Genomic DNA, 72,089 nt, shown 5'->3' with positions numbered 1-72,089 from the left:
AAACAGATGGTTTTGCAGTATGAGGCCAAAGAAATATGTGGGAACAGAAGACCATACCCAATAACTAGATAGCATATTTTCTTATTACAAAAACTTGGTACCTTTAAACATAAAAGAATCATCATCAGGCAAACCATATTACTTAACTGCCTAAAATTAAGTGGTACCTGTGAAAGAATCATAATTATTATTTTCTATTTGTACATCGTACCTCTTGAGTTTGGTTCGTATGTAACTTAGGCTGGTATGCAACTTCCTATATACCTACAAAAGGCCATCAATTCCTGATCCTCATGCCTCTACTTCTTCAGTGTTGGCATTATAGGTATGTGCTAGCACAGCTAACAGCTAAGTATAATTTGAAAAAAGCAAAAGAACTAAATATTTTAAAAGATATCATAAAATGATTTGTGCTTAAAGGTGATTTGGGAAATTGTAAATGCTGGACAAAATAATTATAAAAGTCTACTTTACAAAAATTTCTGTTGAAGTACTAACTCTAGATCTTTAAGTTTAAATATTCATAACAAAAAAGAAGAAGGTGTAATGTGTTGGAGAAAGAAACCAATTTGAGCGGATGGAGTTAAACAACAAGAGCATGAACTAAATGTGAAGGAAGATACAGCTAAGATTAAGAACAAAAATTACCAACACTGGAAATCAAGTCAAAATGGACAGGACTTATACACCAAAATTTGGTAATCAAAAGCGTGGTAAAGTGAGACAAGTCCAGTATGAGTAAATAAGGTTTAAAACAAAGACAAAGACACAAATATCATAAGGATAAATACAGCAGAAATGAGAAAGAAATAACCCAGAGACTATGAGTCAAAAAGAGAAAAATATGGGCATAAAAACAAATTATGATTAAAAGGACAAATGGATACAAGTCAATAGTTTTTGAAACTTCCTAAAGAGAGACCATTCTGATAATTCGAATCGATTTCAACTTCTTTCAAGACGAGGAAAAAGAAAAAAAATTTCATTTTCTGAGATAAATTTCAAAACCGAAAAAATATGGTATTTAAAAAAAAGAAGAAGAAATTTCTTACAAACCAACCTCATTACATAACACAGACTCAAAGCATTCAACAAAACAGGAACAAGCTACACCCAGCAGTGGAAGAAATGATGAAACTAAGGAATGCGAATGCAGCAAGTTAAGGCTTCACCAAGACAATTTAAGACACCAATGCCTGAGAAGAAATACACACAAGGTTTCAAAGGAGGACGTAAGAGCATTGGGTAAATGTAAGCTTGTGCTCATTTTAGAAGTCATAACCATGTCCCAGGAGGAGCACTTGAATTTGATTTAAGACACTTACTGTTCTAATGAACAAAATCCAAATCGATTGCAGTGGTGAGGGAGAGGACAGTTGAAAGCAATCTCATGAAATTCAGGGAAATGATTAGGATGCCCACAATCAACATTCTGTTTAAAGTCACAAATGGATTCTAATGCACTCGTGTGCACGTGTGTGTGTGTGTGTGTGCGTGCACACACACACACACACACACACAGCTATTTTAAAAATTAAGAATTAGAAGTATGGGGAAATTTTCCATTATTTGTAAATTGCACAACTTCTCTTGGGGCAGGGCACACAAAAAGTAATCAAATGGGGCTAGAGAGAGCACATATTGTTCTTGGAGAGGACCCAGGTTCAGTTCCCAGCACCCAAAAGTTCACAACCCTCTGTAACTCTAGTTTTAGAAGTTCTGATGCCCTTTATTGATCTCTGTGGGCATTGAAAGCACATTTAGGTGCAAGGGCTCATATAAATAAAAATTAAATTAAAAAGCCAGGCTTTCACTAGAAACCATTGGTGTTCATGGCCCCTGTTGCCCTAGAAGCTGTACTGACATCCTTGACTTGTGCTGTTGCCAAGGGCTTAGATGGTGACCAGGGCTTGTGCTGCATCAGATGGTTGTGTTTATACCTGTAGTCTGCAACTCTACAAGAAACCTTGCTGAGGTCAGTGGCATATACTCACCCTGGAGACTATGTGGAAGCCCATGATCCACACTCTTACTTACAGTAAAGAGCAGGAAAGCTACTTTTGCAGTGGTATCCATGACTGCAGACTGTGACAACCCCTACCCATACTCCACCACCACCACCACCACCAAAAGTAACAGTCTAGACAGAAAGCCATTGAAGTGAACTCTTAAAAATTGTGATAAAGGTGCTGAAATGTAGCTCTCTAAAATAGATGTCTTCTGCCACGAGTGCAGGTGGGGAAGGACTCAGTTTTCTTAACGGGGTTGGCTTTCGGGAGTTTGACTGCTTCAGTGAGTATATTGACAACAAAAATTTAACAACTTCTTCTTCTTCTTCTTCTTCTTCTTCTTCTTCTTCTTCTTCTTCTTCTTCTTCTTCTTCTTCTTCTTCTTCTTCTTCTTCTTCTTGGGAAAGCCACAAGGGTGGCGTGAGTGGACCTGTGTGTACAAAAAAGTGAGTTTGATTGGGGTGCATAATGTGAAATTCTCAAATAATCAAAACAGACACATATACACACACTCAGAGAGAGAGAGAGAGAGAGAGAGAGAGAACCAAATAACTAGTTAGTCCAAATAATTTAGCAATTTCATTATATTTAAGCTCTATAGAAAAATAACACTTGTGGGATTCTATGTGAGGGAACACATTTACCCAAGGCAATAAAAATAAAATGTTACTATTAAATTTAATAAAAATGCAAGAAACCTACAAGTAAATCTACCTGAGATTGGTGTAACATAGAAAACCAAGTTTTACTGTCAGCCATTGAATTAGGCTGGGATAAATGCCTTTATCAATGCACATTTAAAGTGGTTATTCCTATAGTTTCAGCAAAAGTGATGCAAACTGAGTGTGCCTCAAGGGCTTCTGCTGAAGTGCTTACCTTACAAACATGTGCTCTATGACCATGCACTGAGAATGCTCTATCATGCTTTTTCAAGTGAATGTTTAAAAAGCATCTATATTTGTACATTCCCTGATTTGGTCTCTGTTTTATTTCTGTTACAAAATACCTGATAAAAGGTTCTTAAGAAAGGGAAGATTTATTTTGGTTCCTGCTTTGAGGTTGTGTGACAATATTTGCTGGAGGGCCTGAGTCAGCATTTACTAACCTCTGAGAGGGAACCAATGTCAGACTCAAAAGAAGATCCCACCAAAGTTCAACCTGGTGAACTACTGAGTTTATTGAGATTAATTATTAAGTATGGGTGTGGGGTTAATAACAGGATCATGGATGACACAAAATCAGCTTTCTTCTGGAAAGCCCACTCTGGTAAGGGTGACGAGTCATTTGAAAGTGTAAACCATGAAGCTCTCTGCATGGGTGTCAGGGAATTCAACAGCTTAGAGAGTGTCCTCTCTTCAACAATCCTTACTGCTTACGTAACCTATGGAAGGGATGAATCTTGTGCATCTTGTACATGTCCTTGAGTTCCTGAGACTTATGAACTATTTAATGTTGTTTATTTTCTCAGTTTTAACAAGCCTCCCTGTAGGAATTTCTGAGTCTTAGTGAATTTCCTACCAGGTTGGAATGTTTCAAATTTGGAAGAAAGTGCATAGGAAAGAACATAGTACTCAAGGTGAGGTCATGACGGTCTAGCTAGCCAGGTTCCGCTGGGGACATCTTGTCCATGTCCATGTCTTCCAGAGGGCTGAGAATAAAGCTGGGCTGCCAAACCACTTGGCATTTACATGCTGCTGGAAGTCCTAACTTGTCTTCATGCTGATAACTGACTATGCTATATTCATAACCCTATGATTTCTATAAAGTTTTCTCTTTTTAATGACATCTGAAAAGGAGATTCTAGGTTGCATTTTTTAAAATGAAATACCAACACCTAATTTTCTCTTCTATTATGAACTAATTATCCAAGAGAAGTTGACAGTGGAGCAGAAGGAACAAACTCCTGCTTGTGTGGAAACCTAAACTACAGAAATGGCACCGTAGAGCTTAAAACAAAGAAGACAGCCTCCAGAGATGGAACAGTTCATTATTTTCTGGGAATCTAAATGCCATGAAGGCTCTATTGTAAAATAGAGAGCTCTAAAGTTTAGGAGAGAACTCCAGGGAGATTTTTAATAACTCGTAAAAGGAGGGCATTGGGAGCAGGTCCCAAAACACCACCATAAAAGAACATTGATGAATTTTACACCATTAAAGAAGAAACTTGGTTCATCAGAAGATACCAGAACGATTGACAAGCCTTTGCCAAACCCAGGAGAAGCTGCTCTCCATATATGCCTGCGAGAAATGTATCAGATGCATATCAGAAGGACAACTTCTCGGGATAAACTGGTTAATAGGAAAGTATCCTAAGAAAACAGGAATCTAGAAACCCAGAGAAGATAATTAAAATAAATAATTCGTTTGTTCATCTACATGGAAAATGATCACAGCTTCAGCAAGGTAAAGAAAAGATTAATACTTTAATGGCATAGCAATTTAAAACAAAATATTCACACATATTCAATCTCTGTCAGTGAATATAACTGCATTTTTTTTCGATATTTTCTCTGAAGACATTAAGTAACTAGATACAACTATGGGAAGAGCACTATGAGATAGTCTTAACATATAGGCTGCATATGCCTTATAATCTTGTGATCACACTAGCTAATTTAGAAAACACTGTGTGTGTGTGTGTGTGTGTGTGTGTGTGTGTGTGTGTGTGTGTGTGTAGGACTAACAATAATAAGTAGGAATGGTCATCACAGTATTTTAAATAAGACTTTTCCAGAAAAGAAAAATAAAATGGTCTTTCATAGTGCCATGGCTAATTCTGGTACATTCTTGATAAAAATACTGCAGAGCACCCCCCCCCCCAAAAAATAGGAATTCCTTATATATCAACAGTGCATTCTTCAGAACAATAGCCAGAAATAAATGCCATGCTTAAGTTGGGTAATATGAGTTCTGAACTGGAAAGAAAATATAAAGTATGGCATTCATTACCCAAAGACTAATGACAGCGTAGGTTGAGTTTTCTTTACAATTAAGGGGGACTGAGGATGAAGATAGTTGTTGATACTAGATCAGAGAAGCCTCTCACTGTGCTTGTGGCTTCTAACCATGGAGAGCTCTCCCCTGAGGAAACCCGACAAAAGGAGGTGGTAAGGTAAATGTCCCCCCTCAGTCCTTTCTACTTTCTCTCCTTTTCTGTCCTAAATACCATAGCCTTTCCTCAGGGGAGAAAAGACAAGATGCTTTCACCCAAGGGATTCTAGTGAGCGAAGAAGGTAATATATTTATAGGTCAGAAGGTGAGAAGAAAGTCATGGCTCTAAAGAACAATTCCAGGACGGGAAGGTCTTGGCAGCCAAGTGAAAATTCCCATTCAGTGGGTCATCATCTATGTCAACAGATGCTAATTACAAGTAGGGAAAGACTCAGGAGCACTGCCCTTATGGTCATCTGTGCCATGATCCCTGTGAGCAGGAAAAACTTCATAGGGGTAGATATGACTGGAAGAAATGTCTGTCTGGAACACACTGAAAAAGAAAGAGGGCAGGTATTGGAAAGAGGCCTCAAAGACCATGCTTGGGAGGGACACTAATTTACTGGGCAAAAGTGCTTGAGAAACATTGTCAAAATACGTCACAAGTTTATTTGATCCTTGTAAATCAGCTATTTCACTATTCTTTCTGTAGTTTGTTTTTGAAGATTGGAAACAATTTAGAGTAATTCCTTTTTTTCTGTTGTTGTGGTTTTGTTTTAGTCAGATATTTAGTGTCTTTCCAGAAATGGATGAGATACAGTATATAAACTTTAGACATTTTAATGAGGTTGGTTATTAAAAACATAAAGTGTCTAATGAAGTCACTGGATAGTGAGTGACTATTTTATTTGGAAAGCTCTGTGCTTTTGAAGATTTTCCTGCGGTATGTAAGGAGTTGGTTAAAAAAAGAATTCACCAGAAGAAATATAATATGCATTAAACATAAATTAAAGATAGAATTTAGAAATGGGCCTCACTGTATGTTCTTTTACTGATGCATTGTGTTCTTTCCCCTCTTCCACATGTAGGTATTCTCTGCCATGAAGCTGTAGAACATGAAAATGTTAAAGTATTCTAAAGAAATGAAGCTACTAAATGTGTACTCTTTTCAACTGTGACAGAAATAAATTTTATCAATGTAAACTGGTTATTGCTATCCAGATTTCTCAAAGGAAAACAAATCACAGAGGACCTGATGAGTCATCCTGGGGAGGACCACAGTCTTGTGCAAGTCACAGTAATCTTTGTTTGTTCACACTTTCTGAAGTTTCCTGTAAGAGAAAAGAGTTGTCATATGTTCGATACCCATGAAAATGTCAAAAGAGAAACACAGCACTTTCTATTTTAAACGTGTAGGTGCATTGAAACACACTCAGATTGAAGCATATACATGTGAATATGTATATATTTGTAAATATATATATATATATATATATATATATATATATATATATATATATATATATGTATACAAAAGTATAGACATAAAAAACAGGTATGTCTCTATGTTTACATACCTTGAGAATATGTGAAGATGTTAGTAAGTATGTATGATGCATATCTTAGCAGTATGGCTTTCAAAATAAGGTTTAGTGAATCTGTCCCCAGTAGGCTAATCTTTCCCCTGCCTGGATAGCAAATTGATATTCACAAATCCTTAAATTTCCCTGATGGATGTACCCAGTACAAGAAACTTAGGGTTACTCGAAGATTACTTGAACACAAACTTCTGGTAGTATAACAGCTAATAACCAAGGTAAAACATCGACACAAATTGTGGTTTATGTTATCTTTCGAAAATGAAGCATTGTCAAAGGAAGGGAGAAACAGGCTCTCAAGTTTGAAGAAGGGAGCTCTGTATGTGGGGGACAAAAGAAGGAGGGTTCTATATAGATGAAGTAGCCTTTAGCTTGTGTCTTAAACGAAGAGCATGTCTTGGTCATGTAAAGATCAGTTTCTTGGAAGAAGACATGGGACCTTGGGGGAAGAAGATGTGATTCCCTGTGGGGAAGGATAAGTATTGTAGGTTGAGACATAGTTAACTCCTTCATGTTATTATTGGATGAAGCTTGCCAGCTGTTAGCAGCAATTTAGTGAGAGTACGTAGTACTCAGGATGAACAGGGGATTTAAATTTAACTCAGGAGGGATAATGCCTTCTAAAAGTGAAGAAAGTCCTGGGCTCAACCCCCTAGCACTGCATAAAAACAGATGTGACGGTGCATCATATCCTAGAATTCAGAGAGTGGGGCAGGGGTCAGAAGTTCAAGTTCATCCTTGGCTAAGTATTCAGTGTCTCAGGTAAGTTTGTTTTAAATTAAGCACTTTTTGAGAAATTTACTTTAACTTAAACTATGAATAATAACAATATGTGATATACATAGAGATAGTTACATATTAGCATATTGTCACATATGATTACCTATAGCTGATATTATGTGTATATAATTTGTATGAATACATGATATATATATATACATATATATATGTATATATATATATATATATATATATATATACATATACATATATATATATATATATATATTCCTTGTGTAGGAGGGTGGGATATATGAGTGAGTGTCCACATGTGTGAGTGTGCACCCAACCCTGTTGTGCACGGCACACACATGTACAAAACAGAAGATGACAGCAGGTTTAGGCATTAGTCCTTGCCTTACGCCTTGTATGATATAGGACCTCTTACTGTTTACAACAACTACACTAAGATTGCAGGTCCACAATCCTCTGAGAATTCTCCTGTCTGAATATTCCACCCACCACGGGAGTCCTGGGGTTGCAGATGCACACTACTGGTTCTGGCTTTATGAGGCTTCTGGAAAACTGAGTTCAGGTCATCATTCTTGCATGGAAAATTTTTTAATCAAAAGATTGACTCATCTTCCTACCCCAATATAAGATGTTGTTTCTTAGTTTGCTGTATTAAGAATTGAACCCAGTACCTTGTACATAGATATAAGAACTTTAACACTGAGTTATATTCCCAGCTGATTTTTTTCCCATTTGTTTTCTTTTTTTTCTTCAGTCAGGGTCTCACTGTGTAGCTCAGGTTGGCATTGAACTTGCAATCTTCTTGCCTCAGCCTCCAAAGTACTAGGAGTACAGGCATGCACCACCATGCTCAGACAGCATTACTTTTGACATTCTTTGTACTCATCACCAAGCCCACTCCCCGACCAACTCTTTCCCAGACTACTACTATTCTACATTATATGGTTATTATTATTTTGCTTGGTTTATGCTCCTAAGAAATATTTATAACTTTAAATAATGTATCTTCTCCTACTCCGTGATTTTAAACTTGACGTACATAAGCTTGCAATGAATTCGGTTCTCTACAGTCTTCTTGCTCGGGTTTTGTACGTGTGATATATACAGGTGGTTACATGTTGCTATAATTCTGTCATTTTTCTTTCTGAAAAGCATTTTTATATTAAAAAAAAACCAATTTATATGCCTACCCCACTGTCCATACAGGTTTGCATTAATTCCAGTATATCCACTAAAGCAAATAGTGCTTGCACTGTATATTATTGAATATATTTTCTTATGCATGAGTATTTCTCTAGGGCAGAGGCAGGGGGTGTTTCTCTAAAGAGTCAGGCTTAAATATCTTAGGCTTTCCAGGCTCCACACTGTCTATGCCACATGTCCTTTGTTTCTGTTTATTTGATTTTTGTCACCATCTATAAGTGTGACAAATATCCCTAGCTATGAGTAATATAAAGACCTTCCTCAGACTGTTTTTGATGCAGGCCATCACTGGCCAACCTCTGCTCTATGGTAATAACTTTCAGTTGTTTTAGAATGATTCACACAGTAAGTTAGACACTGTATATGGTGATTCATCTCTACACATATGCCCAGGAATACAGAAGTATTTCATCGCATTTATGTCGACACCTTTTCTCTGTGTTGTTACTCTTCTGTGCCTTAAGATTTTTAAGTGAATTTTACAGTCAGCTCTCAGAAGCTGACCTTGAGGGGGTTCTCAAGTGCAATCCTTACTTACTACATTGGCCACACCCTCTTTACCATGTAAAAGATGTTTCTACAAAGTGGAATTAATCTCTTCTCCCTCCTGAACTGTAGAATTCTTTTATACATGGGATTCTGTCTGAATTATACACGGAAACTTTTTGTTACAAACTATTTGATTGTATTTTGAAAAAGAAAAGGCTAGTTGTGGTAGTATGCACCTCACACAAAGGCTGCCTTGTGTGTCTTTAAGCACCCAGTTGAGTGGCATGAGCTCACTGACTTATTTTGTAATCTTCTCTCCCACCCATCTGCAGAACTCATTCTGGTAAACTCAAATAGTGTGTAGTAACCTATGATGATTGGCTCCCCTCCCTCCTGGCAGCCGCCGGCAATCCCCCTCCTGCTTTCTGTCAATGTACATTTGATTACTCTAGGGACCTCACACAAGTAGAATCAGGTAGTCTAACAATTCACTTGGCATACTGTCCTTGAGGTCTATCCATTGTGTAACATGCTTTTAATTATAATTGTACGGAACTTCAATGACTTTATCCATATTATTTTTTTTTCATGTTGACACTTTCTGTGGTTTGATTTTCCAACCCATCTCTCCCTCAACCTAAGTCTCACTCTCCCCTTTTCCTTTCACCCTGTCCTTTTCTGCTTTTCTTTGATTTATCTATTTTTTAAACATGCTACTTTAAAAAAAAACACATATTTTTCACTGCAAATAGTGTTTCTGAGTTGTCACTAACAGTGTTTTAAGGTGTTTTGTAACTTCGATAAAAATGCCATGGGCCTGAGACACCTCAAATTTCAACTTGAATATCTTTGAGCTTTTGCCTTCTCAAAGAGACTGACCTGAGTTTCTGACACACAGAGAGAGGTCAGAGTGTCATTCTCTTCTCTTTCCTTTCTAACTCTCTATTGGTTCTTGGGAGACAATGCCTTCAGTCCAAGAATCTTGGAAGCTAATATGACTGAACCTTGAGAGCCGCTGACCTTCACAGGACCGATTTCACATTCTCTTATTCTATATCGATTTTTATTTAAAGATCTTTTAAAATTATAAAAACATACCAGTCATCCACAAAGCCTAGACTTGCCTGCTCTAAGACCTTTTGTAAATTCTATTTAATATTTCCATTTTCCCTAGCCCTGCTTTTTGTGCTTTGCCAGGTTTATAGAGTATAGACAAATTCACATTAGTTTTTTCCCTTAATTTTACTTTATATATTCATTGCATACATGTATATAATTCATTGCATATATGTATATAATGTTTAAATCAGGTTAAAAGTATGTAAATTTATTACAACCTAACCCTGCACCTTTAGGCCTGATCCCATAGCCTGAAGTTATGCCTCTGTCTCTCGCTCCTTTCCTCCCTCTCTCCCTCCCCTGTCTCTCTCTCTCTCTCTCTCTCTCTCTCTCTCTCTCTCTCTCTCTCTCTCTCTGGGATGTGACTTTAAAGAGCCATATTGACACTGATGAAAATATTTTCCTATTCTGTAGGCTGCTGCTTTGTCCTAATAAGGGTGTACTTTGCCTTACAGAAGCTTTTCATTTCATTAAGTCCAATTTATTGATTACAGTTTTTAGTGTGTGTGTTATCAGTGTTCTGTTCAGGAAGTTGTCTCCTGTGCCAATGCATTCAAGGCTGTTTCCCACCTTCTCTTCTATTAGGTTCAGTGTACCTGACTTTATGTTGAGGTCTTTCATATACTTGGACTTGAATTTGAATTTTATGCAGGGCGATAGGTATGGATCCAGCGACTGATTTGAGCAGATGCAGAGACACTACAGCCAAACACTAAGGAGAGCTTTTGGAACCCTACTGAAGAGAGTGAGGAAGAATTGTAGGACCCAGAAGGGTAGAGGACACAAGAAGAACATGACCCACAGAATCAAGTAAGTAGGATTCATAGTGGCTCACAGAGAGTGAAGTGACAATCAAGGACTCTGCATGGATCTGAGCTAGGCCCTCACCTATATGATAACATTGTGTAACTTGGTTTCCTTGTGGGGCTCCTAACAGTGGGAGTGGGAAGTATCTCTGATTCTGTTGTTTGTGCGTGGGACCCTTTATCTGCTTTGGCTTGCTTGTCCAGTCTTAATAAGAAAGTCTATGATTAGTGTTACTGTAACTTGTTATATCTAATGTATGAGATGATGATGATGTCTGGGCTGTGATTTTATACTTCTTTATGATGGTACCTGGCTCCTCTATGCTTTTTGTTACATATACTATGATGAACTACGTCGTGTAATGGGAAACTTCCTACCACAGTAGAAGGTTATTAAACCCAGACCTTTCCTGTATTCTAAGAATTGGTCCCTAACTACTAAGGGCTACTACTGTGAGATTTGGACCAGAAGTGAGGTTGTTTTCTGAAGGGCTTCTCTTCATTTTCTCTTATGGCATTCATCTTTCTCCCTTCTTATCTTTCTTTATTTGTTCAAAACAATTAATGAAACTCCTCTTCAGGTTTTGAAGGAAAGCCTTGCCTTCCGTGTTTGGAACTCCATATATTATACTGGTTCTGTCTAATGCTCAGCTTCCCACCTCCAGGCCCAAGTGAGGCTTTGAGGCCTCTGGGTCTAATAAGTCTCATTCCCAAAGTAAATTCACGTTAGCTTCATTTGCAAAACACTGCTGTGCTTTGTGTCCTATATTTATCAATCTTCTCTTCATGTCCTTTATATCTTAACATCTCTCCAAGATCATTTTTAGTTGAGGGCAACAGTAACAGCTGGATTTCTAGGCAGGTTCTTCAAATCCTCCAGGAAGGTCAGTAGTTACTAAAGGCCCATCTATTACTGTACTTTTCCGTTATAGGTGCCATGGCTATTGCAGAACTCAAGAATGGTATCTTGTTATGACCGGAGGAGAAAGTCACACATAACATATATATGTAGCCACGTGTGGTCAACTGTCTCATTATTATCTGATGATTACATATTTGGAAATATACCATTTGCTGAAAATTGTCTATGATATTAATCAGTCAGTATTCAATACTTACCATACTGTCTTAATCCTGTGTGGCCATATGAAGGAGTCCAAAGTTTGCATTTTCTTATATACATGTTCCCAGCCAAAGTTGAACATGGTAACGCTCAGCCTTATAGTTTAATTCCCATTAATCCACTTTTTTGTTTAAAGACACATCTTTCACATTTTCGTGCCCTCAAGGACGGTGTTAATTAAAGTGCCATCTACTTTCTGCATGGAAGAAAATAATGTGTCTTTGAGAGAAAATGCCACGTCGGGTATGCTTCATTCAGGTGAGCGTTGCTCAGGCTTACATATCAATGCTGTTGTTTGTGATTTCAATAGTAATGAGCCAACAATATCATAAATCCTGAAAGAAAAGGAAAAAATTGATGCATATTGTATTACAGGAAAATTGGGTCCCTTCATGATGACTGGGAGATGCTGTGAAATCTGACTTCTCACTTGAGATTCTTGGTCTCATTAATAAAAGAATATAAGTACAAACTCAAAGAGAAGTTTAAGGATAATTGTATTAGTGTATAAAAGAAAAAAACCCAGGGCAGGCAAAGTGCAAATTCTAGCAGCAGCTTAGAGGAAGGAAATGGAGACACAAGGGGAGAAAACAGACATACCATTGAGTTACAGGAGCGGGGATGTCAGCCACATGAAGGCATGCAGCCTTATGGCAGGGAGGGAGGTGAATATTAGAGGTAAAAAGTGAAGACTAAAGTACTAGGACAATCATGCTCAGAGAAAAAGGAAATAAAGAACAAAATGAAAAGGTATTCTTTCATCAATAATTCAGAAAAGCAGAGTGACTTACAAAACTACCTGGCCAAACCCCTAAAGCTAAACTACTGTGCTAGGGCATGGGAAGTCCAAATGGAAAAACACATTATCTCATTAAAAGAATGATTGATTATTCCTCCTGTCTCTTTAGGACAGTATAAAATAAACCAGCCCTCTAGGTGTGGTCCCACTTTCCTGAGGGGTAGTCCTGTGTCCAGTTGATTGTCCAAGTCAGCTAGAATGTTAAATCTCTATCCACGCTAGAGACATGCCATTCTTCTTACCAAAAGGAAATAGCCATTACTGATGCTATGTCAGTCATATCTGTGGCTACTCTGGAAAGTGTAAATTAAAGTCTGCAGTGTTAGGGAAGCAATAGACAGGTTAGCAACAAGTGGCTAGAGTTGTGGAAGAAAAAAAATGGCCCTGATAAATAATAGTCAGGAGGGCATTGGACCTGCCTCAGATAGTGCGGGTAGCATGTGTATTACCAAAAGTTATGGACCATATCGTAGAAATGAGAAATGTGTAGGTGGCATGGTTTCTGCATGTGGATGCAGAGAGAGAGAGAGAGAGAGAGAGAGAGAGAGAGAGAGAGAGAGAGACAGAGAGAGAGACAGAGAGAGACAGAGAGAGAGACAGAGAGAGAGACAGAGAGAGAGAGACAGAGAGAGACAGAGAGAGACAGAGAGAGAGGAGAGACAGAGAGAGACAGAGAGAGAAGGAAGGAAGAAGGAAGAGAGAGAGAGAGCAAGAGAGAGAGAGAGAGAGAGAGAGAGAGAGAGAGAGAGAGAGAGAGAGAGAGAAGCTAAGGACTATAAAGGAAAAACAAGTATGTAGGAAAGAACACAAAGCAGACTGGCTTGCTTTACAAGGACATTGGCAATGTCTGCTACATAATGCAAACAGTATTTCATAGAAGGTGATCACAGGCTAGAGACCTTGCATTTCTCCTGCAAACAATAAGAAAAATTCCAGGGCTTGCTAATTCTTTGTTCACTGTGACTTCATGAGATGGAACTACTACTGAAAAGGAGACTCGACCGTAGATACACACATGTGCATGTACTCACACATATGTTTGTGATGCGATGTCAAAATGCTTAAGCTTTTACATGGTTAAAATGGTAGAAACTGGAGGCTTATTCATAAGCTATTTTTCTACTATTGCATAGATTAACTCTTTCCTTCTGTATACTGTTTATTTTACATTTATTTCTTGAGGCAAGCTCCTGCAGTGTAGCCCAGACTGGACTTTCTCAGCCTCCTATGTGCTAATAATTCTGGTGCATACCACCAAACCCAAGGTCTCCTTTCTTTTCTCTCACTGCTTCGTGCCTTGTTTCCTTTCCTTTGTTCTTATTTATTAACCTCATATTAGTCTTTGATGACCTCTCACTGGCCCCTCAGTGTCTCTCTTTTTTTTTTTATTAGATATTTTATTTACACTTCAGATGCCATCCCCTTTCCCCATTCCCCCCCTTAGAAAACCCCTATCCCATGCCCCCTTTTCCTTTTTGCATTTATACATTTTTTAAAAATAATGTTAATCATAAGTGTTATAAGTTTGGAATTGTTCAATCAGAGGTGTAACCCACTGACCAACCTAGATATAACAACTATCTTTGACTGGTGGAGATACATGAATATCTGCCTCCCTGTCTCCCCCCCTCTTTCTCTCTTTCATCACCTAGCTTCTCCTCTCCTCCTTCTCCTCTTCTTACTCCTTTTCTTCCTCTCAGTACTCCTCCTACCTTAGCTCCTCCTACACATCACCCTTCCTGTTAAAATGAAACTTTTCTCTCAAAATACAATTAGAGCATAATTATGCCAATTTGTACCAGTGAGGTACAAGATAGTCCTAATACCCCGTCCATCCTTTGTTGACTAACCAGCACCTCTGTCATTTATCCTAACTAAAACATTTAGTTCTGAACCTGGCTTTAGGATGAATGTCAGCTGATGACCATCCACTCAAATCTTTTCTCTTATGGTAAATAGCTGTAAGTTTTCAACCCCATCAGAAATCCAGAATGACTGAGTTAACTATAATTGTGGGAAGCACAAAGCATAGCTTCTAAAACTTAGCCAATTTATAGAGACCTCTGAACACCTGAAAAGCCCCTATACTACTGAACGTTGGAGCATCAAATTTTCAGCCTTCTGGCCCAGAATCATCTGACAGACCTTGGTGATGCAGGATTATTAAGGACTGATTACTCTGTCTAGGCAGATATAATCAGTCGACTATTCTGCATGTGTGTCCTTTTCTGGACAGTAATTTGTCTGTAGATGGAGAGAGGCAATTCTTGCCTAGTGGCTGTTACCACACAACTGGAGTAACTCCAAGGATGCTCAATTTCTTCTTAGAATCCACGACAGGAAGCTGTCAGGAGCAGACAGGTCTCTAATCAATATGAACATTAATATATAAATATTTGTAGCGTCAGTTCTATGGACTTCTGATGTTTTGAAAACCAACTATCCATGTAAGGTAACCTGGACTGTTGTCTGTTCACTCCTCTCAGCTATTTCTAAATAAAATATGGGAAACACCCTAACAATAAACTCAAAAATATGAATTTGCTATAGTCCCTTAACTCATAGGTTAAGCGTCCCAAATCAGTTAAAAAGGTTAAAAAAGGGCTGGGTCTAGGCATTGTATTCCTAAATGTGTTATACAGGCACAATGCCCATGAGCGTATCAATATTCATCTCATTTTTATATTAATAAGAGGCTCGTACCAATGAAAACTTTAAATTTGAGATCAAAGTAAATTTTGTACCATTTAAGAAATTATAACTTCATCTTGATAATAATTATACAGATTTCTACCGATAGGTTATGGCTATGCAATAAGTCCTAGCTAATCCCCCCTGTTCCAACAAAACCACTACTTGTCCCTAGAAAGACAGACCATTATTAACCACATTAGTCCCCAAGCTCAGGGAATAGGGGCGCTGACTCTTTTTTAACTTCTTCAAGCTGATTAAAGGCGTTGAGATTTTAGAAGAGGGGTTGGGGGAAAGAGTAAGTTGATAAGCCTCTGATGCTGTGTCTTCACTGAATCCAGATGGAATTCCAGGACATCAGAGGTTTGGGCAGGTCTGCTCAGTATGCTTGATGAGTAGATACACCAAGGCTGTGTATTCTGCAATATACAATTCTCAGAATAAGTTTTAGTATCAAGAAAAAAAAATTTCCCACCCCCAGGGGGCTGACATTTTTTTTTAATATGTTGGTTCTGAAGACTTTTTTTCCCCGCTTGTTAAAATTGGTTGTAGTATTTACATTTCAGATTTTATCCTCTTAGCCTACTTCCTCCCACCACCCAGAAACCTCCTATCCCATACCCCTCCTCATGCTTCTATGAGGCAGTAACCGCACCTACCCCCACTCACTATCCCCTCCCCACCCTCACATTATTCCCCCCCCCTACTGTGTGTTCATTTTTTTTTTTTATGGGACCAAGAAACTCCTCTCCCACCTATGTCTGACAGGGCCATCCTCCCCTACATATACCTCTAGAGTCTTGGGTCCCTCCCTATGTGTTCCCAGGCTGGTGGTTTAGACCCTGGGGGGCTCTGGTTGTTTGGTATTGTTGCTTTCCACCTGGGGTCAATAATCCTTTCTGCTCCTTCAGTCCTCTCACTAAGTTCTCCATTGGGAAACCCCTGATCATATCAGTGGTTAATTGTGAACATTGTCCTCTGAGTGTGTTAGTCTTTGGCTGACCTCTAAGGAGACAGCTATATCATGTTCCTCACATTATGCACTTCCAGCCATCCACAACAGTGTTTAGATTAGGTGACTGTACATGGGGTGAATACCCAGGTGGAATGGTCTCCTGATGGCCCCTCCTTCAGTTTCTGTTCCATGTTTTGTTTCCCTATTTGCTCCCTTGAGCATTTTTGTTTCTCGTTCTAAGTAGAACTAAGGCATCCCCTCTTGGTCTTCCTTCTTCATAAGCTTCATGTGGTCTGTGGGTTGAGTCTTCACTAATCCAAGCTTTTGGGCTAACATCCGTGGAGATATGTTTGTGTAACTATCTTCTTTTGAGGTTTTTGGAAGATTACTTTCTTGCTTTTTCTAGGTTATAGTTTCCCTCCTTGTGTTGGAGTTTTCCACCAATTATTCTTTGAAGTGCTGGATTTGTGTTGAGATACTGTGTAAATTTGGATTTGTCATGGAATATTTTGGTTTCTCCATCAATAATGATTGACAGTTTTGCTGGGTATAGTAGTCTGGGCTGGCATTTGTGTTTTCTTAGAGTCTGTATGATATCGGTCCAGGATCTTCTGGCTTTTATGGTCTCTGGTGAGAAGTCTGGTGTAATTCTTATAGGTCTGCCTTTATACGTTACTTTGCCTTTTTCCCTTACTGCTTTTAGTATTTTTTCTTTGTTTTGTACATTTGATGTTTTGACTATTATATGGTGGGAAGTATTTTTTTTCTGGTCTAAACTATTTGGAGTTCTGTAAGCTTCTTGTATATTTATGGACATCTCTTTCTTTAGGTTAGGAAAGTTTTCCTCTATAATTTTGTTGAGGATATTTACTGGTCCTTTTAGTTGGGAGTCTTCCCCCTCATCTATACCTATTATCCTTAGGTTTGGCCTTCTCATTGTGTCTTGGATTTCTTGGATATTTTGGGTTAGTAGCTTTTTGTATTTTGCATTTTCTTTGACAGTTGTGTCAATGTTTTCCATGGTATCTTCTGCACATGAGATTCTCTCTTCCATCTCTTGTATTCTGTTGGTGATACTTGTGTCTATGACTCCTGATCTTTTTTTTAGGTTTTCTATCTCAGGGTATTGTCCCTTTGTGATTTCTTTATTGTTTCTACTTCCATTTTTAGATCCTGCATGGTTCTATTTAATTCCTTTTCCCATTTGGTTGCATTTTCTTGCAATTCCTTAAGGGATTTTTGTGTTTCCTCTTTAAGGGTTTCTATCTGTCTACCAGTGCTCTCCTTAAGTTCTTTGAGAGTGTTATTTATGTCTTTCTTAAAGCCTTCTATCATCATCATGAGAAGTGATTTTAATTCTGATTCCTGCTTTTCTGGTGTGATGGGGTGTTCAGGGCTTGCTCTGATGGGGGAGCTGGGTTCTGATGATGCCATGTAACTTTGGTTTCTGTTGCTTATGCTCTTGCTCTTGCCTTTTGCCATCTGGTTAACTCTAGTGCTGCCTGTACTTGCTGTCTCTGACTGAAGCCTGTCTTTCTAGTTATCTAGCTTGTGTCTGATCTCCTAGGGTCCAGATGTCTCTGTGATCTTTTCCAGCTGTACTGATTATAGTGGTACCTCTAGGATGCCTCAGGATATGGTGCCTCCAAGGTAGTAGTCCAGCTAGGTGTCTGCTGTTCTGGGTGCAGTGTCTCCTCTAGAATATCTCAGGATATGTTGTCTGAATCTCTGAGTTCATTTGTTCCTCTGTGGCTCTGGATTGAGTGGACCTTCCAGTATGTCTCAGGTGGAATCCGGGGTCCACACAACAGCAGACCTGGCAGAGGTCTGATCCAGGCCTCAGATCTGGGAACTAGTTTCTAAGACACTGTCCAAGTTAGAGCGCCTGGGATCCCTGCTTCCTCTGGGTTCTTGGAGGTTGGGGACAGAGCTGCCACCCAAGATCTTCTCAGTGCTCTGGCCCAGACTGGAAGGAACCAGTGTTCCAGGCCGGGAGTGACTTCCTGGGTCCTTTTGGTTCCCAGTTACTCCCTGTTTAGGGCGGGCCCTGCTGTCTGCTTACCTAAGATACTGCCTGAGTTCGAGCGCCTGGGATCCCTGCTTCCTCTGGGTTCTTGGAGGTTGGGGACAGAGCTGCCACCCAAGATCTGCTCAGTGCTCTGGCCCAGACTGGAAGGAACCAGTGTTCTGGGCCGGGAGTGACTTCTTGGGTCCTTTTGGTTCCCAGTTACTCCCTGTTTAGCCCTCTGTGTCTCTTAAATGAATTTCTTTCTACTGTTTTTTTTTTTTTTCTCAGAAAGGGTCACACACTAGAGTCCAGATTGGCATCATGCTTCCTGCCTCAGCCTCCAGAGTGAGGAGAATTTCTGGTATAAACTACCACACCCATCCATCTTCTTTTTGCTTCAGGACTGTCTTTTAGCTCTGCATGCTGGTTATCGTTTTTAGTTTCCTTTCCAAGTCATCTACATTCTTTTCTTTGGTTGATTTTGCTTGAAATTCTGGATTTTATGTCTTTAATGTGTCTTTATTTTTTTTCATTATTACCTTTTGTAGATACCTTGTCCTATCTTCAAGGTATAGAGTATTTATTGGAAATATGCTACAACACACACACACCACCAATCATCACACATATAGATTGGAAAACACAGATGCTGATGATAGTTGCTATATTAGAACATGTGGACAAAAAAAATGTATGTTAGAGCTTGGATGAGCTCCGCACACTCACCCACTCTTCAAATATCAATGAAAGGTGAGTTTTACTCTGGATTGCAAATTAGTATACACATATATTTTACCAGATACATATAAGTATGTAACAAACCTTCTCCTTGTTTTAAAAAAGTCTGAAAATTACTAGAGTGTATAAAGTAAAAAGCAGATGGCCTTTTATTCTCTTATTTATCAGCACAACTCCCTAGAAGCAGACTTGTTTAGCAGTTTATAATGGATCGTCTCAGCCATAAATCACTTTTCATTCTACACTTGCCTTCTTTGTTTTTTTAAATTAATTTCCCCCATTTTATTTGAGCATTTTAAAACAAATCTCAAACTTTGATAAAATGTTACAAGGATGCTGCAAAGAACATCTGCCTGGTAGTTCAGTTTTTAACTTTCTGGAGGAAGCCCCCATGATGCTTCCCAGTGTGACTGTGGTAATTTATGTTTTCACCAACCACAAGAAGAGTTCTGTCCTTGCCAGCACTGATTTTTGTTTTGTCATTTTGATAAAGGCCATTCTAGCAGGTGTGAGGTGATATTTTATTGCGGTTTTGATTTGTATTACTCAAATGATTAGTGATGCTGAGCGTGTTTTCATTTAGCTCGTGGCCATTGGTATGTCTTCCTTAGAGAAATATCTGTCAGGCTCAGTGCCCATCTTTTAATCAAATTATTTGTTTTCTTGCTATTGAGCTGTTTGAATTGCTCATGCATTTTTTTTTTTTTTACTAATACATTTTCAAATGGGTGATTTCTCAGTGTTTCCTTCATTAGGCAGAAGGGAGTATTTGAAAGCCATATATCTATATTCATTTTTCACATTAATTTATTTCCTTGACCATATATGATTGTCAACACAAAATTACAGTTTTAATAGCAAAGAATAAAGATATTTTGCCAAATATGAGTGACCATAGCATGGAAACAGAATCAATCTACCATAAATCCCATGTTCAGATATTAACAGATTCAGGAGATTCGTGTAGATTTAGAACAAAAGAGAGTCGTTGAAGCAAGGTCTTTTCCAAATATACTGGTGGGAAAATCAGGTAAATAGTTTACAGCAGGGTAGAAAATATCTGCTATGCTTCATATCTCATCTGATGACAATCTTACCTTTTGAGTTGTCAGAAGCTAGTGGTTACTAACATATACTGCTAAGGTTTTACCTGAGAGAAGAATATTAAGTCAGATGCAGATGGCCAATGATGTGGTAGTACTGTATCTGCAACATTCTGAGACTCTACATTCTAATGAGCCAATCAGTCTCACTAAATCTTTACCATAGGTGTGGCTTCCCTCTTCTCCCACCCCTCGAGAACTTTAGTTTAGCAATCCCACTTCTAGATATACAGTCAAAGGAAATAAAATCAGTATGTTGAAGATATACATGCATGCCCATGTTTACTGAAAAATTACTGAGAAATTCAGCTAAGGAACAGTTAGTTAGCTTAAATGCCCACCAACAGGTGAGTAGAAACTATGGCCAGCAGTGATCACAGTCAAGGTATCAGGTAGAAAGGATGAACAGGTTTTAAGACCTATTGAAAAGCCATGTAACTATTGCAATAATAATAGATATCTCAAAATAACAAATTTTAAAACTTTTTGCTAGAAAAATTATAGTTACACAATGTGATGGATATCTGTACTTCCATTTCATATTGTATACACATATCAAAATACATTATACCCATGAATGTATAGTTATAAGTTGTCAATCAAAAGTAATATCAACAAAAATAATAAAAATGTTAAATAGACAGGGAAAATATCCAAGATACATTGCTAAATTAAAAAAGCAGTTTCAAGAGACCTTAAGAAATATGGCCTTATGTGAAAAAAATCAATATATGTCAAAATTTATTGAACACTAGAATCCATGCCTTGTAACTGTAGTTTTATATTTATATGTATGTAAGGTAATACATTTAAGATGAATGTGTGTATATGTCCTACACACACTGGTTTGTACTAATATGCTAGGGTTCACAAGAATACCACAGACTAGGTGACTAAAACCACACTTGGGTTACTGGGTGTACAGGTTACAGTTTTATGGTTATGAAAAGACAGCATGACCAAGGCAGGGTATTAGCAATAGCATTTAACTATAGGCTTTCTTACATTTTTCATGTTTCTCATATAGGAAACATAGTGGCAGTCAGGCAGGCATGGCACAAGAATCATGAGAGCTCACATCTGATCTGCAAGTTGCAGGCAGAGAGCCTGACTTGGGACTGGCACAGGTACATATGCATAAGAAAACCCCAGAATATGTAGAGCTTATAAGATCTGTCATTTTAAGCATTATTGGGGATCTTGCAACATATCCTCTCTGGATAATGGGGGGACCACTACCGTCACATTTTGTAGGCCCATATACTAGGAGTAAGAAGTTAACTGCACAGTTTTGAGAGACAGATTTCAGTTAAAACATTCAGGTTCCCCAATGTTAATACCCTGCTACATTTATCTTATTGCTCTCTCTTCTTGAACACATTGCTGTATTTTTCCTCACCACTGGGAAGTAAGTTGCAGGTATAGGTCTTCATTACCTGTTAATTAGAATGTCAGTGTGCACATGCTAAAAGAAGGAAATGTTCCCAGAAAATGACAATGTAACCATCAAAATCAGAAATCAATGTTGAAATGAATATTGCAGTATAATTCAAAGAACAATCAAATTTTCTGTTCATCTTCAAATATCCTCAGATATATTAATGAGTATATATATATATATATATATATATATATATATATATATATACATAAATCTATTTAAAATCCTATATGTAATGTTTAGTTGTTACATTTGTTTGGTAGCCTTCAGTCCACAAAATGTCCCCACTCTTCTGCTTGTCTTCTTGACTTTATGCTTTTGAACAGAAGAGGAAAGGAATTCACAGAAAGTTGCCAGCATAGGACTGTGTGATTACCCTGCAGATTTGATCTGTGCAGGAAAACTCGAACAGGATTTCCACAACCACAGCCATGAACTCTGTCCTCCTGGGTATCACAGAAGATACACAGTGGCAACCTGTCTCCTTAGTGATGCTACTAACTTCGACCACATGTGAGTGGTGGCATCTCCCAGGTTTCCTACTCCAAATCAAATCAGCAAGAACCATAATGTATTAGCTAATTTGACCAAGTGGATAATGCGTCAGGTTGTGGCCATTTTCCTCCCTCGTTTTCTCATTATTTACTTAGCCAGAGCGACACGAGGATTCCTGTTCCATTTTAATGTACTGTAATCTGGTGCTGTCACTATTCATTCTCGAGTTTCTACCTTTTGAACAATTCCCTGTCTTTTTAGCATGTCTACATTTTTCTAGGAATCAAACACCTTTATAGCTTCTCCTGTTGTATAGGTAAAGATTGGCAGGGAAGGAAAAGAGGAGATAGGAAATAAGACCCAAAAGCTCCTATGACGTGAGCTTAAATTATAATATAAATATATATAAATTATAATATATAATATTATATATATATATATATATATATATATATATAATCTTTCCTCACTTAGTCAATGTTGCCTAAGACTACCAGTGGAGACCTAAAGGTGTGCCCAACCGTGGCCTGAAAAATTAAAACAAACAAACAACAAAAACCCCACCTTCACTACTGTGTTTTCTCCTAATATTCTTTACTTCCGCCTTCATTGAAAATCTATAGCTGTTTATTTTCTAAAAATATTTCTCATTTTTTCCTATGCTTCACTTTCACTCTTTACTGAAAGAGTGAAACACTATTGTTGAGATTTGGTTAGTGTTGTTATTTTGTAGATAAAACTGCAGTTTCGTCTTTCTACACAGTCTTGTATAATTTAAAGTGGCAAATCTTTTTAACCTCACATTCTGATTTTTAAAAAACCCTAAAATGTATTTTCCTCTAATTAAAAAGATGAAACTAAGTGTATTTATCAATACTTACGAGTTCATAAATTAACCAAATGATCTATTTGGAGCTGCTAAATTTCTTAGGTGTTTGTTCATTTATTTGTATAGAAAGTCAGTTCCTAGCTCTTATTTCAGGAGGATATATCAGCATAATCTTGGATAGATATTTTCCTTTTATGTTGGACATATTGCTTTCACTCTGCTTGGGTTATTTTAAAAAGCCTTGAAAAATGAATAAGTTAAGCTACAAATGTTCTATGTTTGTAGAATAACGCAAATGTTACAGAATGTGAAACTGCAAGTCAGAACGTTGTAAGAATAAAAGGGTCAGGTCCAACCATCATCACCATCATCACCATCACCATCACCATCACCATCACCATCACCATCACCATCACCATCACCATCACCATCACCATCACCATCACCATCACCATCATTTCCTCTACAGAAGATAAGGTGAAAGAAATACCCATTTGTCTCCCAGGAAAGGCCATGACAGCTGCTAATATTTTTAGAGGGCTTCAAAGAGGCAGAGAACACAGTTAATGGCAAGAAAGGACAGGCTCTGTAGTAATAGCAATGCCCTCTAAATGATAGCTAGGCAGGGGCTCCCCCACTCATTTTTGTATCTTGCCTCAGATATTAACAACTGAGATGACTCTTTCCTGAAATGCTTGTAGCAAACAAAGGCCACGGGGGTTTAGCCTGAAACAACCAGTCAGTTAGAGAACTAGTGTTCATGCACTTCTGTAGTGCCAGAAGGATGCTATTATTTTCCTATACACACACACACACACACACACACACACACACACACACACACACATACACAATAATTTTATCTCATAAGGAGAAGCTTCAACTGTGTGGCTAGGGTTTTGGTATTAAAATACTGTCGACATTTAAAGAATTGTATTTATTATCAATAATTATTCCGCTGGTGCGTTTTGGGAAGGGAGGGATAAAAGTGGTTTTTATCTCATTAGTGTGTTTTCGCTGTTAACTGTTTGTAATATTGGTTCCTTTTGATCTCCCTTTGATTATAGTGTGCAAAGCTGATAGAATCTGTTATTATTTCCATTAATAACTAAGTATCTCTGGTGGTTGACAAGGCAATTTGTTATTATCAGGCCTCCTTTGTGCAGTGCAAAGAGGTTTACACCCGATCTCCCACCCAGCCCTTGTAAAACAACAGGCATTTATCTGCTTTTAGCAGCCTGGAGGTGCTGCCCTCTTCACAGGGACTCTGACTAGATGCCCAGGAAACACCTAGAGAGAGAGATGGAGAATGGACGGTTGGGAGCCCAATCTGAATACAGCTTCTTCTACCTTACAGGCAAGTTGGGACACTAGGTCCCTGAACCGTATCCTGTTCTTGGTTTGGTTTCATCAGATTGAAGGACAGTGTCATAAGGGCAAAGAAGGACATGAATGAAGGACACTGAATCTGAGGTTTCTCTTAAAACAGCCAGGTGTACTTTCATCATGCTTTCTGCATTTGGAGCTTTCCATCTTGAAGTTTTGGCAGATTATGAAGGTGAAAGATTCAGCAACTCAATTGGCTTTATCATCAAGTTTCTATATTTGTCTTGAGTTTGTGTGTCTCTGCCATCCTCATTCCCAAGGACTTTGAGATGTTTGACAAACTTGACACATACAGAGATAATTCCCCCCACTTTCACAATGACTCCACCTCCAAGAATAACTCAGTATTCTTGGCTCATTAAAACAGAAATGACTGAGAGGAGTTGAGTTCAAGATATGACAATTTCCCAGTTTCAAATAGAGTAGGTGGTCTCTGAAACACAAATGTTCCCTGGAGGGCTGAGTTGACATTCTGACTGTCATCTACAACAGATGCTTCATAATTTTTCAAAATCTATTGGTTTGCTGTGCACACTGTATTCTTGGAAGCCTCCCTGGCTTATGGATTTAACCCTACGCCATGATAACAACAGCAAAAAGAAGGGAAGGGAGCTTTCCAATGTGGCAGCTGCAGACAGCTGTTGGCAGCTGCTCCATTTCCCCCAAGGCAAGTATTGTCTATGGATACATGAGGTGGTGCAAAAATAGTCACAGGTGATGTTTGAATGTGGTCACCAAGCACTGTGGGCATGTGTCCAAAAGATCTAATAGGGAAAAAAATGAATTTGGCAGATCAAGTGACTCTGCCAGGTCCTCTGGGGGCTTGTGTGGCCTCTGAGGTAGTTGAGTAGCTAACAGATTTTTTTTTTTTTTTTGACCTGAAGGTTTATTAGCTTATGGGGAGATCTCAGAAGTAGAAAGGTAAGCAGTCTTAGGAAGCCTTGAACCTACATAATCTGGTTCTTAACTGACTCATCTCAATAACACCACATCTCATTAGCACATCTTCTGTGACATCTCCACTGCTCAACAGTTAGATCCCGGGAGCCTCTTCAACTAGCATAGGGAGACACAAGGTTACATGTCCCCACATATGCAGAGCAAGGTTCATTCAGTCCTACCAGAGTCACTTGATCTGCCAAATTCATTTTTTTTCTATTAGATCTTTTGGACACATGCCCACAGTGCTTGGTGACCTCATGCAAAGGTCACCCGTGACTATTTTTGCACCAGCTCATGTATCTATAGACAATATTTGCCTTGGGGGAAATGGAGCATTAGAAATAGTGAAGAAATAGAGAAGTGTCTCCCTCTGCTAAGCCTAATTATAAGCCTTTTCTGAATCAGGATCTTTGCACATGCCTTGTGTTTGCATATTGTTCCATAACTCAAGAGTACTCTTGTGTTTTTGCTATTTTAAAATGTTAAAGCAAGGAAAGTCGTTTGCCTGAGGATGTCCCTGTACCTGGAGTCTTTCTATGTGAAACTTGAAGACATTTCTTGTATCTTTTCAAAAAAAAAAAAAAAAAAAAAAATCATTCGTAACCACACAGGCACTTGGTGATGTAACTAAAGGCCTTCTATGATTCCAAACGCAAACAAAGCAAGTACTTCACTGTAGTCAATTAAGACATTTCTTCTCAATTGCTGGCAGGAAATTTCAGAAACCTCTAAGTTCTGAGTGCTTTGTGCGTGTTTTTCACTAACTCAGTTCAAGGGAGGGAATGAGGGAGTGGAGAGAGAGAGAGAGAGAGAGAGAGAGAGAGAGAGAGAGAGAGAAGCAGTTCAGCTATTACATATAAGCATTAAGGCAACTCCTAGCCAAGATAAAGCATAAGGTTTTATTCTGAATCTCTTGACTTGTTTACACAAATTAGAATTACATAATATTTACATTTCATATACATTGTTTATATTTCTTCTGCTATTATAATTTAGTGATTTCCCTCATTCAAGCAATTCCAGACCAGCCATATTTGTTAGGGGATGGAGGGCAGACAGAGTTTGGTTCACAACAGATGACTATTCCTTGTGAGATTATGATCCATACTGGACCAGTTTGAGTACAAGTTGTCTCCCCAGTCTTGTGTATGAAACCTTGGTCGCCAGCTCTCTCTGGCACTATTTTGAGATTGGTTAACCTTTAGGAAGCAAAGCCTCTTTGGAGGGTTGGAGGACAGTATCTTAGCACAGATCTCTTTTCTCTTTCTGCTTTCTGATCTCCATGAGGAAGATGCCCTCCTCTCCCATATGCTTCTTGAAGCACCATGCTCTTTATTTCAGGTGCAGAATCACCAGGATCCAAAGACTATGGACTGAGAACTTGGAAAGCTTGACTTAAAATAAACCCCTCTACCTTTAACTTGCCATGTGGGTTACAGCTATGCCAAAAGAAAAGAAGAGAGAGAAGAAAAAGAAAAACCCAGCACACCTATTATTTGACTGGGTACAGAAGCCATTGCTAGCCTTGGGACTCCTCAAACTTTTACCACAGTGCAGGGAGGCCAAACCTCTCAATTACTAAGGAACAGCATTAGGCACTAGGCAGGGAAGCCATATTGCCTTCCTTGCAAGGTGTGAGATTTATCTTCTGGGAAATCTTCACACAGTTCTTGATGTGACTCACTTTAGTATACCAGAAATCAGTCACGATTTGTTAATTTAATTCGTCCCCTGAAAAGAAGGAGAAAGCGTCTATTAATTGTGTGGTACTAGCAGAGATTTCTCAGTTCATAAACTGAAGTTTGACTACTGATCATCCAGAATGGCAAATATCATCATGTTAATAACCAGAAATGAAAAAAGTCACAATCGAAGAAGCTCAGTAATCTCGTCCATGTTAGATCATTTCTGGAATGAAAACAGTTCTTGAAACTAGCACTGAGAACCTTTACACTAATAAACACACACCCATCTCTTTTCCCTGTTAAGTTTTTTTTTTTCCTTGAAAGAAGAGGCAGCTATGAAATGGGACACAAATTAGGCTCCAGGTGATTTGGAGGGCAATAAATTTTTTGACATGGAATGTCTGACTTTTATGGTTTGAGTCATAATTGCTGTAGGAGGTCTCAGCGTGTGAGCTAGAGCTAGGCTGCCTATTAAATCTAATTATTTGGCTGAGTTGCTAGGATTGTAAGTGCTAGAAAACAGTCCCTAAAATTTTTGTCAATATATACTTAGCATAAATTGGTTGACATGACTTTAATGTTTATCAATATAGAAGTATTCATCTTCAGCATTTAGGCATATACTCTTTTATTGAGAAGCTGTTATACCTTGGAAACACTTCAGTCCTGGCTTTCTGGTCACGTGTGTCTACCACCTTCGCATAGATGGCTCAGCAGATCATTTCTGGTTGACTACATGAGACTCTTTAGTCAGATGCAGGCTTGATTGTGCTACTCTGACCTCCCTATGCATATTCATAATTCCCTTCAAGTTTCCACAGAAGCTCCAGCTCACAGAGAGAATGGGAGCTTTAACTGGCGGTATTACATTTAAAAAATGCCTAATAATATTTTTCTATAGTAGTAATGACCCAATAAAGGCTTGTTGAATTGGATGCTATTTGCAAAACAAATTTCAGCTCATTGAACAATTTTACCATGGTTAAGAAAGCGTTCAGCTTCCCTTTACTCAACAACCAGATTACACTGGTTACAGAGTACAACTGCCTAGAGATTTAAGCAAAGCACAAAAGCTCCGAGCATTTTTTTGTGACAGCCCAGTTCTGAGAGGACAGATGTGAAGTCGTAAAACACTGAAGAATAATGTATTCTGGCTGAACTAGACCTGTGCAGCCTTCCAGGAGCTCCTGATATTAGCCAAGCTTTTCGAGAACTAATCATTAGCTTTCAAGTTCTGGAAGGCTACTCTGAAAGTTTACTTTAACCTTAACATACACAAAAATGTTTGTATTGCTACCCACTGATAAGAAAACTATTAGCATTCATTAAGTGCAGCCATAAATCTCTCCCTCTAGAAGAACAATATTGCAGCCTTCCAACTGCCATAATGAATGCAGTGTTTAATCTCTCCTTGGGAGAGTGTCCTGGTTTCAGACTTATTTTACAGTCTTACTACGGGGAAAGCAGGGCATTCTGGGAATGGGCCTGATGCCAAAGAGGATATACTGCACCCAAATTCAGCTCCAGAATGCCTTCAAATTACGATTAGCTGAGAAGCTTTAATTTTGAAGAGAAACTGGGAAAAAAATGTGACTTATTCAGAAAGGGAGAGTTGACCTTTATTGAGTATCTACTAGTTCACCCATTGCTGTGACTGGACTTGGTCTAGTCATTAGTTTGGTTTGTTCTTATATCTACTTTCCATGCTATTGCTGTGCCAAAGCTGGGAGAGGCATAGAGGCTTAAACATGTAGAGGCCTAAAATTTGAGATCATATGTAGACAAGCACAGAAGTTTAAATGTAGCTATCTCTGCCTCTAGAGCATGGCATTGACATGCAGCTAGTGTTGTTCCCACAACCAGTATTTTAATTCAAGGACCACCAATGAGGCCTGGATCATCATTTCTGTTCCTATTATACCTGATAGAGTTAAGATTTCTGTTTATTTTGGCTGGCACGATGTTCCAGGATTTTGTTTGGAAAAATTGCTTCCCTAGGTTGCAATATTCTTAAACATAGCCCTGCTCTGGGAGCTCTGCCTTATACAATCAAGTTCCCTGGACTGCAAACACCTGGTGCCCCATGTCAACTGCTGGAGTTGCACAGCTGAGCTATGAAGCACTGGGAACCAATGGCCCGGGGACAGGGAAGTGTTTCTCTATGGACTAATAAGAGCAAGATCCACCCTGATGTTCTACTAAATTATCAACCAGATGTGAGAAAAGCCGGCACCGTGTATAGCTCCTTGTCTTTCTCTTTCATACGTTTCTGGCACAGGAATCTGAATTTCCAACCTTTTAGAGCCTCTGGGTTTCTAAGGCAGATGGTAACAAATGATCTTCATTACCAAGGGGATCTGAGTTTCACAAAATAAAGAAAGAAAAAACAGCTTTTTAAAGTCTAAACATGTCCCACAGGCAATGCCATGTATAGAACCCCTGCAGCTTCGGCCTTCCATAGGCCCTTTACACCCTGGAAGATGGAATTGAGGTACTGAAACGCAAGTGCTGAGCACTGGGGTAGCATTTTTCTTATCCATGTAGGGAAGTGGAAGGTCACCTTAAGCACCCTGCCATATCTACAACACTATTGTATGAGTTTAACATCTGGTCTCTAAAAATACAACATCTCAAACACTCGACAATCTGACACTTTTTAGGCAACCACATAATTCCACTGTCAAAAACACTCACTAAAAACATCAATTTCACTTCTAGACTCGGATTCTACCCCTAAGAAACTTTATTAGATAAGTAACTACTACTAAACAGGAAAAATGTTGAAGTTTAAAGCACTTCTCACAAATATGTATGTAGGTGTGTATGTATGTATGTATGTATGTGTGTGTGTATGTATGTATGTATATATGTATTTAGTGAGCACCTTTAGATAGGTGCTTACTAGTTAATCCAGGGTGACTGAAACTTGTGGTCTTCCTGCCTTGGACTCCCAAATGGTGGAATTACTTGAGAGAACTACCATATCCAGATGGTTTCAAATATTTTCAGCAAGAGATTCTCAATCTGTGTACAAAACATGGTGGACTTCGTCTTCTGGAATAACAAGAGAGGCAAAAAAAAACCCTGATAAAATAGAACCAAATGGCATGGCTTATATTTCAAGAAGCTAAATTGAAGTGTGCACAGGAGAAACGGTCTTACAAATGGTATTAGGAAACATGGGCCATCTGGAAGGGAGAGAGAATGGAGCCCTGATGGTGGCAAATGGTTCTTGGTGCTTTTGAGGCAGAATCTATCAGCTCAGTTTTGTTTGGGTGGCGGTTCACTCCTCTGAGTCCATTCAGAAATACTTCAGTGGAATGTCAGCTTTTATCAAACTTTCTGTTTTAGTAATTCTCTGTATGTATGTTGTACATGTGTATATATGTGTTATATATATATATATATATATATATATATATATATATATGACTATATGTGTGATATATGTTTGATGTATATGCATTTGCATGTGGTGAATATACATGTGTTTGTGTGCAGATAAACATGCCCATGTGTGTGTGAAGGAGGCCAGAGGACATGGTTCTCCTCTATCCCTCTCATCTGCATTCCATCCAGAAACAGGCTCACAGAATTTAGGACTTATATGCTAACCAGCAAGCCCCTGTGCTCTCTCGTTTCTACTCCCAAAGCACTGGGAATTAGATGCTTGGAGATATGACTAGCTTTTCTCAGGGTGTTGGAGATTCACACTCTGGTCCTCACCCTTCTGTAACAAATACTGTTACCCTGTTACACACTGAGCTATCTTCCTAGCCACTGCTTTTGTTAAGCTTTATCTGCTCAGCTTGCCTGAATACATCTACATAAATATTCTATTCTGTGAAGAGTTGAAAAAGACTTGGAGAATTCCCACTGAAAATGAATCATTATAATTATTTCATTATATCTGTAATGTTTTTTTTTCTCTACCTGATTTTGAGTCATATTTGTGTTTTTTTATTCCCTTAAGAATGGACTAATATGACTATCCATGTATTACAAAGAGAAAAATCTGTGTATTTTTGTGTGCATCAGAGAAAGACAGAAAGAGAAAAAAGAATCTGCAAATGAATTAAAAATAAAACCTGCGTGATCGTATCTGCCTAATAAACTATGGAAATGGTATCATAGCCGCAGCAGGAGTTTAACTGTTTGCATGGGTTTTCAGTTCCCCTAAGGGGCTTAAAAACTCCAAGTAAGTGAAAGAAGAGTGTTGGTTTCCTCAGTAAGAGCCGGCTGGATGCAAGCCACAGCTGAGGATGAGAGAAATCGGAAAGGTCAGAGCTTGGAAAGCAGCCAGGAACAGTTCCGATTCCGTGGCTCTTTTTGGATCCTCCACCTGGTTGCAGGGCGGCCTCTCTACTCCGAGGCTTCTATTTCTGCTTCTGTAATGACAGGAGACGTGCACTAAGAAAAGTTAGACGCTGAGTCCTCCCAGATCCTGGGAATGATGTGTACATTCATTATTTTCAAAAAACGGTGAGTTACCTAAAGACCTGTAAAGAGTTCTTCCAAGTTCAATTAGACAAAGATTTCTGGTAACGTTTTGACAGGTTGAGAAAAATCTAGATCTGGGAATCCCCAGAAGAGTCCGGATCTTTCAATAGATGTTACATAACAGAGTATCAAGAAAAAAAAAAAAAAAACATAACAAAAAACAACCAAACAGTTGTAAATCAGCTAGCACTATGGAATGCTGGAGATTTTCCTGACTGATAAGGTTCTACTTTCAGCATTTTTCCATCAGGTAGCAGTAGTCACCTGATATTTGCAAACTGGGACCTCACAAGGCCTCCAAAGCAGTGGTTTAACGTCTTGTTTTATTAATCCAATCAGTTAAAGATTCTGAATATAATTTAATTGGAGTATTTGCACATGCAACCAGCGAAACTGTATTGATTTGATTTTTGGTGTGTTCTAACAGTTTCCTGCATTTATTCATGTGTCCCAAATCACCCAGCTATATTTTCCTTATTTACAGTGTTAAATTAATCTAATGTATGGATGGTATTGGAGTTGAAGGAATGTAGCATCTCCTGGGTGCTTTCTCACATTTGATGAATAATGAAAATGGCAAATCAGATCTGTGAATCATTACAGTGAATTGATAAGAGAAGAAGAAGAAAAGCAGAGACAGAAATGCTCCCTTTTCCCCACCATCCTGTGCACTACCGCAAACATTACTTCATGTCAAGATGACATAGCTAGGGTCATGGGGAGGGAACGGAGAGGTCATCAATTGAGAGGAAAAAATATCCATACAATTGGACTGTAAGCAAACCTGAAGGGTATTTTCTTAATTAACTGGGGGAGTACCTGATCCATTGTGGGTAGAGACAACCTGGGAAGATGGTTCTGGGTTCTATAAAAATGTAGGCTGAGCAAGCAATGAAGAAGAAGCCAGTGAGCAGCACTCTTCCATGGCCTCATCACCTCCTTGCTCCAGGTTCCTGCCCTGCTTTAGTTCCAGCCACCACTGCTTTTGATGATGAACAGTTACATGGAACTATGAGTGAAATAAACCCTTTCACCCTCACATTTCTTTTGGTCATGGGGTTTGACACAGCAATAATAACACTAACTAACCCAGTTACAAGAAAGCCTTTAAACACCTCTATTAAATGACCTTAACAGAGCTATTAAAATTACTCACTCATTTCTGTAATTCTGTAGCAAAACTATATGCAATACATATAATTCAAACTTGTTCTATGATATCTAGTCCTCAGAATTAACTAGGAACAAAATAATCTAAGCTTGTAACCTTCTCTAATTTATACATGTACACTCATTGCTTTCATTTCTTTTTGTCTTTGTTCTATTTTCTGTGCCTTTCTCTGACCATTCTCTCCTTTCTGTTTGTGAAAACACTTGTTGAATAATAACCAGTACATGGATATTTACTGAAGTTAAGCAATGAGAAAACTCAGGTCAACAACCATCAACCTAAAATCTTCCTTGAGCCTCTGTTTCCCCTGCCTCTTTTTCTCCTCGACAGCTCCTCTCCATACAGCCAGACCATGATTCTTGGATGACACTTCTGTTATTTTATATTAATGGTGTGACACATCATGTCCTCCCGCAGTCTATTGATTTATTTCAGAATGATAATGTGGTGTTGTCATATCACACTCTTGTTATCAATTCACATCTTGTTGGGCTACAAAATGTGTTCATATTTCATCTGTTATGCATAAATCTGACATCAATATTCATAACAAGCCTCCATAGGTCCATCTTATTTCAATTCTCTAGGACTAATACTAATAGAATAGCTGGATGCTGTGTTAGGCAAACACTTAACATTTTAGAAAACCAAGAAACTGTTGTAGAGAGTGGTCACTCTCTTTTCCAATTCTATGAGCTTTGTGAGAATAAGACAAGGCATTATTCCCAGTCTCTAGCCCTTGATATAGCTGCTGAGCTATGGCCTTGGCTATTCTAATAAGAGTGTGGGAGTATTTTGCTGTAGTCTTAATTTGCATATGTCTTTTGAACACTGAAGTCTTGCACACTTGTATTTGTTTATTTATGATCCTTATCTCTTTTTGCAATAAAATGTTCATAAATATGTCTATTTTTATTGGGTTGTTTGCTTTTTTTATTATTATCAAACTGAAATAAAAAAAAAAAACTTCTCCTAATCTGATTACAAGACCTTTACTATTTATGTGATATGCAAATACCTCTTCTCAATCTGTCGCTTTTCCTTTTATCCTCTCTGCAATGTGTTTCAAAGTGTTGTGATTTTTATAGTAAAAGCTAATTTATAAATCTTTGTAAATTGTACTTTTACTCTCTATGTACAAACTTTTTGGATACATTATAAAATTTAACTCCTCCTCTCTCCAATTTTTGTGTCTAATGAGTATGCAGCATGGTGTGAATGTGTTTGTTTTGTGTGTGTGTGTGTGTGTGTGTGTATGTGTGTGTGTATATACAAATGCAAATGCATGTCTATGCACGTGCATGTGTAAACCAAACGTTGACAGCCATTTCTTTACTTGATCATTTTCCGTCTTTAGTTTTTGAGATAGGGCCAGTCAATGGTCCTGAAGACTATCAACTCACATAGACGGAGTAGCCAATGAGCTGCAGGGATCCAAATGTATACATCAACATAAATGCTAACGTTGCAAGAACATCTTATTATGCCCAGATTTTCCATGGATTCTGGGAATCTGAGCCCAGGTCATTGTCTGTGTATAATGGACAGTTTACAGATTGAGCCACCTCCTCTTCCTAACTCCTTTCTTCTACACATTCAAAAGATTCTTAGGTCTGTGATTAATTTTGAATTCTTTCTCAATATAATCACTTTAATTTGTTTATAGTACATTATTTGATTTGATTTATGTCTTTTTAATATACATAGATAAATATGTGTTTTAATATAGAAGGATTTTAATGATAGGATTGTTATTTGTGTTTATATAACAGTTTCATTATTTCTCTAACATGCTTTTATGATCTATGTCTATTTGTGTGGGGGGGTCTTCCCTAATTGTTTCTTGATTGGGTCAATAAAGACTGCAGAAGCTAATCATTGGGCAAAGATATAGAGGATGTCCCAGGAGGAAGAAGAGGAGTTGGGATAGAGAAAGGCACTTTTTCAGCCAGGTTTTAGAGACAGACTTTGACACCATGTAGGCCTGGGGCTAGTAGAACCAGTGGAGGCCTCTGCCACCAGAAGAATTCTGATATAAGATAGCAGATGAGTTTAGGACACTGAATTCCTGCCCAGCGGTTGTGTTATCTGACTGGTTTTAAAATATTAAGGCTGTCTGGTGTTTTCCATCCACAATGACTTAGGTGGGCAGGAGAAAGTGGGCCACTAGGGCAGTCAGTCAGCGGAACTCGAGTGGACGTTTCAGGCATTCTCAGGAGGGACAGTTGTTGGGCAGCCTAGCAGTGCCAGCCAAAGGAACAGAAGAATGGGCGGGATAGAAGCAGATCTATTGGAGGTATGATCTCCTCGGAGCTAAGTCATGGTGGGTGGGGGGAGATGGCACTGGGCAAAAAAAAATAGGCTAGAAGCAAGTGTGCTTTTTAAAATTACATGCAACATCTATTGTTACATGTTTATATGTTACCAAGCCTAGTAATTATATACAATACAATCATAAAAATATTGCAAAATTTTATATTCTTCAACTACGAAAAATATCAATTCTTGCTTTTACACTAGTCACTATGAATTGAGTTATACTGATTGTCGTTTGTATACACATTATAGCTTACAGTTTTGTGATTTTATGGGATTCTTGTGTGTGCGAATATATGTCTTTATATGTCTATTATATGTCTATGTGTTTCTTGTGCTTTCTCTTTGTCTCATAGTTTTTAATTTGTTTTGTCTTACTCTGACAAGTTTGTTTCTGTTTTATCTTATTTTGTTTTATTATAATTCCCTAGATGCCCATTTTCTTTCTTTTTAAAAATGAAATAGTTGTCTTTATTGTCAAAAATAAAAAAGAAATATACAGATTCAACAAGTTAGAAAAATGTGTTTTTCTTATTCATAACATAGAATATAAATTTAATCATATATATTGAATTATTAAGGTAAAAGATTATGAAGATTCAAATTAGCTACTGTAGTTTAAGTGGCTATTTTTCTCACATAATATGTCCTGATTAGAGTTTCCCCTCATTCTTCCCTTCCCAGGTCCTCACCATTTATTTAATTTTTGTAGATCATACAAAGGGACAAATCAAATTATATTTTTGCATATAGAATTTCATTATTTTGAAACCTTCATTTGGAAAGTTACAACTTTTCAATTATATTAAGTTTTCATCTCATCAAAAATTAAATGTGTCAAAAGGTATTGTTTTGAACTTTTTTGTTTTGCTCAGATGATTAGCCAATATATTCAGTAGGATAGTTAGTACATTAGAATCAGGTATAATAAGTCATTAAATATTATTTTTGTTCAGAGTTGCTTTGGAATACCATGCCCTTTGTATTTTTCTAATTATTTGTAATCAGCTCCTCAGCTTCCTAACATTTTAAGAACAAAAGTTAGAGAACATGTCTAGTTTTTCTTAGGACAATATTAGTTAGTTTTCACCAATAAAATTTTTACAATTTCAGGTTGAGAGCAAAATTAAACATGAAATAGTAGCAATATTTATAATTACATACATTTGTCCTACCTATTTGTTGATTTGGGGAGGAGAAGCTTGAGATTTAATCCAGGGCCTCAAAGACACAAATCAAGCCTTCTTCCACACATCTGGTGCTTCTAGTCTCTCTTAATCACGGCCCCTCCCATTACATCTGGGATTGTACATTTGTTAAAACCATTTACCATCAATTTGACCTAAAATTTGAAAACTTTCATTAGGTTAACTCTAGTCCCATGAATCAGGACAAATACACAATGGCACATGTCTACCACTGTAGTGTCAGAGTGAGATACCTTTGCTCTAAAAACCTCCTATGCTGTGTGTTTCTCAATTCTGTCCACCTAAATCCTGGTAGCCGCTGAAATTTTTATTGTCTGCATAATTTTGCCTTTCCCAAAGTACTGTGCAATTGAAATCATGTAGTATATATTCTTTTCAAATTGGCTACTTTTATTAATGAATATGCATTTAAGAATCCATGTTTCTTCATGGCTCAATAGTTTACATTTATCTGAAGCTGGAAAATACTGCATTTTATGACACATTTATAATGCATAGGCAGTGGCATCTTAACTGCTTCCAGGTTTGGACAATTAGGAATGAAGTGTCTATAAATGGTTGAATTCAGGAGTTCTGTGCATGTACCTAACTTTTTTATCTCTTGTTAGGTAAATAACAAGTGTAATTGTTCACTACTAAGCAAGTAATAACTGGGCATATTGAAATTAACCACAGTTCCTGTGACTCCCCACTCCTGCTAGTGTTTCATACCAGTGCTGTGTATTTTGCCCATTTTAATACACATGTGGTGATACTTCATTGCTGTTTTAATTTACAATTTCCTGATGATTTAATCTAAGCATTTTTACACATGCTTCTTTTTAATCTGCAATCTTTTGAATATATTTGTTCAAATCATGACCGTTTTCTAGCCAAGAACTGCGTTTTCAAGTTGTTGACCTTTAAAGGTTCACTGGATGCTTTTGGTAAGCTCTTTTATCAGAGGAGTCGCTGGGAAATGCCTTCTTTCCATCTATTTACTTGATAATGTTTTTTAACAGAGTATTTATTTTTAATTTTGATGAAGTTACATCTTATTTCTTTTGTGGATTAGACCTTTTGGTGTTATCTTTAAATTTATTGGGGACTCAAAGACTGTGGCAGTCTTGTAAACAGTATAAATCTCAAGAGGTGGAGGAGGGAGGATCATGAATTTGAGGCTATCTTGGGATACCCAGATGCCCATGGATATCCAGAACCACCCCTTGCTTTATAGAAGCTTAGTTCTCATTTTAATTTTAAATCTATGAGTCATTTGGGGGTTATTCCTGTGACTAGCTTAAAGCCTATCTAGATTGAAGTTTTTGCAAGGTGATGTTCAGTTGTTCTAACACAGTTTATTTAATTATGTTTTAAATATTTGAAATTTAAGCCAGGGCCTCACACATGAAAGGCAAATACTCAATAGCCAAACTATACTTTCAAGCCTCTTTATACCTTCCTTTATTTAGTTAGTTTTAGTAAGCTTATTTTTAGACAATGTCATACATGTCCATCATACATTCTGTCCACTTCTACACCCATGCTCTCTTTCACCCCTTAAGTCCCTATAATCCTTTTACCTAATTTCTAACCCTGTTCATTATTTTGTGTTCTATTTACTTAAGCCAGAGCCATCGTTCAGACTATTGGATTGGACCTGTTTTTTGAAGCCTGGTGGGGTCACCAGTATGCAAGCAACTGATGGCCAACAACTTTCTCTCTACCTAAATCTAAAAGCATCACATAGTTCAGTAGTCAATGGGTTCCATTTATGAGTCTCGTCCCTTTCATTGCATGACTATTGGCAGGCCTGACTTTGTGCATACCCAATACAGACATCCATAGCTGCTATGCATTCTTTGTTACAATGGTCATGCTATGCCCAAAAGATGGCATTTCTCCATCATTCTCTCTTTTTCCAGCTCTTAGCAGGAATGATATAGATGTCTTCTTTAGGGTTGAGCCCTCAGAAGTGACCTGTTCCCAGCAGCTTGAAGCCGTGAGTGTCTGCCTTCACTATGTTTTTATTTTAAAACAAGAGGTCACTAACTTAACAAGGCTGGCCTTTGACCCAGGCAAAACTTGAATCTCAGTTTTTTCCAACATCATTTAATAAAGAGACTGTTTTTGTTCCCATTTGTTCTTTTGTCAATGTTTATCAAAATATGGCTGGTTTTCTGGCTCTGTCTCTCAGATCTTCTCCCATTGATTTATTTGTTATTTCATCAAATGTGTACTGTCTTCATTACTGCATCTTTACAGTAAGGCTTAGAGATGGCTAGTGTCAATCTTTTAGCTTTATTTTTCTGTGTTAATATTATATTGACTATTTTGACTTTCATATCTTTCTACACAAATGTTGGGTTCAGTTTTTCAATATGTACCAATTCACTTTATGAGTACTTTTTTAAAACTCAGATCACATTGAGCCCACAGAAAAGAACTAATCAATAACTTGACAATACGAAGCTTCCTATTTATGCCCAAGGAATTTCCCTCTGTTGTTTATTTTGTTTTTTGAATTTGCAACTTAGAATTTTATAATATTCCTGAAAAAAGGTCTGCTAGATTTATAACTCAGTGTTTACTTTTACATGCTGATTTAAATAACTTTCTAACTTCATATTTCAGTTGTTCATTACTGGTGCATTGGGAAACAAATGGCTTATGCATATCGGTCTTGCATTTGATAAGCTTGCCATAATTGCTCATTAGTTCTAGATTTTTGTTGTTAATTTCTTTGGGATATTCTTTATAGACAGTCATCATCTGCAGATATATAAATTACTATTTCTTTCTTTGAGTTTGAATACATTTTTATGTTTCTAAAGACTGTCCAGAGAATTGTTGGTTTTAAGAAGACAAAATAATAACAGTACATATGACTGGCTTTAGTATTTTAAACCCACTGAAGATTTCATCACAGGTGAAGGCACTTCATTAGATTAAACTTAACAGTACTCTGTATCATACCTCTCTCAAAATCCTCCCTTCCATGTTCCCCATTTTCTTTATTCTTTCCACTATGGCTGAAAGACGCTGGATAAGGGCACATTCACCTAAACAGAAAATGGAACAATTAGAGAAGATGCAAGGGTAACTCCCTAGCCTGTGATTAAAAGAAATAACTCACTGTACCAGTGATAAATTCAGTGTTCTGGTTTCATGCTGAGAAATCAGGCAGGGCCTAGATGGGGAAGTCAATTCTCTCATTTGAGAAGGCTTCCCACTGCTCAGGACACAGTCATGAATCAGCCTTGAAAATATTTTTCACGACTCACACATTGTCTTTCTATTTCCTCCCTCCCAACCCCTTTGCATATCCCATTGCTCATCACCACTCAGATATTCCTAGAGTTGTATAATTTATATTGTTAAGCAAAACAACAACTTAATATTAGTACTAAAAGACAGAGATTATATATTACAATGTGAGAAATGAGAACCAGGTCTTATTTTCACCTGCAGGCTCGAATCAATCAAAAGCTATTACTTTGAAAGTACTGTTGGGAAGGTGGTAAGACCATGTCACAGTTCAATAGAAAAGAGCAGGTCATAATTCATATCAAGGATAGAGTCTAGGGGATTAGCATGATCACTGTGCATTTGCAATGCCAGATTTAATCCAGTAATTTCATTTTTCAAGTGAGGAAAATGGAGCTCAGAAGTTCAAATGACTTCTCTAAGTCTTCGGGTTATTGTCGGTAGTGTTAACTCAAGTCAACCTCTCTTCCTCATTTCTTGAGTGCAAAACTTTTTCTTCTCTGACCTACCACATCTTTAAAAGCCAAAATAAAATGCAAAAATATTTTGAAATATTAGAGTCAAAGGTTGCAGTTTGCTAACATTAAAATTCAACCTATTGTGTGGTGGGCAGAGGTGGGAGTTTCCAGAGTATGAACCTCGGTCTGACATGCATTTTTTCCATCAGGGTTTCAATTTCCTGATTTGTAAATAGAGTTCATTATATACATAAATTCAAAGCAGCGAGACAAGGACCTTATGTAGTTAATACTCAATAAGGGCTTAGCCATAATTACTACTTTTATGATTGTGAGAATACATTTATTCAGGGTGATGTTTTTCAAAATGAATTTAAATCTAAAATTAATTACAATAGCCTCTCCATTCTTCCTGTTTGAGGTCCTTTAATATATGAAATGTCACAAGAAATATAAGTCCATTTGTTCCATTAAAATTTTGGAATACTTTGAAAATCAAATTATGCAAAAACCAGAATAATCTAAATCTCTCTAATAATTCATATGTACTTAAGTGTTTCACCTGTGCTAAATACAAGCCTTAGAACTCTGTGTATTTTGCTTCCAATGAATCAGGTTCACAATAACTGGAAACATTATTTAGCTCTATTATTTTTAATAATTTGTTCTTTACATGTTTAGGGGGATTCTATCCTATAGATAAAAGGAGAGAAAGCAAGACTGATCAAGTAGGGGACAGTCCCAAAGTTGCAGAACAGACCGTCTAATAATTTCACTTTGCAATACTAATATAATAGTTTAATATCCCCTCCACTTTCACTGCAAGAATATGTGGAGCTTTAAGAATATTCTGGGAGTAACTGGGTGATTTTACTTGACTCCACAGCTGCATAAGGTGTCAACATAGACTCTGAGAATATGCTATCTTATTCTGAGACTGGCCCTGTGTGCTACAGGGAGTATATCTGCTCAGTGAGAGACTTACAGCAGCAGAGCTGGAGAATTCCAGCTGTCCACATAGTGAGAACTTTGTTTCATGGGTATCTCAGCTCCAGGGATTCTGAACACACTGGTGGTTCCTTCAATTGGCATTCTGCCTGAGCATCTCGTGAGCACATGGACCCATTTTGGCATGGGCAAACTGCAGGTGTTTCGAAGCTGAGGGGGTAAAGAAAGCCCAGTCGGTGAACATGCAACAGCATTGCAACAGGGTAGTGAATTTGATTTTAAAATTGTGGGAACATATGTTAACTCACCTTGGAGATAATAGAAAGCCATCACTCGTATACTTAACTTCTTCAATACTGTTTTTAAATTAAATCATACCCTGGCTTATTGAATTATAGATCTGGCACTTGTCTACCTTCTGATTAGTAGATTCTGGATTGAACCACATGTTGAATAATTCTGCCAGTGCCAAATATGGCTCTACTGAGCCAAGTTTCCAAACTGTGTCTCTTTATAGTCATTTGAGAAATATGAAAACCCAGTTCTTATCTTTGTTAGAAAGTATTCCCTTGGCTACTCTTAAAAGTAATTATTCATAATTCAATAATCATATTAATTAGAGAACAATTACTCCCAAAATCCTGTGGTTTACTGGCCATTTAATATATTCATACATTTCTCACAAATCTCAAGGAAGCAGTCATGGGTATCAGTTTAAGAAACATGTTTGCAAGAAAACAAGATTGTACTTTGGTCTGTGAAAGTAACCATTACACAATAATTTGTTGTAACCTTAAAGTCAGAAAATTCTGTAAAAAGCAAGTGTAAAATTTTCATTGACATGTAACTTAACCCCAAATTTGGCGTGGACCCCTGAGTATATGTCTATGAGCTTTGGTATAAAAACATCTTATTGTGATGCATTAGGCTTGGCGCTTACTAAGTATACATGCAATCCTGCCATACAATTTTCTCTCCAGTACTATGAAATCCACAGTACCAGTGTCCAGGTACAAGCTACACATTGTACCAGGTACAATTACACTGGTAATGCCAGCATTTAGTGTCTGTCTTCTGACTTTAAGTACTAGGTAGGTTGGCTAACTCACATCTCTAAAACAATACTATTTTTTGTGTTGAAGCACTGATGTATCTCTGTACATAAACCATTGTACATGGACACCATAATAACCACCAAGACAACAGGCTAGATATTACTTCTGTGAGCAACAGAAGGGCTTACTCTCCTGTGCTTGCCTTATTGCTTTTCAGGGACTGGTCCCTTACTTCATTAAGAAGAATGTGCTTTATATTGTCATTCATTTTAAGCTATTTGATTATGATTTTTAGCAGGATGCAGATTATCCTAAATAACCAAATCAACAGGTGTTTAATAAGTTCTATCATATACTTAATTCTGAATAATACTCAGATGGTCTAAAACAATAGATCCAAGGGTAAAATTCAAAAGAAAATTAGTTACCAAGATACCATGGGGTTGTGAGAATTCTGGAAGGAAGAGAGAGAGAGAGAGAGAGAGAGAGAGAGAGAGAGAGACAGAGAGAGAGACAGAGAGAGAGACAGAGAGACAATAGACACAGACACACACACAGAGGAGGAAAGAGGGACAAAGAGAGACAGAGACAGAGAGAGACAGAGAGAGATTGGTTTTAAATAAAAGTTGAAACTATCAAAGCTGTAGGGACTAAAGCAGTATGAAACTGTTTATTTCACCCAGTGTTTTCAAGACTTAGTTACCAGATGACTCTGTGGCTGTGTGTATGCTTTGTAGTTTAGAAGTATATTCTACTTCTATAGGGGCTCAGGATTCATTGATACCAACACAATAAAACACTCCTTGAAGACTGGTGGCTACATTGTGGTTCAGGGGTGTTCTTCCAAAATATTATATGGCCTCACGTCTCCTATTTCCAAGAACTCGTCTCTTGAATTTTTAGCATCCCTTTGTTCATTGGAACTGAGGGTATAAAATCATTTCTGAAAGACCATGTCTTTCTTCAAGCAGTGGTGGCCCAGGTAAGTATTTGCCTCAGTCTTTTAAATTTAGAATATTATCACAAGTGTTCTTATATCAGTAAAGAGTAAACTGTTGGTATTAAAGAGAATAATGGCAAACATTCTGAGTAAACAAGTGAACTCTGCATGTCTATATAACTCTATAGGATAGGTTATGCATGTATTCAATTCTAGTTACTTCTTTTTACATTATTATATTTCATCATTTAATATAAAGCAAGTGTTTGGGCTATTTGATGGCCTATTATATAATAATTCTGTAACCTGGAATATATTTATTGTGATTTGAATGTGAAATCACCCTTGTTTGAACCCTTGGTCCCCTGCTGGTAGTGATAACTGGTAGAGCCTCTAGAACTGTGTGGAGCCTTTGGAATATAAGGCTTGACTGGAGAAAGTGGGTGGGTGGGCTCTGCTTCCTGCATGCTTTTGCCCTTTGCTTCTTGTACATGCATGATAGGAAGCCTATCTCCAGCTCCCATGCCTTGTCTGAAAGATGGCCTGGATCTCTGAAGCTATAAGCTTAGAGTCTCCTTTCAGGTTCTGTCCAGTGTTCTGTTATTGTGAGAAGAAAAACAGCTGGTAATATGGGATATTTATTCAGTGGAATCTTGGCCAGTGACCAGATGAGTAACCATAAGTAAGTAGATGACAAAGATGCCATAAGATTCTAAAGGTATTCTGCAAATGTCGGTGTAACAGAATTGTGATGTGTGGAGCTCAAGGTTCAGAACTGAACAAATCCATATTGAAATGATGTGCAGTGGCAGAATTTATAAAGATGAGGAATTTTGATAAGAAAAATAGGGATGCTTTTTAGAAGATTTACTCTATTTTTAATCGACAATAATTCTATACATATGTAGTACAATGTACTGTTTTGATCTGTGTATGCATAACAGAGTGATCAAACCAGACTAATTAGCATCTCCATCATTTTGAAGTCATTTCCCTTCAGGAAAATCTCCGGAAACTCTGTAGCATATTTTATTGTTGAGATATTTATTCAGAAGAATGTTTCCAATGTCTTTTTTTTCTCTAGCTATCTACACTCTGTTGGCAAAGGCCTTACATGCATGTTATATACCAATGACATATTCATGCTGGAAATGTCCTCTCTCTATAATTGAACACCTGTCACAAGCACATCACACCCTGAGTGTGCATTCAAGTGTTCTAAAGTCAATATCTTCGAAGTTATCAGAATATGTTGCTCGAAAACAGCAACAAAAAATTATCAAAATACCCTGTTTTACCTTTGCCAGCCACACTAGAGCACAGCAGACTGCAGGACTGATTAGTTACTTATTAAATAAGCACACTGGTGATGCTCTTAAAATATCAAATTAGTCTAACAGAGCTTCCTGCAAAATTGCAACTCCTGAGCACAAGGTAGCTGTGGACGCTGCAGGGGGCTGCCCAGGAAAAGCAGAATAATAAGGTTCTCGCTGAGGTTGCCTTCTGCCAAACTTTTCAGACTCCTGAAAAGTTGTTCTGTTTCCCCCCCCCCTAGGATTCTTTTTCTTGGGCCAATTTTTCCACTTGGTCTGAGATGATATCTGGGAAATCAAGAAGCCTGGAGGCACTGAATGTGGTCCAAAAAATACTCATCTATCTGGCATCCTTTTGGCTGCAAAGAATCTGGATGAACTGAGTCTTGACAGAAAGCAAAACCACTGGAATGGACCACCTATGTGATTTGTTGCTTAAACTAGGAAGACAATGGGGGGGGGAGGGTAAATAGAAGCAAATGTGGGTTCTACGATGGATAGGTGAACTACATTTTATGAGTTAAGGTTCCACGCAGCCTCTGTCTTCTGGCAGCAGGGAATGCATGTCTGTATGCATTACCTGATGAGGCGTGGTAATTCTAAATGTTGGTATGCAATTTAAAAGGGAGACCGTAGAAGAGAAAGTACACGGAATCTCCTTTTCTTTTTGTTCACACCAAGAACAAAAGCGATTGTCATAGAGGGGAAGATATTTCTCATCCAACGTATAGAAAACTGTATAAGTTTTCCAGAGTCAACCTACATAAACTGCACAAATTTATGGCAATTTGAAGTTTACTAAATTAAACATGACTGATAGGTTATTTTTCCACCGCTGGTGAAATTAGCCAAGTCAAGCCAGATTAGACTATAGTAAATGAAGGTTGGTTGGGAAGCTGCCCTTCAGCAGGTGAGTTCACAGCTTCCCTGGTCTCAAGGAAGAAGACCAGGGAAGTAAGTTATCATGGCGGTGTGTGGGAGGGAAGAAGTGAAAGGGTACCTGCTCTGAAAAAAAAAATAAGGAAGAGAGAAATTTCACAGTGTCTGGATTGCATAGGAAAGAATATCTGGGGGAAAGGGCAGCCCAGCTCTGGGGCTGGAAAGTTCAAGGTTGGGGACAGGTTATGCCAGGTAGTAACTGAGGGAGACAAGAGAACCTGGAGGCTAGACCTGGTTTGATATTTAAAATATACACCTCAGTCCCTTGTTCAGTCTCTTGTCCCAGTGTCTAAAACCAAAAATTCAATAGTGGTTGTCACTACTCTTCTCAGTAAGAGATGGGAATTTATCCAGCATATGCCATCAGGCTGTCAGTGTCCCAGATGTAGGAAAGTTAAAAACACAACAACAACAACAAAAGAAAGAAAAGCAGCAACAAAAACCTCACCTCTGTTACATAAAAATAACAAGTCTAGTTGTAGAAAAGTATACTCTAGCCAGTGACCAGAGATCTGGTTGATGGTGGCAGCCATAGACAATTTTAAAATTGTATCACATTGTGTGTGTGTGTGTGTGTGTGTGTGTGTGTGTGTGTGTGTGTGTGTGTGGAGAGAGAGAGAGAGAGAGAGAGAGAGAGAGAGAGAGAGAGAGAGAGAATGAAGTGTGTGTGCATATCATAGCATACACATGGTGTTAAGAGATCTGGCTGGAACCAACTCCTTTCTGTGAGTCAGGGGAGTTGAACTCCAGTCCTTGGGCTTGGTGGCAACTTACTGTGGAGCCTATTTACTGGCCAGAGACAATGTCTTTTAAAGAGTATTTAATAATCTCTGTCTGTTTGTCTTTAATCCCAGCATTTGGGAGGCAGAGGCAGGAGAATCATGTTCTACAAGGTTCCAAGACAGCTAAGGCTACACAGAGAAACTCTGGTCAAAAAAATCAAATGATTCTGGTCACTTGCTATTTTCAAACAAACAAAAAAAAAACCAACCAATCAAATAAACAAAGAAAAACTAACCAACCAAGCATGTCTGTTTCTACAAATGATTCTAGCCACTTGCTATTTTAAAAGCCAAATAAATATTTTAAGACTGGAAATTTTACAAGACTTTTACCTGACACTTAATCTTATAAATGTCCCTGAAGACAAACTGGTATACTTGATTCAGGAAAATAGTCATACCTTGTACTATAATTTTTGTTGAGTGTTGTTCAGGTGCTGCTCTATATTCAAATGCTAAATACTGGTCTCCACGATTTGGTGTAGTCCTGACAAGCACATTCTCATGTGCACCAACATATTCTGTGTGAACATTGCTCCCAATCTTCTCTGACTGGATCAATAAAAGTGGCTACAGCCAATTACTGAGGAGAATAAAGGTAGGCAGGGATTTGCTTACCAGGCTAAGGGTTTCAGGTAGAAACCACTAGGGAGAGAGAAGGAGAGAAGGATAAAGAAGACAGAGAGGACAGGAAGTCTCTAGTAGATGGAATGGACCAGGAGCACATGGCTGAAGAAGAGAAGTGCATCCTGAGGACAGACTAATGGAGCAGAAACAACCCAGACGAGACTTAAACAGAAAGTAACTTGGGGAGCACAGCTAGAAAATAGTCCAGTGTAGGAAAATAATTTAAGGGTAATCGCCCAGTAATTGTGCTAAAGCTGATAAAATAAATTGATAGGACCCTGAATCAATTACTGGAGACTGGCCTGGTCATAATAAGAACTAATAGAGATATTAAATATATTACAGCAACAGATTTTGGCCTTAGGAGTAGCATGTGACTACACAAGTTCTTCTAAATCTTAGTTTGACCCTTTGGAGCTGTATTGGGTTTGAATTTTTTTTCCTCTTACCACTCACGATTTTCTTTATGGGCAGAATGAAAACTCAGTGTCTGTTTATTGGCAGCATGGTAAATCTAACAAGGCAAGACAAGAAGTAAGTCCAGCAGCAAAAGAGTTACAGATAAATTTCCCAGTCTACATGTTCTCTTTGTGCTACTGATAACTTCAAATGTTTATCTCTATGGCTGTATGAAGAAATCATCCATGGGTCTTCACATGCCCTGGAAGAGGTTGGATGCTTTTCCAAATCCCTTCAGCTGTGTAAGGTATTCACTGTGGGATTAGATTTGGAAGATGGAAGCTGTTTATATCTCAAATTACCTTCTAGTCTGGCTTTTTCAACAACTAATTGGCATGACCTTGGGTGTATCTGCTTTTGAATATCCTCCACATCCATCTGCTATGAAGATGAATTGGTTATTTAGGTAGCAATCAGATTCCTGGCTAAGTCCAAGTGTAGTCATCCTTCTTCAAGCCTATTAAGCTGGGGCTGAACTCTCAAACTAATGCACAGTGCAATCACTACCATTCGAGAGATGTCGGACACCTACATATTTTCTATCCACTAATGAAAATCCCTCTTCTAAACTAAGAGGGATACAAAGAAAGAAGGGAAAGGGAGGAAAAGTCAATAAAGACCTAAAGATTCAATTAAGAGTTCAGGTCTCTGCCAGCTTTTATTAGCTCCAACTTTGACTTACGTTGCTAAGGTCAGCAAGTGGTCAATAGAAAATGGTGGGGTGGGAGAAGAAATGTCATTAGGAGCTTGGGCAGAAGAATATCCCAGTGTCCTAAATGGGTGAGAAGATACATTTGGCCTTCATGACATGAAAATCACAGTTAATTACTGGAGTGGAAATTTTTCTCTGCGACCTTCTAACAAATATGAGGTGTTTTCCCACCACTGCGTTGACATGTACGTGTACCACCAAAGCTCTTGTAAAAGACTATGCTCCCCCTCCATATACACGTAGGCACAATCCTCAAAGAATGGAAGAGGGCAGTGCCCTTGCTGACACAAAATAAGAGACAATATGAGATATTTGCATTCACATTGTACTTAGTAACAATATGAGAGTATTAAGTTCACAGATGTGATTTTATTCACCAGATAAGAAAATAATAGAGCTAAGCATTTGTCCAAGTGCACTGACATACAATATGGTAGGACATCTTAAGAACAATAGCTTGGGGTAAACACCATGACCAATGCTTAAGGACAAAGGACATGGCTTTCAGTGGAGATGTTCCCTGAACTCATCCAGGTATGACAGTTGCACTCCTCAGCCCTCTGAGTTTTGCACCATCTTTGCTGTCACTCCTCTCTGCAGTGAGGCAGGTATTTATCCAGCAAGCAGTCTGTGTTCCAGATGCAAGGAGCCCCTTGTTAAAGAGCTTTGCCACAACCTCTTTGTCTTTCTTTCTAACCCTTGAGGACAAATGGCAGATGGTGATTTCTAATTTGCTGGCCTGTTGCTCTTTAGGGTCAAGATTTCTTCTGGATTCCTGTCCATCTCATGTGCCCAAGAGACTCACATTAGTTTGATTTTATCTGGTTACTTATTTTCAACTAGTATGAGATAGCAGCTGGTAGCGTAGTTGATGGAGATGTGTATATAAACTGGTGAAAGTGGGAATTGAAAGAAAGTGAATGCAGACCTCAAGGAAATCATAAAGATACTGGCTTAACTGAGTTGACTGATGCATACTTTCTCTTGAAACACCACTACTTTTTAATTATATCATTTTACGTAAAATACAAAGTAATGGATTTCATGGTTGTATTTTTATCCATATATATCACTATTCTTAGCCCCTCCAAAGTATCACTACTTTTAAATTAAAAGAATATAAAATATAGGCTCACAAGGACAAAGTTAGCATGATATATATGTTTAGTAAGGACTATATGTACTCATAGGAAAAACAGTATGCTGACAAAAAAGTGACTTGGTTTGCATAGGAGAGTTAAACTCTCATTGTTTACAGGCACATGTTTGTTGATGGTTATATATATTGGATGGTCAGTGTTGTTTCAGAGCACTGATAATGCTCAAGAGTGAACAGGTAGCAGTATGTCACCAGTAAAAGATACTAGTACAACTGAGTGGGAGGATGAGTTGACAAACTGCAGCTTAATCCCAAGTCTCCTTCCCATTCTATGCATCTGGTCTTGTGACTTTCTTGACCTCTGTAGAATACTGGTGTTTAATTCTCTGGGGGAAGATTGGCTAGAGAAAATTTTATTTGTGGGATACAGAATAAACTAATGAATGCAGGCAATACTGTAATCATGTGAATTATATCACAGACTGCCTAGGAAACTCTTTGTACCCTACTCCATTCTCTAAATTCATTCTGTGGCGGGTAGCTGTGACATCATACTCAGTAATCGTATAGACCTGGATATTTCTTCTAATTAATAGAATATGATGATGTGTGAGCAAACAAGAAAATGGTGACAGCAATCATTCTTATTACTGTAGTACTATGTCATCTTGACCCCTTGTTTATTTTGTTTGTAAAGCAAACTCTGGAAAGTGTAACCCTATGTCCTAGATTGTCCAGGACGGAAGATATTACAATGCATAACATTTGGGATTAAAATTGGAAACATCGTGGAAAAGTTAAGATGTGTGCTCATTCCACTAATGAGAAATGTACCAGCAGAATCCATCTTATTCTCATCCACGTTCCTAACCTCAAATGCTGTGAGATGACTGGTATTATTTGAAGTGAATGTTAGTTCAGAGGTAATTCATTATTTAGCGCCAAGTAAAAAAGACAAATTCCCAGTACACTAATAGTCAGAGGTACACCAGCAAGGCAAACAAAATGTCCAGCAAAGAAAAGAGATACTCTCAACATCATTAGACATGGGCCCAAATGTTCCACAATGGAGTCTATCTCATCTATTTGCACAGAGCTTCCTAAAGGTATTATATAGTACTTCACTCTTAAGTACACTTACAATCAATATTAGAATAATACGTTAAAGAAACATTTAGTTTAAACGTAAAAGAGCATAGACAGAAAGAATTAAAGGAAGACACGGAACATAAAGAACATACCGAAGTGTTACCGTAATCATACATACACATGCTCGATAATCCTTCAGGGTTAGGAGGTCCTGCATCAGAACCAGTGCTCTGAAAGAAGCCATGCTGGATTAATTAATCCTGTGAAAAGATAGTTTTTTATACATGTTAAAAGATAAAGACACATTTCTAGGAAACTAAATAAAACGATTAATTTGATGATACAAAAATTTAAGCACTAATCTGAATCTAGTAAAACTTTTCTAAAAAGCCAGCAAATAGAAAACATTGTAAATTTTTTTAAAAAATGAAAATCTATCCAACACAGTAAGATCCATATTTCCTACAGGAAGTCATTACAAAAATGAAAAAAAAAAGGTTAAAAAGAGTTTTATATCACAAAACTGTAGAATACTACACAAAGACAATAGCTGGGAAAATAATTGGAGAGGGGAAAAAAAGTCACTCTAAAATAGATTAGGAATGAGGAAAATATCAGATTTCTCAGCAACAGCAACATTACCAGATCACCAAACATTATAGTTATGATAGATAAGCAATGCTCCCAACAAGCCTCCAAGGCAATGATTGTCATCCGAGATTCTCTCTCCAGAAAGAAAAACAAAATGGGTAGAAAAGCTGGATGCTTGTTTTCTAGGAAGAACATGAGATAACTGTGAATGCGGGTGGTTGAATGTAAACCCTAGCTGGCAGCAGTTTAACTGTGAAATGTGGGAGATTATGCAAGCAATGTTGAGAGAGGAGAATGAGCCCGCAGTAGAGATTCATAACAATGCCTTGAGACACTCACCCCGACACACACACACACACACACACACACACACACACACACACTCACCCATGTGAGTATCCTGAATGCTTCCCTTCCCTGAATTTAGATGCCACTAGGCAACTTCTTCAGCACTGGAATTGGAAAGTAAAACATAGCCTATGTGATTTTCAGGCAGAAGCACTGAGCTTTGCTGGCCAGTTCTCCATGTTCTTTTTGTGTAAAGTGTTAATCCCCAAAATTGGTCTGGAGATGTCAGGACTTCTTTCATCCTAGTCCTCCAATAGGTAAGAGTGAACAGAGACCTGGGACTGATGGCAGTGGGCATGGGGCATACTAAGGTGTTAATCTTGTTTGGGATATTAATGTTTTGAGTAATTTTCAAAGCATGATCTGTCAAACTCATGAATGGGATTCAATGTTTGTGTTTAATGTGAAAATGTATTTTGTATTTTATATGATGAAATAAAAATGAATCTAGAGGGACAAAGAAATGCTTTAGTACCTAAGAGGGCTTGATGCCCTTTCAGAGAAGTAAGCTTCGTTCCCAGCACCCACATGGCAACTCACAACTACCTGTAACTCTATCTGTAGGTAATCCAATTCCTTCTTCTGGCCTCCATGGACAATTTCCCATATGTACACACACACACTCACCTATACACAGACACACATTTAGATATACATATAATATACAATTAATCTTAAAATATGCTTCTAAAGAAGGAGCTATCCAACATTCCAGACAGAAGACCTGTCATCAAAGCCATACACAGGGGAAACAGAAGGAAATCTTGGAGAGTGAGGTTAACAGGTACTTGACCATAGTAGAAAAACTGAGATCATCCTCATCCATTGACATGGGAAAATTGAGCTGGTGTCATAAGGAAATGGAAAGATAAAAGTCAGAATATTTTCTAAACAGCCTCTGTTTCTTTGTCTGTGAAATATTGGGAGAAAGATTATTTGTTGAACATTTCTGACATTATGGTGCAGGGTATGATGGAACACGGATTCCTGGGTTAGATTTGATTGATAAAACTGTAATCACATTATTCAAGTACAAGAAAGAAGGATGTTGCATCAGGGAACTCATAGTTTATATAAATATTGCAAATACTGAAGGAGAAGAAAGTCAAGGAGCCAACATGAAAAATTTTAGCCTTCAGCTACAAAACCGATCTCCAAGAATTAGCATGAAAAGTTGGGAGATCTCTACTGCCTCCAGAAGGAGTGATGGAGTGTCCTGACTTGTGTGATAAAGAGAGTGGAAACTCTTTGACATTCTGTATCTGTGAATGCTTCTAGAAAGTGATGTTCACCTCAAAAAAAAAAAAAAAAAAAAAAAACCTACATAAATGCCTCCACTGGACAATGCCTCAGAGCAATGACTCAAGGAGGAATTCTGACAATCACAGCTTCCTATCTGAGACTCAGAGGGCATCTCGTAAGAGGCCATGCTATGATGATGGCATTTCAATGAAACAATCCAACATAAGACTTGTGAGCATGTGTGACCAGGTTGCCTGTTGTAGATACACTTTATCCACTTCCATGGTCAATCACAGTATAAATCTTGCTTTACTAATATAGACTTCCTTGAAAAGCCAGTCTCCAACTCCGTTTGTTGATGGTAAATTGATAGATGTGTTAAGGTTTCCATAAAATATACACTGTAAAAAGCCTGATATGAAACAGAGTTATCAGGGGACAGAGGCAAGAACAAGATGAACATCTGTTTTCTCACATAGATAAAACAGTATAGCTCTGAGCTCAACTGAGGTGGTATGCATCTGATGTGGAAGCTGCTGACTGCAGGAAATGCAGCAGCTTTTTTTGGTGTACAGGGCAGCAGATTGTATGTGGGTTGGGAGTCCCTCAAGAATTTAGTGTGATTAAAGGTTGGATCCACACGATGGCAGTGTTGGGAAATCATGGAAGTTTTGAGATTCTACTGGGCATTGAAGGTCTTGGGATCATTGAAATATTTCATCAGAGATGGTTGTGCTATTCCTGGCTGCCTCTCATTTTTAGCCAAGGAAGAAGGTCTTCAAAGCAGTAATGGATACAGACACCAAACCCTTATATCACTCGAATTATAACCTAAATAAAGTCCCCTTCCTCTATATAACTTACTTAATACAGGTATTTCATTGTAGTAATACAAAGCTGAGTCCAATGAACTAGGTTTGCAGTGAGTTGTTTCTGAGACCTTATCTAGAATCTGTTCTTCTGCCCTCTCAACAATTTCTGGAACTGTATCTAGACTTAACATAGCCTCATCTACTTAAAGGAGACAAGCTCTGTTGTCAGAAGCAAGTAACAGCAAGCAATTTTCTGTTAAGAACAATAGTAGAGGCTTTAAAAAGCTGCCTTTGGGAAGAGAAGGGGTTGATTTAGCTTAGTAAGAGAGATAGCCAGAGGAGACACGCTGGGAATGTCTTTCCCTTGCAGTCTGAACAGCTCCAATTGTGATGGGTAAAAGGTAGATGTTTGGGTTAACCCAGAGTCCTCTTAGTTTTACTGAAGGAAAATTTAGCAGAAGAGTTGAGTCACAGTCTCAGGCAAAAAAAGAAATAGAAATGTAAATTAGACCATGTTTACTGAGGTTCACATAAGAGGAGTTTCTATAAGTGATGGTTTCCACCAAACAACTAACTGTTTATATTAATAATCCCAAACCTACTCTATAGAAAGGAATATCTCAATAACCAGTTAGCCTCTGTTGACAAAGGCAAGTTGTAATATTAACAACAGTAATAGGAGGTCATCTCTATCAGTCAAGTTCTCTTATCGCTTAGATGTTCAACACTACACAATTACACAATGGGAAAGAGTTTCTTGACACTGTCTCTGGCAATTTTACTTAAGCCATAATTTCACTGAGAGTTCTAACCATGTAAATTGTTGTTTATAAAGATTCTTTAAAAACCAAAGGGATGTAACTCTGCTGGTAGGTTATACAACATGAGAACTGGTGACACAGAAGAGAAAAGATAACAAAAAAATAAATGATTGCATCTCAAAATTCTTTCTCATTGTACATATAGGTTGAACATACCTAGAAGTACTTGAGACGAGTGCATGTTTGTGTTTTAGATATTGTGTATATTTTGCAAAGTTACATATTAATAATGAGACATTTTGTTAATAGGACTAAGCTTAAATTCAAAAATTCCTCTTTTTTCATATGTGCCTTGCTTGTATAACCCAAAGATGACTTTAAATAACATTTACAGTGGACCTGGGCTTACCCTGTGACCCATCCCATTAAGTCAGATGATTTTTGATTTGTGGCATGAGATCACAGGATCTTGGATTATGGGTGTTCAACCTTCATTCAACCTTAAGAAATTAGACTTAAGCAATTATCCCTAAAATATATTTTTATATCTATTTTCCTATTCCCAGTTCCACTAAATCTCCAATACCTACTCATTCATAAGGATAATCTGTTAGATATTCCCATGTGATGGAGTTAGAAGAATAAACAAAACAGGAAAGGTCTTTTTCCCAATGAAGAATTGTCCTGTGGGAGAAACTGACATTTAACCAATAGTCAAATTCATAAAGCATCACAAGTTGCTACTGTAGTGCTGAAGGAAAATAAAAATTAGCGCATAAGAGGCATTAAATTTTGATTTGCGAAATTAAAGAGGTCTTTCAGAAAAATTTATTGATTATCTAAAACCTGAATACTGATTAGGGATTAGACACTTAAAACACAAATGACCCTTTATTCCAAATAGATGAAACAGCATGCCCAGAAGCAACATATAAACTTGTACCACCCCTACTCAGAAACAAATGTTATAAAACATAGCATCAGTTCTAACATGGCTGGACCCCAAGTCCTGTAATTTTGCCATATAAACATGAACCCCACAGGGACACACAGTTCATACACTGACAGATTTCTGTACTTTACCCTCTTGTGATAGGTCATTTAGACTGAGCATTTCTAAATTTATTCTTCAGACCTTAGAGTAAATACTTGAGAAAACTGTAACCAATTACAGATGGACAGCCTACAATGGGCTTCTGTACCTGGGCAGTTGTAACAATTCATTTTGAATATGTTTTTGTGCTCTTAGACACCTGTTAGTTAAATCTTCCCATCTCTGTTGCTCTGGTGTGAGCGGTATCCAAGCCAGTTTCTTCATTTTAGATCTATCTTCCTAGCCTAAAATTAACCTTCTTTCTTGAGCTCCTGGATTTTCTGAAAGGGACATGTTAACATCAATGACTAAAAGGGATTTCAGAGCATCCGCAGCCTCAATTAAGACACTACCTTTCACATCTGAAACTATAAATCTACTTGTCAGGAAAAGTGCATTGGGCTTTTAGTGAATAAACAGGAGAAATAAAATACCCTATATGACATGAAAAAAAAAATGGTTATGCCCGAAAGACCCATTATCTAATAAACTGTGACTGTTTAAACAAATAAGGAGGCTGTAGTATCTGCTGATGGGTTGTAATTGTGATAAAGGGAAACAGGAATACCATTGAATAGTGCTGGTGGGAATTAAATGAGTGGTGGGGTGGGAAAAGAAAAACAACAGAAAGACTGCATTCAACTCAAAGGATGGTTTCAATGTGAAGTGTTCATTTCATTTGTGCTTTTGAAGGTAGTAGAAATGCTAATTTTGCCATTTTCAAAACTATGCAAAAGAAATCCGTGGAGCAAAAGCAAAGCCCTGCAAGGCCAGGCTACTATGTGCTTTGGATAACACCCGTTGTGAGGCTCATTACTTCTCTGTCTTCTCTGTCATCTGTCCTCACCCCTGGAGAGTTTCACTGACTCAAGCAGAGACTTTAGAAAGTTCAGGAGGCTTGGAGTGTGCTTCCATAGGAGTCAGTCAAAGCAGAGAGTGACACCATGTTAACACGAAGCCTCTTTTTCACTATGGCTATTTCACCAGGGCCCATGTTCAGTCTAAAAATATATCCATCTATGCATGATCTATCATCTTGTCAGCCTGGGTATAGGATGAGGGTTTTACAGAAATAGGAAAACAAAGCGTCCTATAACGTAATATAAAACAGGAATAAGAAGAAATTAACTGCTTCTATTATAAAGTTAAAGTTTTTCACACTAAACAAGTGTTATGTATAATGTATAAAGTATCTAGTGTAAGATGTATATAAAAACGCAGCTTGTGCTTCCAGCCTTTGAAGTAGTCTGAAGTCAACAGCTTCAGATCCAAGAAAACACAGATCTGTTGTAGGTGATTGCATTACTTCAAGCAGCAAGGCTTTCCTGTCACTCATATAAACTTCTAAAAGGGTGAGATTAAGGGCAAACTTTCTTTGATTTACATGATCGTTTATATTCTGGAGAAATTCAGTGTGTATTAAAACCAGGCACAGGATACATTTTTTTTTTTGTAAAATTGAATTACAGGCTAATCACAGATAATTACAGGTGGTTTGTTCTGCACACTGTCATCATTCACATCAGTGATATAAGTGTCAATGTATATGTTTGGTGTATTTATATTTCCAACCTTTACCTCTGCTGTGATTGCAACATTTATACATCCAAATTCTTACACATTTTCATTGAAAGGTATGAATGGCATTTCGAACTTGGTATAACTGAAATGAAATTCATGACCTACTTTCAATGCTACCACCACCCCAAAATGTTTCTTTTGTCCTTTGGTTTCTCTCTTCTCAGTAAATGCCACCTCCATAGTTCTGGTGGCTTAGCACTGAACTGGGAATTCTTTCTTTAGCTCTGAGCGTGTGCTCTACATTGAATCCAGGCTTTACCTTCAAAACTTTCCAGACACCAACAGCTCCAAGTCACTACAACAAATTTCTCGAGGCAGCTATAGTATAAGGAGAAGAAAGTTATTTAACTTACTGTTTTGGAAGCTCAGAAACATTGCAGCACCATCAGTTCAGTTCTGGTGACAGGGTAGATTTTGCTATGTTGTGATAGGAGTGTGTGTTAGAATATGTTTATACATTAGGAAGCATGAAAGAGCTGAGTCTGGGGCCCCATTTTTCCTTCAGCTGTCTAATTAAGCCTCTTGAAGGTCTACAGCATCCTGGGCTATTATTGCCCTGGTGTCCAGGCCTTTACATAAAGGTCTCTAGGGAAGCATCTCCGTCATAGCACGCAGTGAACAATGAGCATGAGACACTGATAGTACTCACCTGTGTTGCCTTCCTAATCTCCCTACTTGCCCCCTCCTTGTACCTCTCTTTCTATGCAGTCTACAGTAAGTAACTTAGCTGAAGCTAAAGTCTCATCTTTCTTGACCTAGTCAAATCCCTCAAAAACATCCCAGTTCTGTTTCACTGTCAGGTGCTTAGCTCCAGCCTCCTCTGCACAAAACCAATGCCTGAGCTTTGCATCTAGAACTCCCATTTTTCCTAGGTGTCTGGAGGTATATTTCTTTGACTCCTCCTTCACTTCTCAGATCAATTGATATTTTCCATTGTGCCTAGGGTGTATGGACATTGTTGACATAGTAGTCATCCTGAAAGTCTTACAAAATGGCAGAGAAGTGAAGTGATTGAGAACCTTGTTTGCTTTTGGTATTGTTTTCTGTTTGGGCACAAGCTAGAGTTAATTGGGCAGAGAGAACCTCAGAGGCCAGTCTTTGGGTGCACTTTCTTGATTAATTATTGAGAGGGCTTAGCCTTGCACACATTGGATGGTGCCACCCTTGAGGTGGTCCTGGGTTGTACAAGAAGACTGAGCAAGCAAGGAAGGAAGGAAGAGGATAGTAAGTAATGCTCATCCATGGCTCCTGCTTTGGTTCCTGCCTCCAGGTTCTTGCCTGTCGCTACCCACGTCCAACCAGTGGAATAAGGCAATGGCAACCGTGTTCTTCTTCAAGCGGTTTATTCAGCTATCCCTGTACAACAAGCTTCTTCTCTCTCTCTTCTTTTCCTCCCCAGCTCCCGCATCCCCTTATAAGCATTGCCGTAATCCTATCAGCAGCTGCCACAAACTCACTGGAGATTGGCCATTCTCAATGACCAAGGTGGGGTGATCGGGTAACCACACCTCTCAGCGCATACAACTCCATATATACCATATATATGCCATATATGGAGTTGTCTTTTCTCTCAAGCAATGCCTATGCCAAGCGCCACCTTGTAATGGCAAGAGTGGAGCCGCTTCCTACACTTGCCCTACTGTGTGTCTGTCCTGACTTCCTTTTATGATGAACTATACACTCTAAGCTGAAATAAAACCATTTCTCCCCAAGTTACTTTGGATAGCATTTTGTCACAGCAATAGGAATTTAAGACAAGTTAAATCTTCGTGCCGCGTTCAACTTGTAGTTGACAAAGATTTGCAGATGTTTTTGAGCAGAGAGTGAAATGATTTCAGCCTGTTTATGTGTATATATAGTAGTGTGAGATGGGTCACTAGGGAAAGAGATGTATATTGAACATCTAAGTAACAGTGTTATTGCTACTGTGCAAATGCAAAGTGCTAAAGCACTAATACAGCAAATTTATCATTAAATGAGAGATTATCTAGAAAAGGATGCAACAGTGAATCTGTTCCTTGGATCTTTTTTGAAATAACCAAGTGATAGATGCTAATGTGACACCTTCTTAATGAGATGTTGTCTGAACATTCCATTGATGCACTTGATAGAAATAGACATAGAGATATGCCTGGAGGGGTATTGGTTGTGTGTGTGTGTGTGTGTGTGTTAGCATTTTACCACTCTCTAGTCTTGATATTTTTTCTTTCCTCCATGTTATTTTCTGCAAGCTCAAATATTACATGCCTGTGAGTCAGTAAATGGACAGAGAACAAGCAATTGAACTCAAAGACCATCGTCTTCCTTGCAATTATTCAACTCTTTTGTGGCGGTATGAATTCAACCAGAGGCAAGGATTTTTTGTTCACAAATGAGTATGAGTGTGTTCTAATAAAACTTTATTTACAATACACTAATTAAGCCAACTTTATTATGAAACACTGCCTTTACTTTGCATGCTAATTTGATTTTAGTCTTCGCTTTACTTTTTAAAAATTATTCACTCCCCTCTAAAATATAACAGACATGAAAACAGACATGCTCATTTGGTTTGTGCATTATTTTGTCTTCAGCCTTTGGGAAATCTAGAGACATGACATAAGGTTTACTATGGCATGATCAGAGTTTTGTGAAAATAAAAGGGAAAAGATTAAAAGCGATATCACATATACCCGTATCCTATATATATTTGATAGGATATTTAAAACTAAATATTTACTAAAATAGATATATGCATATCCTTTATTTCAAAACTAAATACTGTCATTCCATTGCTGAGAAATTAAATTTAATCTTCTTAGCATAATACAGAAAGAGTTGTCTTAAACAGAAAGTGTTGTTTTAAAAGATCATGCTTAAGTTGGTATAGAGAAGTATCATACTTCTAAGAGTTAGAATATCAATTATAAGTGTTTAGGCTATACCTTTTTTGTCGGAATGCTTTCCTAGTATGCATGGAGCCATAGATTCAATCTCCAAAATCACAAAAGCTAGGCATGGTAATAATGGACGCCTGCAATCCATGAATTTGGAAGGTGGAGTCAGGAAGATCAGAAGTTCAAGGTCAACCTTGTGTAAACAGTGAGTTCAAGGCTACCCTAGGCTACAAGAGTCATTGTCACACACATAGAAAAAATTAATGAGGACATTAAAAGAAGAAGAATACTGAGCCAGCTGTCAACTTATCTAACTGAACTCTAAACGAGCCAAAAAATGAACTGGAATTCTAGCATGCTAATTTGCATAAGTACATTTGTTAGATGGAGTTCTTTTTGTACTACATATCTCATCCATCAAATTCAAAATGTGACTGTTTTTATTCAATGTGTCACCAATCTGCAATCAAACTAATGTGAGGACAAAAATCTTAATAAGGTTTCCTAGTGACCTTAGAGTTGCCTTCAAGAGCTTGTACGTTGTTTTAAAATTAATTGTATCATTATTGTGGATATAACAGGAAAGAGAGTTCCGAGGGTCCGTATCCTCCAGAATTCCCTGATCAAAATGGTGCTCCTTTTGCCTACATTACACATTTAATTTATGCACAAAGTTTCATTGGAGAAAAAGGTTTGGTTATATTTCTATAACCAAATATATTCTGCTAAATGTATTAATTTGATGATCATACCAAGAGAAACTTCGTTTCTGATACTCTGATAAATGCATTGGGGTCAAAGCTCTTCCACCCCCGCCCCCACCCCTTCCACTGGATTGCGTTTGGAATAAGCTGCAGCTGTGTGCCTTTTTGATTCTTCTCTGCGGGTATTTCTGTCACTAAAAAAGCCACACTTAGATTGAATTTTTCAGACTCTAACATAATACCTTTAATCAGGTCACAGTCAAGTCTTAACCTTTCGAAGAGTCAGACTATTTAAAATGAATTAGCATCTCGTCTGCAATCCATTATCTGTTTATTTCCGATGCTAAGTTTCAGAGGTTAATGTTGTCTGCCTGTTTCCAAATCCTCTTTGTTCTCTTAGTTATTATCCACAGAAACTTGTCACCTCACCTTTTAGCCCCTATCTCAGTAAAGCTTGCATTTGAGCTATGCTGAGTTCCTCACTTTTGCTCAACAGGAGGACCTCGGATGCTGGTGCCTGGTTATTCTGTTCTCACTTTCCTGATGCCCACTATGTTGTTTACTGCTTTTCATTCATGTCTGTGATTCGAAACCCCAACCTTTGTGGACTGTGTACACAGCACAGCTTCCTTTTTATCTTTGCAGAGTGACTATAGGTAATTAACTTCTCCTCCATGTGCCTCAGTTCTTCACATTACATGGGAACACTAAATATCACTAACTTGGCAAGTTGCTGGGAGAGTAAAATTAAATAATCTAGCTCCTGAGCAACAGCAAGTGGCCAACTAAATAAAGACCTCATAGTCCAGGTTGTCCTCGAGTTTGTTTCAAATGGGGTAGAGAAGATTGTGCTTGATAGATCAGACCACTAAGCAGCTATTTGACTGTTACTGCAGAGAAGCAAGAGGTAGTGAGTTAGGTAAGACTTAGAGCAAGCACTGAATGAGAAGAGTGAAGAAGCAGGGGAGGGGGGAGGAAGAAGAGGAGGAGGAAGAGAAAGGAGAGGAGAAGGAAGAGAAGAAGAAGGAGGAGGAAGAGAGGGAGAAGAAGGGAAAGAATAGGAGGAGGAGGCAGAGGAGTAGGAGAGAAGAAGAAAGAAGGAGGAGAAGGAGGAGAAGGAGAAGGGAAGGAAGGAAAAAGAAAGAGAGAAAGAAAAAGAGAGAAAAAAGAAAGAAAGAAGAAAGAAAGGAAGGGAGAAAGAAAGAAAGGAAGGAAGGGAGAAAGAAAGAAAGAAAGAATAAGAAGAATAAAAAAAAAAAAAAAACAAGAAGAAAGGATCAAGTTAGGATTAATCCAGCTCCTCTGGAGAAATCTCTAGGACAACTCTACCTCTGGATTTCGCTCCTGCTTTGATTCAATTAAATCCAAAAGCTGGGATTAAGATATATGATTTTATTAAAGTTTTATGTTAATAAGTTGGCCAAAGAAGAATGCTGCTCCCTGGGGGAAAAGGAACACGTCAGGTAAATGGAAAAGAAAACAGCACACAGCATAGACATAAATGCAAAGTGAACTAAGGGCACAGATCTTAGTAATAGATAATACGTGATAGAAAAATGAACAAACTATTAATCTACACCTCATGCAATTTAGCTGAAGCTGCCTCTCCCCTGTGCCATGGCTGCTAAGATTGCCAGCATCAGCATCCACTTTGCATCTGTGCTCAGATGTACCATGCTCAGTTTGCTGCTGTAAATAAAGCTGCTGAAGGGCTCAGAATCTGGAGTAGCATCTGTTTTCCCAAGCGTTTCTGATTCTGTAACCCTACTCACACCTAGAGGGTGTCAGACAGGCATGGACTGCCAAACCTCTGCTAACCTGACTTTCCCAAGTACAGTGTACATTTCTTAACATTATATAAAGCATGTGGTAAACAGAAAGACGAGTGCATTAGGAAATGCAGTTGCTCTCTCAGCCTCCTGTCATAAAATAACAAAAGAGGCCATGAGTGATTCAGGGGTTTGCTGGAGACTATACACCAGAGACATCATCCTGCGGCTAACACATCATCCTGCAACTAAGAAAGGGGAGATTTTCAAGAAATCAAGAGATGTAATCTCCCAGACAAACATCCCAAGTTACCATGCATCTCTGAAACGCACCTCCTAATTCCCAAACTCTGTCATTTTCCTCCACTTAGAATTTCCTCCATTATTTCCATTGTCAGATTCAGATGAAATCTAAATTCCACCATAAAGATTTTCTGTTACCTCAGTCTAAGATTATCCTCTAATCTTCTGACAATCTGTAATACTGGTTGTCTATCCACCCCCTACAAATGGCAAAAAGCAACCGCAACCCTTGAGAAATCATTCCCATTTTTTTTGTTCAAATCTTTGAATTCGTTAGAAGTCTCCTTTTCTCTCCTTTATTTATATAGCTATCTCGTTTGTATTTGGAATAATAGGTCGTGATCAGGAAAGTATTATTCATTTGTTAGCGAAAATTTAGAAAATAAAAATTATGAAGATAACTGTATGATTTGTAAGGCAAACGGAAACTGATGTTTGTATTAGCCAGTTTCTGGTGTTATAAGAAAGTGCTAGGTACGAACTTATTAAAGGGAAGAGACTTTTAGGTTCAAGAAAACAGTTCGCATCTGCTTAGCTCTGGGCAGGAACATTTTTTGGATGCACATGGATGGCATTGTGACAGGGATGTGTGAAGAAGAGAGAGGACATGGAATATTGGAAGCCATGAAATAGATGAGTGACCCCTCATAGGAAAACACTGTACAGTGAATAGCCCTACTCCCGGAGTATATGAGCTCCATAAGTTGGAATTAATATATTATTTTTAAAATAAGATGTTATGAAAGGGAAAGTGAGGAGATGGGGTAGACATGGAAAAAGTTGGGAAAGGTAGTTAGGGGCAAATATGATCAAAATGCATTGTATGAAATTTTAAAATAATTAATAAGAATATGTTCTATAAGACGTGGGGCCCAAGACGTCTTAAGGATTTATCTTAGGTTCCCATCAGTGAATGAATGGGTAAAGCCAATATGGCATATACTTAATGTAGTTTTACTCAACCATAAAGAACTAAATTAGGTGTTTGCAGGAAAATGGGTGGCACTGTGTAGCCTCATACAAACTCAGAAAGACAGTTATCATGCTTGTTATTTCATGTGGGGACTTATTGGAACAACAGCAAAGAGACACGGAAATAACTGGGGTTCTTTGAGGATGTAGAAGGCTGAAAGGGAAAAATAATAGCGTATGATGGATTGTAAATGTGTTACATCACATGTGTGTAAAAATGTTACATCACATGAATGGTTGGACATGCCATCATGAAGGTCTTTGCTCTTTATAGTTAATGTGTGGCAATTTAAAGAAAGAAAACATTACACGAGATGAAGCTGGTCTTGTGGGAGATGATTAGGTCATTGAGCTACTACCCTCAGAAGAAACTAACGGCATTCTCATGAGACCAGAGTTAGCTTTTTGGAGAATTATTCGTTATTTTAAAAAACTAACAATAGGTTTGCTCAACCCTAAAAGAAAATTGACCCTCACTCAAAAGTCATCCCCTATCCACAGCTTCTCAGCTATAGGTGAGAACTCATTAACACCTTCCCTCTCCTTATTGGAATATTGATTGGCTAGATTTTTTGCATTTCTTGGTGAAGGTCTTCTCCATTGCTCCCCACGGCAGATCCCGATTAAAGAGAAACAGTCCATGGTTTAAGATGTTTATTGTCATGGTGGAAAGTAGATGAGAAACTACACCCCCTTTTCTCAGGGCAGGTTTGAGGTTAAATACCTTTTGCAAGGAAAAGGGTCTGGGAAGGAAAGTTTAATTGGCTAAGCCCTTCTGGCCTTTAGGTACCTCATTAATATGGAGATCTATCTTGAGGCTATGAGACTGAAAGACACAAATTTATGGAGGGTTGTGGCTTCCTGTCAGGAGCCTGGAGTCTGGGAGCATGGTGAAATGCCTGCTGTCCCTTAGGGTCACCTAAGGTCTCACCTGGGGCCCCTCAGGATCACCTGGTGTCTCCAGGGATTTCTAGCCTGTGCTTGATCAGAAACCAGGTTGCCTTTCAAGGTCCTACAATCCACTTATAAGTGAGGACATACCATGAGTGTCTTTCTGGATCAGTGTTACCTCACTCAGGATGATATTTTCTAGTTTCTCTGCAAATTTCATGATGTCCTTGTTTGTAATAGCTGAGTAGTATTCCATCATATAAATATAACATATTTTCTGTACCCATTCTTCAGTTAAGGGACATCTGAGTTGTTGCCCGTTTCTGGCTATTATGATTAAAGCTGGTATGAACATAATTGAGCAGGTGTCCGGGTGGGATGATGGAGCATCTTTTGGGTATATGCCCAGGAGTGGTATAGCTGGGTCATGAGGTAGAACTATTCCCAGTTTTCTGGGAAAGCACCAGATTTATTTCTAAAGTAGTTGTATAAGTTTACAACCCCACCAAGCAGTGAAGTGCTCCCCTTCCTACACATTCTTGCCAGCATGTGCTGTCTCTTGAGGTTTTTATTTATTTATTATTATTATTATTGTAATCATTCTACAAGGTAAAAGGTAGAACCTGAGAGTCTTTTTGCTTTGTGTTTTCCTAATGACTCTGGACAGTGAACATTTCTTTAAATGTTTCTCATCCTTTAGAGATTTCTCTGTGGAGAATTCTGGTTAGCTCTGCACTCCAAATTTTAAAATGAGTTATTTGTGTGGTTGGTATTTAATTTCTTGAGTTCTTTATGTATTTTGGCTATGAGCCCTCTGTCTGATCTGTAGGGCTAGTGAAGATATTTTTCTTATTCTGTGGGCTGCCATTTTGTCCCATTGATGGTGTCATTTACCTTACAAGAGCTTTTCAGCTTCCTGAGGTCTCATTTCCTAATTGTTGATGTTAGTAAACATACATTTGTTGTGGAAGAATCAGAAGGACTCACAAGGACAACTGTGAGATATGAATCATAATTAAAACAAATAAAATTAAAACATGCAGAGGATTAAGTAAACTGATGCCTTCATTCATAATAGTCAAAACATGAAAAAAAAAAAAACAAAAAAAAAACAACTCACTGTCAACAGCTAAATGTGTAAACTGTAGACAGTCCGTGGGATGTGTTAAACCATAGAAGAGTGTAAAGTTGGTGTAGGGGACACACAATTGATCAACTTTGAAAATGATATGCTAAATGGGATAAATCAGTAATTCATACACACATACACACATGCACACATATACACATGTGCAGACACGCATACAACTTCTTTATGATTTCATTGGCACGCGATAGAATCAGTAAGTTGATAGAGAAAAAAAGTGGGTTAGAAATGGCCACAGTTTGGGAGAAAAGGGACCCTTAAGCCATTCTTTAAGGGTAGGCTGAGACGATGAAAATGCTTTAGAAGCAGACAATGGCACGTTTATACTTTGTGACTCTAATAAAGGGTACCTAGTTATGTACTTAACATAGTTGAAATTTAAAATTTTAGTTTATCAAAATACAAAGAAATACCATAGACATCTCACCGTATAGCAAAAGGTTGAGAGCTCTCAAGACCCAGAGCTAAGCACGGTTTTGAAGTGACCATCTTTTTACTTGTTAAGCCCTGAAGCTAATGAGTCAAATGTGTAGGCAGAGGTAAATTTGTCCCCCCCCCCCCCCGTTGCTTTTTCATCTCTTGATCTTTCTGCTAACATCACCATAGCAAGAGCCTTTACATGTTGTTAGCTCTATGTGCAAAGTCTACTTACAGACATTGATTTGGTGTGACACCTTAAGATCAAAGGAACGAAATCATGGCAGACTTACAGCATAGATAAGCCTGAAGAAGTCTATCCTAATTGGAGGAAGCCAGATAAGAAGATAATGAATTATTTTATTCCATTTGATTGAGATAACCAGAATGGGTCAGTTTGCAGAGATGAGAAAGACTGCACCTAGAGGCTTGCAAGTGCATGAGAGAATGGGAGAGACCCTTAACAAGTGAGAGGCTTTACATATGAGTAACAGAAATGCTTTGAAAATAAATGATGATACAACACTATGGCGTTATGTTAAATTATATTCAGTTGTTGACTTTTAAAAGTCAATATCATGCTATGCAATTTGTACCATAATAAATTCTTTAGAAGCCAAATCAAAGGTCTTTTTTTAAGGCTAAAGGGACAAGTGTCAAATATCAAAGCCAGTCACTATATTTATATACAGTTGCAACTGTTTTCTGTCCTCCACCATTTTTTTTTTGCCTATGCATATATCAATTCTACAGTGCTTTGCTTGACTATAAGCATGTACATTTTATAGTTAGGTTTTCCTTATCTACCCCCAAATTATTCCTATTGAAATTTTGAGTAGAAACACATTAGAACTACTGAAGAATTTTCATTTACTGTCTTGAATCTTCACATCCATGAATACAGCATACCATATCCATGTAGCATTTTCATTTTTTTTTTGCACTAATTTGGAATTTTCAGCATACATATTCAGAACCTCTACTTCAAGTTTCACACTTAAGGAATTTTTATTGAGACAACTGAAAATGCTACTGTTTTACTTTACCTTTTTATCTCCCAATTATTTAGCATTTATACTTAGAAATACTAATTTCTAGTGCTGACTTTATGTAGTGCAGCCATTCTAAATTTGTCAGCTATAGTCTACTTGTATTCATTCATTATTCATTGTAGATTCCTTGATGGTTTCTGCGATAGATAATTATATGTATGGGGGGGGTATCTTTCCCTTTGAAATCCATGTGCCCTTTGTTCCTTTTTTGTCTTATTTCTCTAGCTTGGCATTCTATAAGAAAATTCTGAGAACAATAAAGTTTGCTCTTGATTATAAGGAAAATTCCATTTTTTCACTACTAAATGTAGTGTTTGTTATAGATGCCCTTATGCTGAGGAATTAAGAGCATTCACTCACATGGTGAATGCTCCTAAAAATACTATGGTTTTTTTTTTCCAAAGTTTTGGAATCTCTTGACATGATCTCTAATTATTTTGCATTTAATTTGGTTTCATGGGGAACAGAACTGAACTTTGTTTGAGCCAGCTTTTCTTTACGTACTTGTGACATGCCCTATTTGAACGTGACATAATTATTTGCCTATATTGATATACTTGGTTTGCTAGCCTATTTCTTTTTTTTTAAAAAAAAAGGTTTTTGTTAGAACTTGGGAATCAATAAAAGTTGCAGAATTATTAGTGAGAGTTTCTGTGTGACTTTAATGCACTTTCCTTCCAACAGTATCATATAATCACAGTTCAATTTTCAAAGCCAGGAAAGTGGCATAGTGCAATACTATTAAACAAACTACAGACATTATTTGGATTGTCATATTTTGTAGGGAATAGCATGTCAGTATAGTGCTATGAAGAGTTATCAAGTACAGATTCAAGTACCACTACAATTACCATGGCAACCTATGCTATAAACTTTAAGATTATGGCAGACCCTCTCATATCTTGAAAATAACATCTGAAAACCCAAGTGGATACCTGAATTTCCAAAGGAGAGAAAAATCTATAATTTAGTGCATTTCCATATTAATTTGCATATTAATTAAAAACTGTGTTAACTGCTACAGTTAAAGACAGCATAACTAGTATGAATGTTTTTTACATTTTAAAATTATTTTTATTTTATGTGCACTGATGTTTTGCTTGTCTGTGTGAAGGTGTCATGTCTTGGAGTTACAGACAGTTGTGAGTTCTCACATAGGTCCTAGAAATTTAACCCAAGTCCTCTGGAAGAGCAGCTAGTGCTCTTAAATTCTGAGCTATTTCTCCAGTCCCAGGGTTGTTTTTTGTTTGGGGTCATTTTGTTGTTCTTGTTATTGTTGTTTTCTTTACAATTTTAGGGACAGAGAATGAATTTTGACCAAAGATCTGAGTAATTTTTACATGTTTTCTTATAAAATAAAAATGTGATCCTTTTCACTTCAAGGAATCATCTTTTGGCCCATCCAAATTGCCAGTGTCGCTACATTCTGAGCCATTATTAAATAAAATACCAGTTCCTTGAACAAAGATACGGCGGTTCTGAGATGGTCAGTTTGATAACTAAAACAATCCCTAGAAAAGTGGTAACTGAGGCATGTGAAATGATACTAATTTACTTTAAATTTTTATTTCCTAATTATTTAATCTTAATGTTTAAAAATATAGTGACCGTTTTTAGTTCTGTAACATTCAGACAGTGTGTAGTAGACATTTTCCAGAACATTAGGGATAGTTCATATTTCACATCGTATTACTCAGGATTCAAAGCTATTTAAAATTTACCAATGTCATTTATTTCTAGCAATTTAAACTCAATATTGTTAGTTAAATGCCTGTTGCTAAAATGCTGAGTATAAATACACCTAGGGCCAATGAAGACCACCTTTCATCTTCACCTCCTCTCAGGGAAACTGTGGGTAGCCACTGAAACTTTTTATTGCTACTGTTATTTACAGAGCACTATATCAACTGCATGCAACATGGAGGTTGACCCCTTCCCTTCCCTCTACAATTGCCTTGTGTACTACCTAAGCTGTAGGGTTTCTTTTTATTGTTGAGTAGTAGCTCTGAGTAACATGAACTTTGTGTATCCAGTGAAAAACTTCTGAGCTGTTGTTTTCAGTTGGAGGTGATTACAACTAAAACTGTTAGGGACATTTATGGGAACACAATTTCTGTTTTCTTAAGTGAAACACTCAGGAGTGTGGTTGCTGAGCCAAGAATTTTTGTGATTGCCTTCCTGAGTGCCAGGGCCATTTTTCTTTCACATCAGCAATAGGGGCACCAGTTGAGTGACATCTGCACCCAGCCCAGGTACCAGGTACTATCAGCATTTTAGGGCAGTTGTTATTACTAGTTGATAAACCATGAATACAAATTCGATTTTTCCAAAGGTTAATAGTGTTGACTGTCCTTATTTTTTTCCATACAGCCTTCTTGGTTAGCTGTCTGAGATATCCATGTGAGATGTGTGTGTGCGTGTACGTGCGTGTATGTGTGTGTGTGTGTGTGTGTGTATGTGTGTGTGTTTGTGAATAATAAAATCTTCTACCAGACTTGTCACTTATCAAAATTTGTTTAGTTTTTTACAAAAAGCAAAATTTTTATTTATCAAAATATTAGCTATTAGATGATGGTGTGGTGTGTGGTGTGATATGGTATCATGCCTAAGAAATCTTTATCTAACCCTGGAACACACAGACAGTTCTTCAGGTTTTCTATGTACAATGTCTTATTTGAATAAAAATAGACTTATGATTAGTTTTGAGTTAATTTTTATAAACTCTGTGAAGCTAGGTTTGTTTGTTCTTGTTGTGATTTGAACTTTCTCACCCGAATCATGTGGATACTTAACTGCTATTTCATGATTTTAAAGTCCAGACCTGTGAGAGGTCTTGTGTGCTTAAGATATATGTAGTTATCACAAGAGTGGGTTTTTTTTTGTTTTTTTGTTTTTTGTTTTTTGTTTTTTTTTTTTTAATGAAAGTCAAATTTTTAAAACTCTCATCTCTCTCTGGTGATTTTATTCATTATGGAAGGCTTTAGCTGTATGTTTCTTGAAGATACAAAATAGATGTATTTAGTTTTTTTCTAGTTAGCCAGTGTTTGTAGCTCACACAAATACACCATGTACTTTGCCACGTTTACTGGAAGTCCTTCCTTTGGGATTTTATATTTTCATTTTTATTTTTTAATTTTGTGATATAATGTTACTGAGATTTTTTTATATTTTACATTTACATTTCTTTTTGTTAATGGATCTTATGTGCTTATTACTGCATTTAGGATTGGATAAACTTATTTTCTGTCATTGTAGTCTGCTGCATTTCTGTAGTTGCCACTTGCCTCTGTCTTAGGAACGTCAATAGCAGTTGATCAGGGTTTATTCAGAAACCTGGGCTCCTTTGGAGACACAGATCAACAGTGAAAAAGTGAAAATTAGTAGAAGAGAGTTAGATTATTCTGAGGGTGTTCTTGAAAAAAATATTGTTCTTTCTCTTTCTTTTCCTTTCTTGGTTTCATGATTGAGAAGCTGAGAAGATCCATTTGCCACACGTTTTCATCACGATGCCCTGATCTCATCAAGATCAAAAATAATGGGCCAACTGATTATGGACTGAAATCTCTGAAATTATGTGCTGAAGTCAACTTTTTTTTTCTTATGAGTTGATCTTCTCAGATATTATGGTACAGAAATGCTCCAAAATAAAATCTAAGACACTTGGTAATCTTTCACCCTTTTCCCTGAGGTCAATGAGCTTATTTCAACTTTCTTCATTTTCATTGTCTTAAATGAAGAATTTCTGCTGAACCATCTTCAAGCTTACCAACTTGGGGTTCAAAATTTCCCTTGTCATTTTCACTCTGCTAAACTTATTTAAGGTATCCTTTTTATTTAAAGTATTGTCATTTTCTTAGCTCTAACATGCTAATTATTTTCCCTTTCTGGCCTTTTGTGTCTATGTTAGAACCCTTAACTTTCATTGATTTAAAAAAAATGCTTTGTCCCATTGTAGAATGCAGTAGTAATAATTGTGTTAAAGTATTTTCACGTGTTTTAACTTTCTAGAACATTATTTTATTTTATTTTATTTTAAGCATTGGTCTCGTTTTCTTAGTTCTTTGTACATCCCAAAATGTTTACTTTTTTTTTTTTTTGACATTGGAAAAGCTTTGTCACCTGAACTCTTGGTCAGTTACAGCCTGCAAAATCTGCCATTGGAAGTCACATCTATATGGGCTAATTAGTACACATTATAAATTTTAAAAGTGATACAGTCTCTGTAACATTCAACTATGTAAACCATCTGCAAGCAATGCAACAATGAACAGCCATGGCTGTAGTCCACAAATATTTCATTTACAAAAATGATGGCGTGTCAGGTTTGGCCCATGGGCTACAGGGTACTAGGCCCTATTCTGAAGAATTTCGGATTTTGTTGTAGTTATTTCAGGTTGCAGTCTATGCACTTAGACTCCACAGAAAAATGTGTTTTCTATCTGTGGGCAGAAGTGCAACTCTCCAGTCAATTGTCGGAGCATTTGTTATGCTGGCTGAGAACTACATGGATCTACACACAGAATTGAGGAATCACCCATCCAGGTCTCTGCTCCTGAATTCTCTTCTATACTTTTGTGTCTGGGATTTGTTTTCCATTTCCTCTGGCTGAAAAGGCAGGGTTGTTATTGAGGCTTTGCTGAACTCTCTTTCTACATTCCCTCTATGAATTGAGCCTACCCTGGGGGCAAAACTTTGTGAAAAACAAACAAAAATTTTTTTTAAAAAAATGGAAGCTTTTCCTGTTCAAGGTTCAGTTTTGACTTCACTCTCAAATCCATCTGTGTTTTTCTTTTGACATAATCATCTCCCAGTATTTAGTTATGGTGTGTTTGTGTTAGAGGGTTTGGCTGTAATGAGTACAGAGAATAGGACATAGTGGAATTAAACCACTAAGGAAGATTCAAATTCAGTGAACTTACTTTTCATGCACAGAGCCTTCTCTATATATAGATCTTGGATACAGGGACTTCCTTCAACTCTTCAGTGGTTCTCCCATGTCTGAAAAAAAGGTCTAAAATTATCAGTCATACTGAAATTTTCTTTAAAGTTTTGTTTCTAAGTAATCGATAGATGTTAGGATAAACTTAAAAGTCATCATCTCTTATTAACCTTTTGACAAGTGATGTTTTGGAGATTAAATGACCCACTCACTTCTTCACAATGAAAGTGGAATCTGAGACTAAGAAGGGCACTTGGCATAAAGTTTTACGTGGGGTATGCTATCTCCCTTGGTCTAATGGTCTCTCCAGGCGACAAACAGTACAGGACAGGTGAGTTTGCCTATGAAGGACATGTAAGTAAAAGGAAGAAAATCTGAATAGACATATAAAAACACTTGGCTTAAAGAAAAGTAATGAGGCTTAGGCTAGACCACTAGGAACTCATCAATAACATAAAAGAATCCTGGCTTCTCACCATAACCTGTGCTAACCATAAGCTCTATTTTTCTTTTCTAAAATTACATCGAGTCTTTAAAAATATTCAGTTGGTAAAAAATAGATGGTGAAATACCAGGAATATATGTGGCAGAAGGCCATAATTAGAAAGAACCAAGAACTAGCTAAG

The 72,089-nt window shown here is 37.7% G+C and overlaps 1 long non-coding RNA gene across 1 annotated transcript; it reads right to left on the bottom strand.

The window, feature by feature from the left end:
- Nucleotides 1-26,310: 26,310 nt before the first annotated feature.
- On the bottom strand, nucleotides 26,311-46,484 carry LOC143438773 (uncharacterized). Its single transcript, XR_013107411.1, has 4 exons — nucleotides 46,381-46,484; nucleotides 40,988-41,160; nucleotides 39,254-39,339; nucleotides 26,311-27,149 (listed from the first exon to the last, which is right to left on the bottom strand). It is a non-coding gene; the product is annotated as an uncharacterized LOC143438773 (long non-coding RNA).
- Nucleotides 46,485-72,089: the final 25,605 nt, after the last annotated feature.

This window comes from Arvicanthis niloticus, chromosome 26 (genome assembly GCF_011762505.2).
Source record: "Arvicanthis niloticus isolate mArvNil1 chromosome 26, mArvNil1.pat.X, whole genome shotgun sequence".
NCBI classification, from domain to species: Eukaryota; Metazoa; Chordata; class Mammalia; order Rodentia; family Muridae; genus Arvicanthis; species Arvicanthis niloticus.
Note: the sequence above shows the minus strand (reverse complement) of the source record. Positions and strands in the feature narration are given on the sequence as shown.